This window comes from Leuciscus leuciscus (assembly GCF_965113295.1).
Source record: "Leuciscus leuciscus genome assembly, chromosome: 19".
In the NCBI taxonomy this organism is placed as follows: domain Eukaryota; kingdom Metazoa; phylum Chordata; class Actinopteri; order Cypriniformes; family Leuciscidae; genus Leuciscus; species Leuciscus leuciscus.
The window spans coordinates 7,112,286-7,184,374 of record NC_138743.1 but is presented as its reverse complement, the minus strand read 5'-3'; the positions used below and the strand labels follow the sequence as shown (position 1 = coordinate 7,184,374).

General features: G+C 36.3%; 3 protein-coding genes across 4 annotated transcripts in view; 1 reads left to right on the top strand and 2 right to left on the bottom strand.

Annotated features, from left to right (window-relative positions):
* Positions 1–48,818: 48,818 nt before the first annotated feature.
* On the top strand, positions 48,819–54,952 carry gzf1 (GDNF-inducible zinc finger protein 1). Its single transcript, XM_082148589.1, has 6 exons — positions 48,819–48,902; positions 49,923–51,190; positions 51,844–51,938; positions 52,012–52,179; positions 52,493–52,650; positions 53,920–54,952. The coding sequence occupies exons 2-6, from the start codon at positions 49,941–49,943 to the stop codon at positions 54,565–54,567; spliced, it is 2,319 nt and encodes a 772-aa protein (XP_082004715.1). The 5' UTR covers positions 48,819–48,902; positions 49,923–49,940; the 3' UTR covers positions 54,568–54,952.
* A 926-nt stretch (positions 54,953–55,878) lies between these two features.
* On the bottom strand, positions 55,879–66,640 carry napbb (N-ethylmaleimide-sensitive factor attachment protein, beta b). Its single transcript, XM_082148658.1, has 11 exons — positions 66,416–66,640; positions 65,051–65,130; positions 64,661–64,777; positions 63,543–63,589; positions 60,246–60,323; positions 59,380–59,435; positions 59,165–59,249; positions 58,895–58,999; positions 58,749–58,817; positions 57,558–57,608; positions 55,879–57,155 (listed from the first exon to the last, which is right to left on the bottom strand). Exons 1-11 carry the CDS (start codon positions 66,511–66,513, stop codon positions 57,051–57,053), a joined length of 891 nt encoding a protein of 296 aa, XP_082004784.1. The 5' UTR covers positions 66,514–66,640; the 3' UTR covers positions 55,879–57,050.
* A 3,141-nt stretch (positions 66,641–69,781) lies between these two features.
* gpcpd1 (glycerophosphocholine phosphodiesterase 1) overlaps positions 69,782–72,089 on the bottom strand; it is a 17,138-nt gene continuing 14,830 nt past the window's right edge. For both annotated transcript variants that reach the window (XM_082148604.1, XM_082148605.1), the window contains exon 20: positions 69,782–71,248. In XM_082148604.1, the coding sequence (XP_082004730.1) occupies positions 71,068–71,248 (181 nt within the window). In that variant the 3' untranslated portion in view covers positions 69,782–71,067. The remainder of the gene's footprint in view (positions 71,249–72,089) is intronic.

Below are 72,089 nucleotides of genomic sequence, written 5' to 3'. Positions count from 1 at the left end.
GTCAAGGCCACATTTACTTGCATTTAAAATAGCCTAACATTGTCTGTCTTTCAAAGGGCATTTGTGCATGTATCTGTACAGCTCTCATCTTGAAACAACAGTCAGGCAGTGGTTAGTTTCTGTCTACACAGATCTTCCTCCCACAGTTATCTGAAATTACATCGGTGACTAATTCTGATGTTACATTTTCATTTATAAACTGCAGCATGTCTGCAGAAGTGTTTAGTTCAGCGGTTAAATACAACCATTGTCATTTCTTCTTTTGCAACCTTTCTTCTCAAACAATAAAATCATTTTAAATCTTTAACTCTAAATTGCTATTTATTTATTTTTAGGTTAGTTTAGGATTGCAAAGTAAAATCATTTAGAGTCATACAAGACCAGTTCTGAGTTTCTTTTATGACAATGACTGTACATGAAGTGTGAATTACTTAAATAAATAGATTGTGTCACAGATTATAACATGACTACCGAATATATATAAATTTATATATATTTTTTATAAATAACGACATTTTTTTGGATGAGACTGAACATTCTACATTTACAACACAAAGTGTGTGTGTGTTTATTCTTGATATTTTCCTGACTCTAACATTAGATGAGAGCAGACAGCGAGCATTAAAGATAAACACATGTCATGTTTTGATCCCCGGCTCACTAATTTCATTTGCTGTATCCGTGGCAACAAAGGGGAAAGAATAACAGAGCATCCCTTATCACCTTCACAGCCAAATAAAGTGAAGCTCTTCCTACTGGTGATGCTTTGTTGCAGTTATCTCTGCATCTGTAAGAACAAGTGTCGCCTTCGCAGTTAGCAGCTTGCCACATGTATCGAGATGCTATCAGAGGAGCTGCCATATCAAAGAGTCTTATCTCCCAAAGAACTCACACGTGTGCTATATGAACGCTTCTTATCAGAACGCTGCCATTACAGCCATTGCAACACCAGACACAGGTCAGGATGACCACTGGAGGACTGCAGAATCAGCTGGTCAGTGTGTTCAAGAGTGGCGATCTGAGATTGTCAAATAAGTGAGTGTAGCTGACAAATAGCATATTCACAGTTAATGTTATAGGGATCAGGTTACATAAATAATTTACTAAAAAATGTCATTATTTACTCAGCCCCATTGTTTAAAACATGTATGCAACCTGTATGTTATTGTTTGCATGGAACCCATAACCATTTTTTAACACCACAGGTTATAGACTATAATAGGCAAAAAAAACCAAAAAAAAAAACATAAAATGCTTGTGCGCCATATTAGAAGTCCATATCAAAATGTAGGTTGTTATTCATCCATTTCATAGAGGCAAATCAAACTGGTACATTCCATGTTTGTGGAATAAACCACTGTAAAAAGTTCAATCAAACTGGATGTTTAAGTCATTTCAACCTAAATTACATAAATAGTTGAATCTTGTATAACTTATTAAAAAAGTTGAAAATTGCTTAGCTTATTTTGATGAGTAAAAGCAATGTAAAAACATATGTTGTCAAAACATTGATTATATAATTTTTTTACAGGCCTGTTGCAACACAATATTTTGCAATTGTGAATGTGATTTTATATGTCGCCACCCTCCTAAAATAATTGCCCAAGCAATTTTTTCAGGTTTCTCATACACAAAAAACTGAACCTAACTTCAGAGGTTGAGTAGATTTTCGTTCTTCTTGATGCAGCTGCCATCTTGAAAAGTCTCATTGTCTTTTGACTTAGGCAAAAGAAAACGGCCTAAGTCACACTCTTGACATAGGTCATTGTACTAAAGGGGTAGAATTGCATGATGTTCAACTCAGGATGTGGGCGATTTTACCAGAGGTAGCCAGCATCATGAGGAGATGACTTATTATGCAAAAAAACACACAAAAAAACCCATTTTTGTCAAAAAATTACTTAGGCACTTATTTTAGGAAGGTGACAATAAATATATATATATATATATATATATATATATATATATATATATATATATATATATATATATATATATATATATATATATATATATATATGCTATACCTTTAGAAAGTTTAAAATTCTTCATTTTGCAAAAAATTTATTAGTACTTTTATTTAGCAATGGTGCATTAAATGACCAAATGTGACCAATGACTTCTCCACACACACACAACAAAATGATAATAAAAAAAATTTCTTGAGCAGCAAATCATCATATTAGAATGATTTCTGAAGGATCATGTGACACTGAAGACTGGAGTAATGATGCTGAAAATTCCGCTTTACCATCACAGGAATACATTACATTTTAAAATATATTAAAGTAGAAAACAGTTATTTTAGATTGTAATAATATTTCACCACATTTCTGTTTTTGCTGTATTTTTAAATCTAATAAATGCAGCCAAGTTTACACAAAGTATCCAGTTTTCTAGCTCATACATGCATAACCGTGCTGTTTCAGTGAAAAAAATCCCCCCAGTGTTTATTTGTAGCGCTTGTGGCCTCAGCCCACATATTCAGAGCTGGTGTTCCCACTCACCCAGAGCTTTCTCATTCTGAGAGAGAGCATTCGTGACCCACCTACGTCTGATTCATGATCAGCCAGTCGTAGGCCACAGCAACCTGATGGCCATAAACCATCTCTGACATGCTTCCAAGGTCAACTATTCATGAAGTCAGAACAAGATAAGAGTCCCACATGAAGAACCTTTAACATGCACAGAACATTTACATTCCACTAAAGGTTATTTAGAGTGGAAAAAGGTTATTTAGATTATTAAGAAGTTCTTTCAAGAACTGTTCGCTGCAGGGTTCTTTATGGAACCTAAAATGGTTATTTTACAAAATTTTTGGAACCTTTATTTTTAAGAACGTAGTGAATTTTACCTACATTTAAACAAATGCATTGACTTGAACTTAATCAATTTTAGTTCAACTTAATGCATTTGTTTAAATGTTGATAAAATCAATTGAATGCAACCACTTACGATAAAAAATTGATTAATTTCAACAAATATTTTTTTTCACTGTGTCATGTAGACAAATGTGATGTGAATTTAACATTCAGTGCATAAGCCTATAGTTCCAAACTCTTTGTCCTTATCCATCTGCACAAAATAGTTAATTTATATTAATTGTTAATAGAATAGAACAGTTTTGAAAATGAGCGTGACTGTACAGTAGACTTGTGCTAAATATTCAAATTTCTTCTGAAGACATATGATTGCTTTGTGTGAGGAAGAGGCCCACATTTCTGTTGTCATTCACTGATTTCATGTGAAGATTTAAAAGGTTTGTTCACCCAAAAATGAAAACGTACCCCTTGTGAATGTGTGCATGCATGCAAAGCACTTGTGTCGCTTCATATAATTGAGGTTAAACCACTGGAGTCACATGGATTACTTTAATGATCCGATTTAATGTCTTTACAACAGTACCTTTCTGGGGCTTGAAAGTGGTAGGTGCGTAGCTTTCAATGGAGGGACAGAAAGATCTAGGATTTCATTATAGAGATCTTCATTTGTGTTCCGAAGATGAATGAAGGTCTTATGGGTTTGGAACAACATGAGGGTGAGCAATAATGAGAGAATTAAACATTTTTGGTGAACTAACTCTACCAGATCCAATGGTGTTTGCACTTAACCTCATATTTGTCATAGTGTGGTTGCAGCAGGGAATGAAAAAGCAGGGTCGATGCACAGCAGTCTAAATAAAAATAACAAAAATACTCAGGCTTCTTGCAATCTCAAAACCTTCAAACAGAACAACCACTTTTCATTGACAATAACAGACAAAGAACCACTGAAAATGAGGCCTATAAATACACAGGGAAACACTAGGGACTAAATTAGCTAATTAACAAGAGACAGGTAACACATGAGAGAAAATCAAAAACCATGGCAACTAATGAACAGGGACAAAGGAAACATGAACCAACACAGGAAACTGCAAAACTCAATCCAACTCAAACCCAGATCAAATGTAATGGCAACATTTTTGTAGTCCATTTTAAAGCTTCAATGGAGTTGATTATGAGGAAATAACAGTTAACAGTCACAAAAACTATCATATGGTTTCAGAAGACTTTAGCGCACAAGTCTAAAGCGCTCTGCTCCCTTTTACCTAAACTCATTACTTCAGACGTACGTGCCATCCAGAAACTTGCGCTCTGCAAGTGAACGTCGTCTTGTGGTGCCATCTCAAAGAGGCACAAAATCTCTTTTCTCGTACCTTTACCTGGACTGTTCCCTGCTGGAGGAATGATCTGTATATATATATATATATATATATATATATATATATATATATATATATGTATAAAATCACAACATACAGATTTGAAACAACATGGTGACTAAATCATTAAAAATAATAAATTGTTCCTTAAGATTTATTGTTTTTTCTGACAGCCATTTTGCCATTTAAATGGATTGATTTATAGCAGCATAAATTGACAAGTTGTATGTCCACTATGCAATATGCTAACAAAATATATATTTTTTAAATTATAATATTTGAATAGAGGGCAAAGATGCCAATTTTCTTAGGCTGGACATCACTTTATGTCACTAAATGAGTTTTAGCAGCACAATAAAACACACACACACGTACGCACACGCACTGTACAAACAAACTTACCTTTAAATACAGATACATGCAAACAAAGGAAGAGGGAAAGAGAGAGAGAGAGAGAGAGAGAGAGAGAGAGATGGAAACTCTGACTCATCTGCCACTCGAAGCCCAAATCAATTTACCATTGAGTCATCACAGGACTTCCTCTCTCTCTCTCTCTCTCTCTCTCTCTCTCTCTCATTCGCTTTCTTTCTCACTGTTTCTCTCTCTCTTTCTCTTTCTGCTGTCAGCTGAACATGCATTGAGGTTACAGCCAATGTTTTCCTGTGTGCTCCAGGGCACATTTTTACGCAGTCCAAATGCATCATAGCTGCTTGAGTAATTATGGCAGCACCAGCAGGTTTTATAGCGTTCAGCCGCACGGAAACTGTTCCCCTCAATGAAATACACAACAGAAATCTGTCTGCATGATAAAACCTCTGTTTATGATGCTACAGAGAAAAAGTCCTGATATACAGCATCTTCAAACTTCACATACAAAAGACTTCAAACACTGAGGGGTCCATTTACCAATCAATAATCACATTTAAATCAAGCGTATAGCGTCAGTTCTGGCAGGTCAGGTTAGTCAAGCTCGCATCAGCTGACTCTCACCTGATCCACATCTAGGAATACGACGCCTATCACTGTATACATATATAAGCTCGTTTCAGTATTATCAGCAGCTATCGCGTTTCTCAGGAGCTAATTACCCTCCTCCATCCCCAGCTCCTCCTCTCGTCAGTCAGCATTTGGCATTTTGATTCCCCCTGAATCAGACTAAATTCTCAATTATGTTAAAATCTTTATTAATTAATGATTCATTCATGTTGGTTGTGTTCTGTTTACCCTAAGGGGGGTTATTGCTGCTCTGCATGAATGCGCAGGGAGTTCTTGCCCAGAACAGAGCCATACCGCCAATCCAAACTGTATATGCTAATTGTCAGTCGTATTTGACGATAGTGGTCCTGACAGAAATGCAGTTTTCATCACAAAACCCTGTGTCTTATTCACAAACCACTCAAAATACAGTTTAAGCATGCTCTTTTTGCACTGTTAAAGCACCTTGCATATCTATTTATATTTATATTAAAGGGGCTGTAATTCAAAAACCCTTGTTATTAGTGACACCGGTGACCATTAAGTGAACTGCAGCAAGTAACTTATTGCTTGTGCATAACATGCAAGAGACTGAACGCGATTCAAGGTCCCGATATACTCACAGCAACATTTTTTTTTTCATTCTTCGCTTAGAAGTAAAAAGTTGGAAAGTATATTTGAGACTATAGATCCGGCTATATATATATATATGTATATACAGAAGTTGCGATAGCAAAAAAATGGCATCTCAAACAAGAAAAAATATAGGGTGGGACTTAATTTTATCCATGGGGAATTGATTGGATGGTTGTGGTTTGCTATTGGTCAATCTCATGTGATTGACAGGTTGTCCCGCCCTTGCGCCAGTAAACACATCATCAGAGGAGAGGAGAGATATCGCTGCAAGAGGGAGGGATAGTTATTTTGATTCAAAATTACGAGGCACATGATATCTTTTTTTTAAATGATGTGCATGGAAAAATCACCTATAATAAAAAAAATTTTTAGATATTGATATAACCAAATTAAGACTGATCAATTTTGTTTTTGTGGTGACTTCAACTTCACTATTATGCACAGAATAGAATATAAAAAATGTGTTTCTATTGCTCATAGCAGCAGTAATACATCAAATGATGGAGAAGGGTGTTCTATCCAGACACACAGTGTAGTCAGCATACTTCCTGAAGAGCCAATTTAGGTGTCTAGATCTAGATCCGAATCAGAATGAGCTTTATTCGCCAAATGTGCAAATTTAAGGAATTTGTGGTTTTTCAGGAGCTCTGGGTACATAATGATGGAGCAATGCTATACAGCACCAATAAAGTTAGTCTTCTGCATCCTCAGTGAACGAGCATCATGCAATTTGCGTCCATCATTATTATTTTTGAGTATGTTTGTGCCGTTTAGTTAATCAGATGCTGAAACAACGCAAGAAAGCATGCATAGCAAACTCAATTCATTCTTCGTGCACAGCATGTCTTAAATATGCACAAACTCCACAATGGTTTCTCAAATGCTCTCGTGAAGACCCTCCAAACCACAGAAGAACATAAGGAGGAGAACCTCAGTGACCCCATAATGCAATGCACCGCTCACCAATGCGAAGCAGATGATGGCGTGGAGCCTCAGCCATTAAAGACCACAGTGCCTGAGGCCAACACACAAAGACCTCGAACCACTGACCAGCCCAGCAGATTAGCCTGTTACTCACGCTTCCATAAATCACATGAGACAACTTCTGTTCTCTGGATACAAAGAGAGACAGAGAGCGGCGGAGGGAATCGTTTTAAAGCTGCATGCAGCCTGAAAGCTCTTCTCACATGTCAGCGTTTAATGAAGGTGAATGATTTTGTGGTTTAGCACTTGGGTTGACATTTCCTTGAAGATATCAACACTGCTAACTGTGCTAAAGAGCATCTTGTGATTCAATGGAAGCAAGAACATCTGTCTTTATGAATATGGTTTAAAATAAATTAACACTTTTATTCAGCAAATATGCATTAAATTGATCAAAAGTGACTAAATACATTTATAATGTTACAAACATTTATATTTAAAAAAAATGCTGTTCTTTCAGACTTTCTATTTATCAGAGAATCCTGAAAAAACTGAACTGTTGAACTGTTTTCAACATTGATAATAATAAAAATTAACGTTTCTAAAGCATCAAATTAGCATATTAGAATGATTTCTGAAGGATCATGTGACACTGAAGACTGGAGTAATGATGCTGAAAAACCAGCAGCTCAGACATTCTGCAAGACATCCGCTTTTATGTTCCAAGTTGTACAGCCGGGAACAAATTGTTCCAAACTTTGTGCGTAAATTAACCGTTTAACAGCACATTTCCATTTGAAATATAACATTTTTATGCAAAAAACATAACTACTGATGTGCTGAACTTATGAAAATGCAATACCCATGCAAGAGTCACATGTGAATTATGTGAGAATGGAAAAAGTTCTCAAACTTTTCAGCCCACACTGAACGCTTCTACATGTCCATCTTGAAGAGAGACAGAAGGAAGGAAATACACTGGAAAATGAAGCTCTGAGACTTCCTCTGGAGCTGGAGCAGGTTTGCCACGACCACCCTGATGCCTGCTGTATTTGTCTCGTTTATCTAGACATGATGCAACACTGAGCTCAGAGTTAGAAACCCACGGATTGGAATGGGAGAAAAAAAAAAAAAAGTAGCAATGCATCACCTCAACTGGTGGCAATAAATCTGGAGTCTTTCCTTGGGTGTGCTCCAGTCATGTAAAAGCTGTTTAAATCACCATCCTTCCTGTCATATTACTCACCCTTGACTGCCGTAGCCTACGCTAAATTACATTTGGGCTTGAATTCCAAGCCTCTCACTGCGGGCGGCTTAACGCGTGAATAGGAATTGATCCGCTCTTTGAGGCCGCGTCACGTTGATTTTTCTGTCTTACAGAATGAGGGGATTGACCTTCCCCGGCAGGTTTCAGAAGAGAGACGAGTCGAATCCAATTCCTTTTGCTTAATTCAGTCACAATGAGGGATTGTGGTGGGCCGCGTCCGTGCACGTGTGTCACCTGCGAGGGCCGATTAACCTCACCTCCACGCCTGCTGAGTCGGTCACATTCACTCTCAGAAGACAGGTCAGAGGTCACATTCCAAGCCTGCAATCCTTGACCTCCCCAATTAATTCTCATATTCTTCATGCTGTGTTTAACACAAGCCCCAGAACCTTAATAATCAGATGCAGTTACATTTATGTTTTCATGAATCAATATTCTTCACATAGTTGCTTTATAATCCAAAGCAACATCCTAAAGCAATATGGGATTCATGCATTTTAAAACACTTTTATCCAAAGCATTAACATTTGACTGAATGTATTAAGGTGTAAAATTGTGAAGCTTTTTGAGGAGAGGTGTGTTTTATGACTTTTATAAGCGATCAGGCGTACTATGTTCATTCAGTGGGTGTCCACTGACTTCCATTGAAAAAAGTAGAGAGGGATATCTCTGGATCAGAACATCATAGAGACAGGTGAGTGGCCTCTTTTGACTCAGACTGCTAGGTAGTCTTTAAATATCACCCTGAAAACTGTCTAGCCACGCCCTAGCAACCATTTAGAGCACCCTAGCAACCGTATGGCAACATTAACACCAATCAGCACCAGAACATTGCACATACTTGTGAGTTAGCTTTATAGCAATCACGCAAAAGACCCCAGTAACTGCCTAGTGATGAGTTTTGCCACGGCAAGCAGAACTCACATTTTCTTTGGAAAATGTACATGTCTAGTTATTGCTCATACTGCTACAAAGGCTTAGGGACTCGAACAAACCTCTGAATTCATCAGGGCTTGACATTAAGCCCACTGGTGATATGCCAGCAGCATATATAGACTGGTTTAGCCCAAGACTGGTTGCCCACTGAAGCTAAGCAGGGTTGGGCTTGGTCAATACCTGGATGGTGGAACTCCTGGGAAAACTAGGTTGTTGCTGGAAGAGGTGTTAGTGAGGCCAGTAGGAGGTGCTCACCCTGTGGTCTGTGTGGGTCCTAACTTCCCAGTATAGTGATGGAGACACTATACTGTCAAAGAGCACCGTCCTTCAGATGAGGCGCTAAACCGAGGTCCTGACTCTCTGTGGTCATTAAAAGGATTTCTCGCTCTCTCATCTCTCCAACAGTAAATGTCACACAAACCCGCCTCCCCTCACTCACTCCTTTCATTTGCTCCAGATGAATATTGTTGGTGTTACAGGGCTTGAATTTCGGCGTGCGCTTGCACATATTGGACATCATTTTACTCATTCCTGAACAGTCAAATACACACATAATAATGTCAAAATGCCGATCTGGGCGAGTATTCATGTAAACACAGTCGGTTATGTTTTAAGTGAATGTAAGGAGTTGAGAAACAGTATAACTGTATAAACATGTGTAACAGTATAATGGATCCGTGCATCAAGTCTTAAAGTGACAGCAGCCTAATAAACCTGCTGACAAATTATGAGATAATGTTAAAAATATCTTCATGACAGTTTTCCCCCATGGTAAATGTTGAGTGGCTATAACTTTGGAAAACCACTAGCCACAGTGGCTGGTGAACAAAAAAAGTTACTGCCATAATGAATTCATAAAATTTGGCTATTAATTCATTCCCCAAATCGAGTGGGGAATGTTATAGAGAGTGATGCTATACTTTTCTGTGCAGTCAGATTTTTACATGATGTACAATAAAAACGAGTGAAAAAAAAACATTTTATGACAAGAATGCATCGCCCAAAGTGCTAATTTGTAATTTTTTTGTCATAGTTTTAGTCAAACTTTTGATGAAATAGTCTTTTAAATGTAGTCAATGTTTTCTCATGCTATGTATACAAATCATATTATAGCTGTATATCACTGCCATATAATTGAACTGAATGTAATATTAATTTTTGTAAATTTTACACTTACTAAAACAACGTATTTTAGTCAACTAAAATAATGTTTCTGCTGAAAAAAATATTTTAGCTGATGATTATGTGCACAATGGCAAAACATGTTAAATTGTAATAGACCAAATTTCATTTAATTTTATATTGATATATACACATTTCTCAATACATGAGTACTGAAGTATTAGCTTTAGAAGTTATTGTCAATTACTCATTTCCATATTAATTACATTTTCATAAAGTATATTTTAGTGAATCATCACGGTTCATCTTTTTCATCTCGACTTTGTTAACGAAATAAAAAAAAAAGGATTATTTTCCTGGTAAGCAATGAAAATAATGTAAAACTCTATAGTATAAAATATGAAGCGAAAAAAAAAAAATACACATGTAAAGCTGCTCCTGTGCTTCATTCCGGTCTTCCAAAGTCTTGTCTGCTTTGCATATCTGAACACAAACAGAGACAAACATTCTCCCTTATTTACGTTCAGCTTCCTCCAAACCGTTCTAGGTCAACTGACTCTTTTTATGATACTTTCAAAGGAAGCCTTGTGAATTTCAATGGAATTTGATCTGAGAGAATGCATACATCTGCTCACATGGCTTTATTAGATTTACTCACTGTTTGACAACACACTTTCATAATTTATTCCCAACAGCAACTGCGTTCCAGACAGAGCAGGACTAAACTGCTTTACAGAACTGCACCTAATTAAGGTCTCGTTCTAAAGGACTGGTTTGATTTACTACAGCATCTCGAAACTGAAAGCATTCGGTTCATACGTGCGTCAGAGAGGTATGGAAAAGAAGACAGGTGGAACTTCCTGTTTTCAGTGGTTGAGTGGTTGAGTTCATAACTCAAAATTCAAATGATCCACTCATATCATAAATTAGATGAGCTTCCAAAAAGGAGTATATTAGATGCAGTTTATGCCCATTGCAATAGGCAGGATTGCATGGTTTTTCTGAACATTAAGAGCCAATGAATCATCATCCAAACCAGCTAATAAAAAGTTCTGAGCGATGGATTTTTGGTTTATCACACATGGGTCATTTAGGATGCTAGAGTCGTTGGCCCTCTTGTGTAGCTGTGGTCTTGAAGGTGCGGTATGCAAATATTTGAATATTATTAACATACATTTGTGTACATTGACATTGAAAACAAACAAAAAAAGCACCAGACATGGAACTTTTGTAAAACTTGCCATACTTTCAGGAAGTGTGTTTTGTTTTTAACCTCTGATGTCATTTAATGACATTAAACAAGGTGAATACAGAAAATAAACGTGTACATTTCCTGTCTAACTTCATGCAACACAAGACGAGGGCTGCATCTGAAATCACATAGGTGATAGTCCTATTTCACTATAGGTGAAAATAGTATGTGAAAGAAGAATTATGTCAGAATTCATTAAAGATTACTCAAAAAGTATCCGGATGACCTACTTCTTCCCGCGAGATTCTGAAGTGCACATTCGATGGACAGTTTTCTATCCCATGAGGCCACGGGAGAGGATTTATGAACGCTGGGAGGTCACATGACAGTAACAACATGGCGGATGTATGTCCAGATTACAGTCACTACACATTAATACTATCTAGAACATACTTTTTTAGCGCTCGCAAAGTAAGTATACTTGTAAAAAATAAGTACCTACTCAATAGTGTATGTTATTTCAGACACAGCCAAGGTTATTTATGTTTCACATTTCACACAAATGGTCATTTAAATTGCTTTACACAGCCATAATAAAGGAAATAAGTATTATATTAGTATATTAAAAATGAATAATAGGCAATGGAGGTCCCATTACTTTAGCATTAGATGCAAAAAAAAAAAAAAAAAAATGTTTTGTAGTTAGTGCCATTAGCGATGTTTGAAATGCTAATGTTTAACATATGTTTTAGCCCAGCAGAAAAAAATGGCTAATTTTAAACATCAAATTTCTGTATCCCTTCCAGTGTGCCAGGAAGAAAAAATTATTTCATTATCTTAATTTTTACACAAATGGTTTGTAAAGGTTGAAAATGATTAAAAGGTATACACGGAATAGCAAAAAATACTATATATAATATATTTACTGTGTATGTGTATAGCTTGAAAATTATATGAATTTAACCATTTAACCTTGTTATCATTTATTTATTGCACTATTTACATAAAAAAAAAAAAAAAAATTTAAAAAATCTCATTAATATCTGTAAAAACTGCGTAAATTAAATTACCCTAACAATTTAACAATGCTATCAAGGTTATTGTAATAAATTTTTTTAAAAAAAATAAAAATAAAATTATATATATAATATATATAATATATATAAACTATAAACCAACACTTGGCCTAAAAACTAGCTAACCTCTGCTGAGTAACATATGCAATCCAATCCCCATTGATTACATAATATAATAGTAATATATTTTTTATTTAATCATAGAAAAAAAACAGGGTTTTAGTTTTTGACATCTCCCAAAGTGCACTGTTGAAAAAGTTTGCAAGCCACATATAAAATACAACAAAACAGCACATATCATATTTAGTTTGACCTCCCAAGGTAGATGATCAACATTTTCTGAAGGTTACGCGCCTCTTTTCACTGATCCTTGGCTGAAAAAGAACATTCCAGACACTATTTTGTACCATATTTGTGTAAAGTGCTAGAGAGAGAAAGAAACAAAGAGGAGAGGAGGGGGAGGGGGGGCATGCAAGCTGATTCACAACTTTCCATTACTGTTGTGTCTCCATCTCTAAATGGATCTTAACTCGGTCTGTGCGTGTACGTGCCACTGTCTCATGGACCATTGTGTTTCTGTGTTCGTGGAACTGAAGGGAACAGAACAAGCAGTCTGTCATTTACTCATGACTCATCGAGGTTGATGCCTCTGCTACATCGGCTCCCGAGGATGCACAGCAAGCAAACCAGGCAATCAATCATATTTTAATACAAAACAGCCCCATTTTCAACGAGACACATCGCTATCAGATAGAGGACCTAATTAGATAGGTGCAGAAACAGCATAATCCTGCAGAGAACGATCATTACTAACACGGCGAGAAGCGTTAACCCAATGATGGATGGAGGCAGATATCCGAGCTGTTCGGAGAGTAATTGCTGCAACGCCAGCGGAGCAGACGCCTACCAAAGTGCAGCAACTAGAAAAGAAAGTCATTATGATATACTTTTTTCAGAGATGTTGTTGAATACCCTCAGGTGCCACAACTAAATCTATACTGACAATACTTCCAGTGCCTCGCTTCAGAAATTGGTCTGCATCGATACTGTGCTTGTAAATTCTGATTAGCATACCGGTGGCAGGTTTTGCATACGGAGAGCATTACTGTCGCCTTACTGAATGGCATTATCATGATTGACCATGAGGCATTGGAACAAAAGGGTGACCCACACGCCAAGCTGGAGTTTGCGGTTATCGTTTCTCTTTATCTGCATACACAGGCATCAGTGGCCCTGTATACACCTAAGATGCGTTTTGGTCAATCGGATCACAAGTGGACGATGCTAAATACAGGTGTAAACGGGGTCTAAAACGTTTTGAGCTTGTCCACTTTCGAACACTTCTGGAGGTAGTCGAAAACACATTAGACCGGATTGCTTTCGCAGTGTAAATGCTCATGGTTGAATGTGTTCGAACAGCCACAAAAGACTGTTTACTCTCCACCTAATACATTACAGGAAGCGCGCTAGTCAGACGGGATTTACACTTTGTCGGCTGGAGACCCAAATTTAGCTTGAAGATGAAAAACGTACCAAATGTTCTCTCACCATTCCTGATTTCTAGGCTGTCAGAGCACAAACTAAAGCTGCGTCTCTCCGTATGTTTTTCTGTTGTCTCTGGTTGCGTTCATATGTAAATTACGTGAGCAAATTTTGTCCATTAGATTGAAAGATCTGAAAAAGCCCATGCATTTACCACCTATAGACCCTCCCCTCGAAAAAATCAGGACAGAAGTGATTGAAAGTGGACAAAAGAGACAGATTAAAACTCCAGGTGGAAACAACTCTCTCCAATATTTTGAATTTGGACTGCAGTACCCATTTCAACCACTAGCTCTCAATGTTACAAACTACACCTTTAAACATTACTATTTGTTTCAAAACGTTCAGTGAACATTCGAAAGTAGATTTCCCATAATATGTAAAATGATAAAAATGGAACATTCCCTTAATGTTTTTGCTGGTGTTTGCATAAACAAATGTTTTAAAAACATAATAAACTGTATACGTTTTGAATGTTCTGAGAACATTCAGAAATAATGTTTCCAGAACTTTAAGGGTTAGTTCACCCAAATATGAAAATTCTGTCATCAATTACTCACCCTCATGTTGTTCCAAATCCATGAGACTTTCGTTGATCTTCGGAACAGACATTTTTATTGGAATTTAAGAGATTCCTGTCCCTCCATTGCAAGTCTATTTACCCAAAACTCAGATGCTTCAAAAAGTTAAGAGAGATGAGGAATCTATATGTATTGAGCGGTTTAAGTCTTCTGATGAGTCACAGTCAAAGCGACTGTATGATGAACAGATTGAATTTAGGCTTTTATTCAAATCATAAACATTGATCAACGAACATTTATATTTCAAATTTGGTAGCTCAATTCTCATTCGCATTCTCACATGTCAAGCAAGTTCGAGCTTCTGTTTATGTTTGCTGATCAGTGTGTTTATATGTGAATAAAAGGACGTTTTGGGTGAATAGACTTTCAACGGAGGGACAGAAATCTCTCAGATTTCATTACAAAGATCTTCATTTGTGTTCTGAAAATGAACGAAAGTCTTACGGGTTTGGAATGACATGAGGGCGAGTAATTTTTGACAGAACTTACATTTTTGGATTAACTATCGCTTTAATGGGAACATTATCAAATCCTTCTTGGAACGTTTTTTTTTTTTTTCGGGGATGTCAGTCATCCTGCACCGGCCGAAAAAACGGTCAGTGACGGTCTCTAGGGACACACAAACCCAGTTGAAGTACGTGCATGTGTGTGTGAGCCATAAACATGAGGGAATGGACATCACAGCGGAAGGACACTCACACATATGCCATGACAGATTGTTGCCATGGAAGCATTGCTGCCCCTTAGATCATTTTCAGCCTCTCAGTCAAAAACAGTCAGGAGAAGAGGTAGAGCCCTGAGCTGACAGCGCCCAGCTGTGCTCATTAATGTACGAGAGATGCTTCTGAAGAGCAAGTCCAGGTACCGTTTAACTCGCTTCCACATCATGGAAGTCCCCATAGGGAAGACGAAACACGAATGAGATCCCTTAAAGTCACAGCTGACCCCAAAATTCTGGCATTATTTACTCACCCTCATGTCGTTCCCAACCTGAAGGCTGTTGCTTTTCTAAACAATGACAATGGCCACATCTATCAAGTTCAAAAAGGCCATAAAAAGGATCATATTAGTGGTTCATTCGACTTGTGCACTATATTACAAGACTTCTGAAGTCATGTGATGGAACAGACTGAAATGTAAGCCACTATTCACGGAATATTTGTAACAACATGAGGTTGACACAAGTTTCATTTTGAGTTAACTACTCCTTTAAAATCTCAACTGATTCTCCTAGAAAGCAAAGAGATTCAATTCAAAGCAAATTGAGAGATTTGTATTAAAATAATATAGGCTAACTGTGATCTAAATTAAATTCAAATACCAAAAAAATAAATAAAATAAAAAATAAATAAATGGTTGAAAAAACCACTGCTTCAAAGATCTCAATGTCTTAAGCTCTGCTCAGATACACAAAGCATGCAATCAAAAGATCTTAATATGACTTCAAACATATCATCAAATTCTTTCAAGGCCAAATAATCTGAACTATACCATCAACATGAATGTATAACTCTTTAATCTTAATGCATGTCAACAACAAGCTGATTTGTGTCTCTTTGTCCTACATTTCTATTATGCATTTTATCTAAAGTGACTTATTGCATTCAAGGTACACTAACATTTGGGGTAAGTAAAATGTCAAACTTATTATTCAGCATGGATGCATTATACTATGATTTAAAAAAAAATGACAGTAAAGACATTTATAATGGTACAAACGATTTCTATTTCAAATAAATTCTGTTCTTTTGAACTTTCTCTCCATCAAAGAGTCCTGAACATTTTTAGCCATTTCCACAAAAATATTAAGCAGCACGACTGTTTTCAACATTGATAATGAGAAATGTTCCTTGAGCAGAAAATCAGCATATTAGAATGAATTCTGAAGGATCATGTGACACTGAAGACTGATGATAATGAAAATTCAGCTTTGGCATCACAGGAATAAATGACATTTTGAAATATATTCAAATAGAAAAAAAGTTATTTTAAACTGTAATAATATCGCTGCTTTAACTGTATTTTGACCAAATAAATGCAGCCTTGTTGAGCATAAGAGACTTCTTTAAAAAACATTTGAAAGAAAATGACCGACTCCAAACTTTTATAGTTAGTATTTATTTTTATTTTTATTTTGATAGTTATCACAGTTCATACATTCTATGAGAAATGAACCCATGCCTTCAGTGCTAGTTAACATCTGTACTAATAACTAATAACATGAGAACATTGAGCTATGAAAGAGCCATCTGGGTGCCTCATACGCACATGCTCCAACACTTTTACACATATACTCTCAGCGCGGTGTATTTTCACCTACCTGCACATTTGAAATGACTGTGTTCACTTACTCAGAAATGAAGAGGAAATCTGTATAGGGTACAGAGCTGTAGACACAACTAAAACTATCAGAATGACTCAGCCAGTATGCTGCAAATGTGGTTGAGAGCAGGCTTCAAACGGACTAGAAAATGCTCTCTTCACAGCAACACAGATGAGGTAAACAGTCTCAGCTGGGGTTATTGATGCTTAATTGACTTCAGTACATCTGCAATTCCATTTGCTTGGTTAAGCGGTTGAAGGCATTAGTGAAGTTCACCTGCCTTGGGGGTACAGGGATGTTCGACGGTTCTTTATGCAATGGCTCTAACTGCATAAGTGGCACATCTGTTGCATACAGAAATAAAAATGAATACGAAATGAGGTGTTCATGGCGAAATTATCCTATTCCCTGTTTGCAAGTGACTTTGATTTATTTACCCGCTAATGCAGGCGTCTCGGTCTGAGGAAGTATCTTGCTACATTGAATAGCTTTTTCAATAAATGACAAACAGATTATTTATCAATACTTATCTGCCACAGAAATAATGAGGATGTTAATTGCATTTTTTGAAATACCATGCCTAAAAGGTCCTTCTTATCTGACAAATCAGACAGAGATCGCTATTGGTTAGCATTCTCATTTATGTCTATAGCAAGTGATTGATTAACATAGGGTTAACACATTTCAAAATCATTGCTCATGGAAACCTGATGCTAGAGATTTATGAAATGGTGTCATGACAATACGGATTGACTGAAGGCACCACAACAACACATAATCCCAATCCTGCTACTGCAAAATATAGTTGATAGATATAGTTATCTAAAAACAAATTACAATAGCATCACTGCTATAGGTTTGAGACTTGTCCTCTTACCTACACAGCAGTTAATGTGTTATTTTTTTTTTACATGAATGAAAGCAAGGCTGTGAGGGATAGATAGAATACAGTACAATGGAGCATACTGTTGTTTAACAATGTACCGATTGTTCAGCCGAAGAAACATCTAAAACCTCCATAGACAGTTTTAAAAGTTGTGAAAATTATGTGATCTAGGACACAGTGCGTGCCATTGTAAAGACTGTAATCTATCCCTCACAGCCTCGTTTTAATCTGCATTTAATTCAAAATGCCATCTAACCTGACTAAGGTATAGTGCAACAAGAAAATGCACATTTCAGGTAGTTCTCATTCATGTGGAAATACCAAGGACGTAAAAAAAAAACTTGCTGTTTACAACCCTAAAATACGAACATAGAGCTGAAACAATGGAGCCTCCAGCTTGTAAATGCCCAGCAATTTGTGGTTATGTAAGACAAGAACACTGAAAGTGCCGGTCCAGAGGCCAGTGTTTGCATTTCCTGTAATCTGAGAATCCGTTCAGTCAAGCAAGATGTAAATGGATGCCAGTCTTTACTGTGGCCAGCATTGGCAGCGTCAGCACCCAGTATGCATGTTTCACCAGGTGAATATGCTTGTAGTTTTACTGCATTCTTCTGTTGCTACATATGTAGAGAACAACTGCACAAAAGAGGGACTCGCTTGCAAAGGAATAATGTAGGTAGTGAGGTATCTCTCAGAGCAGGGCCGCTCGCTGCAGTGTGGAAGATTGTCTTTCATTGCATCATACTGTTTGGAGGACAGAGCTACAATGTCATCAAGATATGGCCGCAAGCCAAGAAACAAAGCTCCCCTAAATATCTATCTAGGTTGCCTGATGTGCCGGCACCCCTACCTGTTTATAAGGACGCCATTGTTTTACCATAATTAGGTTGTGCATCAGATAGTCTCTAAAGACCAGCGGAAGTTAATAAAAGCTACCCACTTTGGCAAACAGTGATGTTATCATCCGCACGCAAAAGACATGCTTTTAAAAACAAGCTGTAAAAAAAGGAAATATATGATGTCAATGTTAATTTCAAATTGGGACTGTCACTTTAAAATGTGTGCCAAACACACTGATGAGGAACAGAATCACAGTTAGAATTTTAATGAAGTACAATTAAAAAGAATTGCAATTAATACAATTTTATATAACAACATTTTTATTTTCAGTATATATATATATATATATATACTGTATATGTACATACACACTAAAAAAAAAAGGTTCTTCAGGGGTTTTTTGCGGTGGTTAAGGTGCTATATAGCACCACTACCATTTAAAGAACCTGTTAAGCCCAGTTTGGTTCTTCAGCGGTTCTTTAGCGGTTCTTTGGGGTGGTTAAGGTGCTATATGGCACCTCTTATGGTTCTACATAGCACCATTTGACAAAGGTAAGTGCTATATGGCACTTAAAGTGGTTCCCCTATGATTACAAGCCAATGAACCACTTTTAGTGCTATTTAGCACCATTTTTGTTTAGAGTGTACTGTATATAAACAGGGCCTATAAATCACTCGCTAAGTGCGATTAAAAATCTGTGTTGGCGAGTATGTGAAACTGTGTCAATCGCCAGTTGGCCGGTTATATTTTTTATGAATTCTAACAATGCCATTTTGTGAGAACATGAACGTGAACAAACATGATCGGGACAGTTGACAGGCCAGTGCTGCATCGTCACGAAAGTTTAAGCCTTGCCAATTGACATATTTAAGTGCAAGGAGACGTGAAAGGGAGCTCAGTTTGTTACTCACGCACTATGTGGGAAGTTTTCTGTGCGCAAAAAACGCGTGCCCAGAAATACGTGTCTCAGACAGTGTGCGGATACTAAATTGAACTCTTTTACGTCTTCTTGTGCTTGAAAATGCCCGTATTGGCAAGTATCCTCGTAAACATAGTTTATGTCTAAAGTGAACATAAACAGTTGAGAAAGAAAATGCATGTGCATCAGTATATTGGATCCGTGCGGCTCTTAAAGTGACAGAAGCCTAATACACCTGCTGCTGTCTGTATCATTAATATTAATCAAACAACAAAAAACAAAGAAAAATTACTCACTGCTCTTGTGATTTTAATTAGGATGATTAATTTATACAGTGAAGACTTTGCAGTTTTATTTTACATTTGATTACTTTACTAAATTTCTATACCTGAAAATTGTGAATTCACTGGTGTCTTTTGTGTCATAACTGCATGGTTTCATGGCTGGTAAAAGAAAAAGAAAAAAGATATGGCCTGTAAACTTAATTAAGTCACTGGCCATTGGCAGGTGTGGCAAAAAGTTAGTTTTAGGCCCTTCTTTTGTGGACCAGGGTGGAAGAAGTAGTCCTTTTAATTTCCCAGAAAGCATTACCTTGAATTTCTTTGAATTGCAATTCAATAAATTCCTCTTCCTGTAATTCCAGTTCAACTTCCTGTGGGGTGTGGCCAGTTCAGTTTAAACTCACACTCATTGCCTGAAAGCAGATTCTCATATTCAGAATTTTGCACATCCCTGTCTTCATATCGCTCAGATTGTGTCTCATTCTTCCAGTCTCATTCAAACACCGCTGAGGATGACAGACAGCATTGTGCCAGAAACCCACTGTGGCGCGCTGCTGATGTGTTTCCTGTATGGCACTGGCCTCTGGGCGCAGAGATGGGTTTCTCATTTTGTCTTTGCCTACAGATTATGGGGAAACCAGTGCCAGGCCGCAGCATGAAACGCCTTGCAGAGAGACAAAGACACTGCTGGAGACATTAGGAGAAACCATGTTAGTATGTTCATGGGTTTGTGCATGTCTGATCACTCAGAACATAGGCTACATAAAATGATATAAATGTAAAAGATTTACTCTTACTCATATTAAAGCAACATTGTGAGTTATTTTCAATAGAAATCTGTTTTAATACTACAAAAACCCCTGGGACATAAAAGTGCCTGTAGTTGTCTGTGGTAATTGACAGCAGGCCACATATGTTGTACGTAGCCATTAAGTTGAAAATAACCCTTACTTTTCCTTGATTTGGGATGGTGTCCATTACTTTGTTGAACTTCTAAGTTGTAAAACATGAAGACTGCATCCAAGTATGATGTAGTAGTATAGTCTGTCAGACTAACCACACTGAGATCATAATGAAATAGCAGCTCTCCATGGGGTGTGTCCTTCTTAAACCCGCTGCATACTGTGATCTGAAGGACAAAACCTATTTTAGTCATTTTAGTCGATGAGTTACTGTCAATATGCCCTTGTGCTGACACTTAAAAGGATATTGCAACAAACAATTAAAGGGTTAGCTCACCCAAAAATCAAAACTTTTTCATCATTTACTCACCCTCGTGTCATTCCAAACCCATAAGACTTTTGTTCATCTTTGGAAGACAAATGAAGATCATTTTTATGAAATCTGAGAGATTTCTATCCCTCCATTGACAGCTAAGCTACTACGACTTTGATTGACTACCACGGCACTTTGACGCTTCAAAAAGTTCATAAAGAGATCGTAAAACTAATCCATATGAATCGAGCGATTTAGTCCAATTTTCTGAAAAGACACAATTGCTTTATATGGTGAACAGATTTAATGTAGGCTTTTATTCACATATTAACATTGATCAGTGAACATAAACAGAAGCTCGATTGAACCTGCTTGATGCGCAAGAACAAACCTCTCGCAGAAGCTCAAACGTGCTGCGTAACACCAGAATGAACCTCTTTGGTTCTTGAGGAAGCTCAAACGTGCTGCGTAACACGAGAATGAACCTCATTGGTTCTGGCAGAAGCTCAAATGTGATGCGTAACACGAGAATGAACCTCATTGGTTCTGGCAGAAGCTCAAATGTGATGCGTAACATGAGAATGAACCTCATTGGTTCTTGCTGAAGCTCAAACGTGCTGCGTAACACAAGAATGAACCTCATTGGTTCTGGTAGAAGCTCAAACGTGCTGCGTAACACGAGAATGAACCTCATTGGTTCTTGCTGAAGCTCAAACGTGCTGCGTAACACAAGAATGAACCTCATTGGTTCTGGTAGAAGCTCAAACGTGCTGCGTAACACGAGAATGAACCTCATTGGTTCTTGCTGAAGCTCAAACGTGCTGCGTAACACAAGAATGAACCTCATTGGTTCTGGTAGAAGCTCAAACGTGCTGCGTAACATGAGAATGAACCTCATTGGTTCTCACACGTCAAGGGAACATGATTGAGCTTCCATTTACCATATCTGATGTCTGCGTTAATGAATGTTTATTATCTATGAATAAAAGCCTAAATTAAATCTGTTAATCGTATAAAGCGATCGCGTCTCTTCAAAAACATTTGGACTAAACCACTCGATTCATATGGATTACTGTTACAATCTCTTTATGAACTTTTTGAAGCGATAAAGTTGTAGTTGCGTATGGAGGGACAGAAAGATCTAGATCAGAAGATCAGAAGAAAAATATCTTCATTTGTGTTCTGAAGATGAACAAACATCTTACAGGTTTGGAATGACATGAGGATTATTGACAGAATTTTCATTTTTGGATGAACTTTACCTTTAAATTATGTGATCATTTACTCTCCCTTACATTAGCCCACATTAAGTATCACAAGCCCATTAAGTATTATTTTATGTGGAACTTTTGGAAGAATTGTTATGCAATAAGGCTCTCCTATTCCTTTAAAGTCACAGAGCATAAAACACTTTGATTCAGAATATGGTGTTTTTGTAATAAAGATTTTATAATTATCCCAGCTGCACCCTAAAGGCAGCTTGGGTTCACCTCTTAAATAATCTCCACATGTTCAAACATGCTCCAAATAAGTCTCTTTTCATTGAGATATCGACTGAAGATTGCTTGTTGCATTGCTGTAAATAACAATCAGAGACATTTGTGCTTACACAACCGAATTACTGTCATGCTGTGCGCTTACATCTGAGTGCTAAACCCATCTCAGCCTAGCAGCCGATGGGGATTCCTGTGTGGACGTGCGATATAGGTCACCAGCAAAGCCGTGTGGAGCACCAGCCACTCAATATGGTTCGGTACGTGTCGTTTTGTCCATGACCCACTTGCAGATCGAAGGAACACAGTGTTCCCCTATCGCTCCAGTTGCTATGGTAACATGGCGGGAGAGAGACGCAGGCCGTGGACATCATTTATGCTGCCAGGCAGGGATGTGAGCAAGAGGAGAGTGACAGAGAAATAGAGACAGACCAACACACAGCAATCAATACATCTACATGGGAGTAGATTTATGGAATCCCATGAGGGGAATCCACAACTCCCAATCGTAAAAAAAAAAAAAGGAAAAGGAAAACCACAGTTGCACATGTCAATTAGTGTTTCAACCGAAAGAGACTTTTTTTTTTTGCCAGTGGAGAGAACGAACTCAGCAGCCTTACATATAAATAAAGGCTTTTCCTCTCATCTGAATGGGCTAGAGCAGAGTTGCTAACCCTGTAATTGTTTTGTTTTTTTAAGTCAGAAAATGTAGAGAAAAATATGAAATGTCACGGTTTATTGAAAATGTAGACAGATTATTTTTTTAAATCTTTAAAGAAAAGTCTGTATATGTGTTTTTTGTAGAGTATCATTTGATACATCAGGCTTTTATGACTCATTTAGTATGAAATAGTGAGATATGGAGCACATACTCGAGGAGGAAAAAAAACTCAAGTTTATTCAGAGGTGATACTGAGCAAAAATATGTAGTTTGGTGCAGTTGCTGATATTTATGGGCCAAAAAGTAAGATGAAATTCTGACAGCTTGTAATTTAAATCAATTAGATCTTTGAACCAGTATAGAGTACTACTTACATAAATGCATATAAATATCAGTTGTCACTTTATTTCTCCCAATATTACAGTAAGTCCTAGAAAGATGATATCTAAGACTTAAATGCATGAATGTTTCGACAATCCTTATTACATATTTGGGTCTTCAGCAACCCGGATCTATATCTAACACAGATGGATCTGTACCTGTCTCAATAATATAAAACTCTCCTGATATTAGAGTAACAATTTTTGCAGAAGAATAAAATAAAGCATACTTTTGTTACCTTTTGGAGCTTGGAAGGGTTCAGTTTGAGCAGATGTTTTATACCATCATCACTGTCCTCGTCAGAGCTCATTTCAGTACATTCAGCATCTGGCATATTCGCCATCTCAAACATATTCTCAAAACTATCATTTTCAACATCTTCAAAATCAATTGTTTGATCGCTGACAGCTTCTTCACCAGATCCACCATCAAGTGACATTGACACTAATAGTTGATTGTGTTCAGTACTTGCTCTGCAGTAAATCACTGAGCCATTTTAAGTTTTTTCTGATGATACTTCCTATTCTTTTGTTTTCTGCCCGCAGCAACTATGAGTGAAACGTCACTTCATCATTGTGTATCAGACACTGCCTCCTTGTGGAATAAAGGTGAATTGCACTTATTTAGTCATCAAAGATTCAAATATTGTTGTGCAGAAAAAATATACCTACACACCTCCGGTCATTATTGTCTCCCAATATAATTTGGACAAAAAAATGAATGAGGAGGAGGGAAGTGAATGACGTCCTGGGTCACTAAAGACCTGAGGTATGTGTTTAAGGGTTAAATGCTTTTATTATCAAAGTTATGTTTTTATTGTAGCGGGCAAAACATATAATGCTTTATAGAACACAAAGATAAATGAGAGATGGACAAATAAACGTTCCTCAAAAAGCCTGATGTATCATATTTGATACTCACATTTTATCAAAAAAATAAAATAAAAATGATGTATGGAAAATCAAGTAAACCTAAGTTGCTTCAGTCCTGTAAGTGTTCAGAAGGCATGTAGTTGATTGTGTACAACAGGATTTTCAGCAAAGTTTTGGTCATGTTCATAATTTAGATGCCTTAGAAATGTGTGCATCAAATATGATACATTAGCTTTAAGGTTAAGGCATTGGATGATCCCATGGGCAAGCGCCAACTGGGGCCAAACCCCACTCCTGGTAGGGGCAAATACTTAAGGCATCTAAAAGAGAGACTTATTCATGTATTCATACATATTTGTTTGATTTACCATCAAAGCTCTGGTATCGCTGTGTTTGATTGGATTACCAGTGAACTTACAGTATAGCAGGATGGCTAAGATCCAATGGACAAATGTCCTCGTGGGTTCGAACCCAATTCCAGGTAGGGGCTAATCTTTAAAGCATCTGATAGACTGACTTGAGAAAGTTGTAAACATTGATTAGCTGAAAGTAAATGTCTATATAAATGCAAAACAGGTTGTATCATTACAAAAAACAAAACAAAAAAAAAACTGGAGAAGGTTTTCCTCGTGAACTTTCATACAGCAAACACTGAGATGGCAACTTAAAAATTTGAAATGCATGAAGCAATAAACCCTTTATTTAGTATATCAATATTCAACTTGAATTTTATTTATGTTATGCACAAATAATTTAGCTTTGATAATTTATGTGCTGCATTGATCTGGAAATATAAAAAAAAAAAAATTGGATTCTGGATGTCCAGAAATTGTTAAATAACAACATTAATGGCACAGTAAGTTGCTATTTTAAACATTTCTGGTCAAAAGTTTATGGTCAGTAAGCTTTTTTATGTTTTTGAATGTAGTCTCTTCTGCTCACCAAGGCTGCATTTATTTGATAAAAAATACAGCATAAACAGTAATATTGTGAAATATTTTTACAATTTAAAATAACTGTTTTCTATTTGAATATATTTTATTTTATAATTTATTCATGTGATGCAATGCTGAATTGTCAGCATCATTACTCGAGTGTTTAGAGTCACATGAACCTTTTAGAATTCACTTGAATTTGCTAATTTGCTGTTCAAGACAAAACAGTTAATATTTTTGTGGAATCTGCAATACATTTTTTTCTCCAAGACTGTTTGAAATAGCAAGCTTTTGTAACATTATAAACGTTTTTTTTTTTTTTTTTTACTGTCACTTTTGATCAATTTATTGCTAGATAAATTTTATTGCTATACATTTTACTGACCTCAATCTTTTGAATTATTCAGTCATTTGACAGAGAAATAGTTATTGACCAACTCAAGTGCTCTGGGTTCTAACATGCCTTAAAGTAACCTTTTATTTTAATGAAACCAAAATAGCTGTATATCAGTGGATGGACCGTACAGTATATATCAGGAATGGGGGACATTTGTTTTGTGATTTTGCTGGAATAGATATCGAGCACTTTAATCAATGTCTTAGCTTATTAAAAAGCATAAAGCAAACAAGCCATATATTTTGTGGGTTAATCTTAATTTACTCATTGTGGATTTCAGCGTACATTGACATTGAGTCACTGTTCATCCTTCTCACGTGGATTTTCTGAATACATTTGAATGTAATCACTCCAGGCTCACATCAGGTCTGATGCTGAACTGCTTACCATGCATTCTCTCTGGGAAGGAAGTCTCGTCCCACCGGAATACCGATCAGCTACATTGCACCTGTTGTCTATGCTGAGACATCATTTTTATGGCTGATTAGAGTGGTGATTACTTCCTGATAGGTTGGACCGTTGGGTTTGCTGGGGCTGGTTCTACTGCAGCTCATTAGAAGAAGGCCAGTGAAGTCTTACTAAGCAGAACTTGAAGAAGGTTTGGCCTGCAAAGTGCAGCCGGCAGCAAAAACACAAGAGAGAAGAATGAATTTTTTTTATATGGTGGTCTCATCATTGTACTATAATCTTCTGGATTAAGCTGTCTTTATTATTTATATATATTTATATAACACTTAAAGGTGCAGTAAGCAAAAAAACTGTTAAAATTTGAAATCAACCCAAACAAACTCACCCCTCCCTTCATTGCTCCGCCCCCAAAATGCTCGAACACGCAAGGCAGTGGATGTCTCTTTATCATAGCTTAAGCGAAGCAAAATAATGCTTTGCAAAAAAATAAAGCAAAGATGACAACCGACAAGGAAGAGCAATGAACACACAGTACACAAGAGTATACAATCAAGAGTTGTTTTTTTAGTCGCCAGCAGCACAGCAGTTCCAGACAAACAATGACACTCAAACTACTACAGCTAACATTACAACAACAACATATCTTGGTAAAACCAATGTTACTCACATATGGAGCAGAAACAACGCAACCTCTGAGTCCGTTTTCAGGCTTCTTTTTCCAATGATATTCCTCTGAGCTTTTCTCTTTTGTAATGTCTCTCAGCCATCTCTCTTTCTACAGTCTTTCTTCAAGGGCCCTATCATACACCCGGCGCAATACAGCGCCAAGTGCAACGCAAGTGTTTTTTTGCTAGTTTCACCCCGACGCAGTTATCATTTTCACGTCCTGCGCCATGTTGTTTAAATAGCAAATGCATTTGCGCCTATTTATGCGCCCATGGGGGTGCTGGTCTGAAAACTATGTTTGTTCAGGCTAGTGTTGTCAAAAGACCCGGTACTTCGGTACCAAGTCGGTACTAATTTTTTTTTAACGTCACGGTACCAGGTTTTCTCAAACCCGGTACTTGATGCGCGTGCATGCCCGAAGCGCGTGCAGTTGCGTCCTCTTCATAAAAGCGCTGATGGCGATCGGCGGTGCTGCTGCTGCTGATGTGGTGCTGATGTTTTTGCGCGTGCAGATATGTTATTTCAAATGGCGCGCGGCAAGCGCGCTCTTAATAGAAGCGGCGCGCTCACTTTTCCATGTGCTTTCATGGATGCATAGCAACGACAGACAGGGAGTACAAACGCTTGTGCGAACTGCGCTCTCCATGACGACGAGGAAGTGTGACATATAGGCCTATTAATTGATTTCTAGCCCTTGCATTAGCTTTACAACTAGATATATTTATGGAGATGAGAAATAAAAAGCCGTCATTAATATCAGTCCGTCAGAAAAGCAGTTCTAGTCTTATTCTTGGCTGGATAACTCTTAGCAGGTTTAAAAAGCCCTTTTAAAGTTAAATATGAATACAGTTTTGGATTAAATAAAAGTATAGTCAAGTCAAATAAAACATATTTTATCTCCTGTATAGTTTGGTAATGCTACAATAAGATACCTTTCATTAACATCACTTAATGTGTTATCTAACATAACACATTGAGTGAACAATATATTTTTACAACATTAATTAATGTTTGTGAATGTTATTTAATACAAAACACTTGATTGGTCATGTTTGTTCACTTCATTCATTGTGCATTAAATAATGTAAACAGAAATAATGTTAACTTTAGATTTAAAAAATGTATTTTTAAATTAACCCCTAAAGGAGAATAATTGCGACAGTATATAACTATTGTTTTTTTTGTTAGGTCATTTTATCTAATGTTATCTAACAAATGGAATCTTATTGTAAAGTGTTTTTAATACTACAGTTTCCATCTTTGTGATATACACTTTAATATAATTATGTACATTTAATCTAAATTAAGCTTTGGTACCGAAATTGGTACCGAGAACCGTGGATTTTCACTGGTATCGGTACCGAATACTGAAATTTTGGTACCGTGACAACACTAGTTCAGGCGCATTGTTGGCACATTGCTATTTTGAGGCAACAGAAACGCAGCAGCACGAAAACTAGCCAAATATTAAAAATAAAAGGATTACAATGTAAAAGATTAATATTGTGTACATAAAGATATGGTGGAATCCGGCTTGTCCCGTAGATGATCTGCTTGAGCGCTTTAACCTCGCGCACGAGCAGATCCGTATCCTCTCTGGAGAAGCGATCAGTTTTTCCGCTTGCAAATTCCGTCATGTAAATAGCGAATCCGCCATGGTGCAAGCGCAACTTGCATTTAAAGGGAATGGGAGATGAGACTCTGGTTGGTTTATTTCACGTTATGCCCAAAACACACCCATTACTCATTAAGAGAATAGGGTCAACACATTTAGACCATGCGCCGTGCGCCGACCATTTTTCCCGTCGTTAAACTAGCAAAAGTGGATTAAGTGCACTTTTTTTATTTTTTATTTTTTATTATTAATTTATTTGACAGGGACAGTGTACATTAATTAGCATTGCTGCAAATGCACCAGAATTAGCCAAAAGGCTATTTTTCATCCGTTGTCCCTGGACAGATCTTAAAATTGTCTACCTAAAAAAACACAATAAGAAGATTACAGTGAACAATACAAATATAAAAAGCAGTAAAACAGATATAACTCTTCAAATCCTGTTGATAAATACAGTGTACACTTGCGCCCTGCGCTTTAGTCCACGACGTGCTTAGATCGTAAAATAAGGCCCATAATCTCCCTCTTGCTCGTTCTCTCTCCTCCACCATCATGATTGTGATTCTGATCTGCCCCCTTCTGCTGATTGGCTACAAGTTGTGGTGCTCGGTCTGATCAACCTTTAACAGCGTTTCTCAGAAATCACTTACTGCAGACACTTTAAAAGGGCCTTAAAGACCCTTTCACTGGACTCACATTCTGTCTCAAATGCATTGTATTCAATAAAGAAAAGCATCAAACAACAGAAGCTCAAAGTTCACTTGATTTCAATTCTGACCTTCCAAAGTGCAGCTGATACCAAAGAATTTGCAACGTTATGTTGGTGATTTTGAAATGAAAATTAAACAAGATGGAGGAGAGACTGATCATGATTAGATATTTAGTTATTTTAAGCAAACTATTAATATATATTATACAGTATATTCATGTAAAGTGATATATATTTATACTATATTGCAAATCTCAACTGCCTGATTTTTATAATTTTTTTCATCACAAAAGTAACTATTATCACTCCGATTTTTATATAAAGTTCATTACAAAATTGCTTGTACTTTTAAACAGAATAAAATTTTTGGAAGTGAATATGGATTATTGAATTTTTAATAATGAAAATGTGTGTGTTTTGAATTGAAATATTCACAGCTTAAATATATAACCATGTTGAATTTCAGCCCATAAAAATGCAAGCCCTAAAAATACATTACATTAAAATCCAAGTACGGTTAATGCAATGCATATTTTTTCAAGTAGTGCAATTCAACAAGCTTTTTTTTGTTTCAAAAACATTTGGCATTATTTTACTTCCATAGGCTTGCTATTGGTGGATCTCATGTGAGTGACAGGTTGCCCTGCCCTCACGCAAGTAAACACATCATCAGAGAAGAGAAAAGATGTTGCTGCAAGAGGAAGTTATTTTGATTAAAGGTTATGAATTTTATGAAAAATATATGATGTGCACGGATAAATAATTTATAACACACAATGCATGCAATATTCCATATAAAATAAGAATTGTCCATTTTGATTTCATGGTGACTTTAACCAAAGCAACTTATAGTGCATTTTATCAATATGTGCATTCCTGAAAACTGAATCAGTGACCTCGGGGTGCATAGAAAAGCCTATTTTACACAATATAACCTTTTTAACGAAGAATAAACTGTTTTCTTGAGCACAAAGCAATACCAAGCTGCACATTATCCACAGTTGGAGGGCGTAAGGTGGGCGGTGCAAAAACTGTGTGTCATCCTTAAAATAGCCATAAATGAAAGCTAAGGCTGCAATCAGAGAGTCTTACTAATTAATGAAACATGAAGGCAAAAAAGGACCCCAAGCAGACTGTGACCTCAATCCTCCCCTGCCGATACGAACTCTCAGTGGAAACACCAACTATGCACAGTGTGACACTTTTCTTGGGTTTAGACTCAAGGGCATCCTTGGATAGCACATGGTGAATCACCTCCGCACCCATCCAGTGGGGTTTCTAGGGATGAGTCATCCTCATTAATGGTTGGCTATTCGGGAACATCGCGCAGCCGCAGAAGAGCGCATGCACAGTCCATCTTAGATGGGATTCCCTTCTCAGCGAGCCTAACAGAAGCCCAGCTGTCATGCAGTGCAGAGGATGGAGTCCAGCGACGTTGACGTTTCATGTAGTTTATCTGCACGATGAGTCATCGACCGTATGGGCGGCTCATTCATACACACTCAACCTTTATTGCACAGCAGAGATGAACTGTGCAATAATAAGAACGTTCAATGAAAGGTTAATGCAATGCATTTTTTTTTTTTTCAGATACATGCATCCATGCCACAAAGTAATCCCATCTGCAACAGTAGCAGTCATTTTTCACACATCACCAACACATATATCATCAGAGAAGTCGATAAGAGCCCTAGAGGCATTTAGATGGGCTGGTTTCGCAGAGCTATTATTCGGCTGCGGTTCCTTGACATCATTGACATTGAGTCTGTCCTGGCTAATGCTTCCCCTGCCTGTAATGATAACACGTCTGGAAGGATTGGAATTAGAAGACACATTTGTCTTTGGCATGACAAATTTAATGATCCATTCAGACCGACCAATATGCCACCAAATGCTTGCAAGTTCCTGGCAAGAGAATTGGATCTAAATTAACATCAACAACAAACATGCTAAATGATGTCTTAATATAACATAAAATATAAATACAAAAGAGCTTTGTGAGGGTTAGGCTTAGGGTTAAGGGACAGAAAATAATTTACATGTAAAACTTATACTTAAAACTACATAGTTTTACATAGAAATTATTTTCTATAATATGTATAATTTGCATTTATTTTTTTATAATATTCTTGTATTTGTATATATATATACATATATATATATATATATATATATATATACACACAGTACCCTCATATATAAACTCCCTTATATAATATATATTAATATATATATATATATATATATATATATATATATATATATATATATATATATATATATATATATATAAAGAAATTAATGGAAAGAAAAATGTTTTTGTCCTTACTAAATTTAAAATCATATATCATAAATTAATTAATTCAAACAACTTAGGGAGATTTATTACAAATGGAAATCAAAAATCCTTTCCCCACATATGTAAAAAAAAAAAGAAAAGATTGATGAGCAAAAGAAGATAGCAAAAAAAATGTATATTTATATTATATAATGTAATTGTATTAAATATCGCAAAAAATAAAAAAAATCTATAAAAATTGTAAGTCCAAATAATATGCTTCCATGACTATTTGGGTCAATGCTTGCAAAAAATCTCAAAACATATTGTGAAATGAAATTGCATGCATGTAAACTACTATACATCAACTGGTGTTTGCTGTTTGTGTGTGTGTTGTATTCCTTTACTGTAGTCAGCATGTGTTGCATCAGCGCTTTGGCCTATTTAAAGTAGATTCATGCAGCTCGACCTGTGCTCTCACATCATCAGAGATATAGACTTCAACCAAAACCAACCCTGACAACACGCTCATCTCCACGGCAACCCGACTCATTGAGCTGCACAGAGCAAGCTCGCCTCATGACGGATACAGAGTGTTCCCTCTCCGCTCGTGGTACGCTTCACGATTCACACCGCACCTGTTGAATTATACTCTACTGTCAGACAGACACGACTCCACACTGTCTGCATCCACAGTACAAGTCCCATCTTTTCCTTCTCACTGCATCTTTTTAATCTGGGATGGCAGGTAGACCCAGAGGTAAACTGTAGAGATTGCTCTTTCATAGATCATGAGACTTCATGGAGGCCTAAATTACTGTAAGTTTCATGTAAGAATCAGCTTTGTCTCATGATTCTACAATTCCTTCATAAGAATAGACACAAATGAGACGATAGAGATTTTGACACTTGGCAGATGCTTTTATCCAAAGCACTTTGCACTTTGCATTTAGTGTACACATTTGATCAGTTCATGGCATGCATTCAAATAAGTCATAATTATGACATACTAATTCACAATTAAGAGACAAAAAGCCAAAATCAATTTGCTATGTCATAATTATCACATAAAAAGTTAAATGGTGGAAAACACTTTACAAGACACTGAAGACAATAATCAGGCAATTATAACAATATATTTGTTAACATTATCAAACTACATTAGTTACCATTACCTAACAATGAACTATACTTCTACAGCATTTATTAATCTTAGTTCATGTTATAACAGCATTTAAGATAAAAAAAATTATATTTAATGCACTGTGTGAACTAATGTGTGAACTAATATTAACAATGTTTAATAAATGCTGCTCACTGTTGGTTAATGCATTAACTAATGTTAACAAATGAGACCTTCTTGTAAAGTGTTATCACATTAGGACATAAAAAGCTGAAATTAAGAGATAAAGTCATAAAAATATGACATAAAAACAATTATGACAAAACATTGAAATATGGCAAAAAGTCGAAATTGACAAAAAGTTGAAATTATGACATAAACAGTCAAAATTATGAATAAAAAGTCATAAGTATGATATAAAAAGTCATTATGACAAAAGTGTGATAACAATGGCTTAGTACAGAATAGTTTCACCTTTAATGTCATTATTCCAACTTCTCGTCTTATAATTATGACTTTTCGTCATAAATTTGACTTATGTCATATTTATGATCTACCAAAGCCGATTTTCTTTTCTTATGTGTTGGAAATGATCTTCCATACATTCGATCCCATGAGGACTATAGGAAGCTTGTAAAATGATGTTTGTGTTCACATGGACACTTTTGATTACATATTTTGGTGCCTTAAAGCAAATCTGAGAGCAATCTGAGCCATTATCAAGAGCTTTTCTGACACTCCAAATGAGACACGTGTGAGATTAGTGTCTTCTGAAGAGAAAACGTCAGCAGAAGTCTCAGACTGGCACGTACCCATAACTTTTCTCCAAAATCATATAGGGAAATGATAGTTGAATAACACTGATGTAGAAGCACCTATCCAACATGTAAGTCTAAACTAGACATAAACTGTAAACTTGTCCCTCAAATCTGATTGGATGATCAACCTGATGAAATCGGATTCTGCCTCAGTTTGTTTTCCATTTAATCTAATTGCCTTGGAAAACAAATAGTAATTTGTCTGTCCTAAAGCTTATGGGACTCAGAAAACAGTAAGTTCTGGTGAAAACCCAAGAGGGTTGGTGCAGATGTTGGCCGTAAACCTTCAGGCTTATATGAGCGAAAGTGACCTGCTGCTGTGAGAGATTGATATCTGGAGCAATTTGAGTGGTTTTCTGCCCAGCGTAAGACGTGGCATGAAGTCAAGCCTCATTACAAGTATTAGTCAAACATTTATGCCTGCTATTTGAGAGATCAAAAACAGCCACATAAACAGTCGTGTGGGACCGACTTACTGGACATTTCACTCCTGGAAGGCATTACTGATAACTCAACACCAAAAACTATTTAGAAAAGAATACAGTCCCAATGCAACAATAGCATAATGTCTTTTTTTAATCTGTGCATGACTGTAATCGCGCCTGTCTCCCCCGCACGCATCGATGATGTCATCCTTGGCAGAAGGAAGGGCTTGTGATTATTTTGTTTATCACAGTACATGTTATTCGTATTCCTCTACAGTAACTGTTATTGTGACCGTCGCATTGGCCTTTTCGTGATTAATGAAACGCCTGAATCTCTGCAAACGGTGCGACGGTTTTGACTTTGCCAGCCGAACACAATGTCAAAGTTAATGGAATGTCAAGGAAATCCTTCAAAATCTGGATAATCTTTCTACTAAAACCACCCCAGGCGGATATGACTTGGCAGTCAAAAGAGGAAAAGGATAACAAGCAGCAAACATGTTTGGCTTTAACAGGAGAGAGAAAGAGACTGGATGGATATCACCTGCGAGACAAATGCTACTAAAGCAGAACATGCCAGCGTGAAATTATAGAGACATAAAAGAGAGCAAGACATGGAAGAGATTTAGTTGCATTGCACAGACTCTTGGCTTGGCTATTCAGAAAATTATATGATTGAATGTTTTTTGTATACAAGTACAAAACTGTCATAAGTGACGGCACATCATGCATTCTGCAACAATGCAATATAATAAAACAACATCTGTATAACAACCATTCAGGATGATCTTTCTGTGTGGTATCAATACACAAGCCAGGGTGTGAAAAAGTGACACTTTATGAATAAGTTAGAAGGCAAACCTCAGCTGTTGATCTTCTGATGTCTTCAGAGATGTTGCCTATTTATTTCTGCTTGAGCAAAGTTCACATCACCATAGAAGTCTTTGAAGAATTGAGGGAATTGAAGAAATTAGGGCATATAATATAGTCACAGCAGACAGTTCCCTTTCTGATAAAACACTTTATTTCAAGGTGACATACTTACACGCTACTACTTGCTTTAGTAATAACTGTAAATTATGCATAATTACAAGTAACTAACCCTCAACCAAACCCTATAACTCTATAGTAAGTATGCATGTAGTTCATTAATATTACTCAGTTCTCATTTGAGTCAGTACAATGTAATTACATCACCTTAAAATAAAGGGTTACACTTATTTTAAGGTGTCATTGTTACAGTGTAATTATATATTTAAGTACGGAGTAATATTAAGCAACTACATGTACAGTATGCACTATAGGGTTAGGGTAGGATTAGGATTTGGTTGAGGGTTAGTTGCATGTAATTATGCATCATTTACTGTTATTACTATGGTAAGTACATGTAACATATGTAACAAGGACACTGTAAAATAAAGTGTTACCAAATAAAGTGTAACCAAGCTTTTTAACATGCATACATTTGTGAACTCCACAATGCATGTGATTCATACTATATATTTGTAAGGTCCATGTCAGGTAAAATAAGTCATGTACTAGAATAGTTTGCCACTCAAAACACTTTATTATGAGCCGCATCTTCACTTTGAAACATGAAAACACACACAACGCATGAAATTTGTATTTTGTTTGCCAGAAAATGCACGTTTGTGCTACCATCAGATAAGACTGTCCATTAACTATAGGATAATTGAGACATTTTTTCCCAGTCATCTCAATGGCAAAAAGTGAATATAGTGTCCCAATATTTTTGGAAAGAAATGAATACTTTTATTCAGCAAGGATGCATTAAATTGATCAAAAGTGACAGTCAAAACATTTATGTTACAAAATATTTCTATTTCAAATAAATGCTGTTCTTTTGAACAATCTATTCATCAAATAATCCTGAAAACAAATGTTATTAATCATTATTATTAATTATTAATTTTCAACATTAATCATAATAATTAATATTTCTTGAGCAGCAAATCAGCATAGTATAATGATTTCTGTAGGATCATGTGACACTGAAGACTGGAGTAATGATGCTGAAAAATCTGGAATAAATTACATAAATTACAAAATTTTAAATTATATTATTTAAATTTGATTAAAATTTCACAATATTACTGTTTTGTGTATTTTTAAAATGCAGGCTTGGTAAGCAGAAGATGCTACTTTAAAAACAAAAAAAGATCCCAAACTTTTGAATGACAGTATATATATGTGTGTGTGTGTGTGTGTGTGTGTGTGTGTGTGTGTGTGTGTGTGTGTGTGTGTGTGTGTGTGTGTATATATAGATAGATAGATAGATAGATAGATAGATAGATAGATAGATAGATAGATAGATAGATAGATAGATAGATAGATATCTTATGTATATTTTCTTTAACAGTTTTAATGGCACATATAATCCTATTTTCTCAAAAATACTGAACAGCTATCGTTCTACTAAACATTGAAATGTTATAGTCTGATTTTACTTAAAGCATGTAAAAAGTATTCAAAATGTATATTGTATTCATGTATATGTGTATGTATATGTATATATTTTTTCATTTTTCTTTTACACATATTTTTCTTTCTTTTTTTTATAGTTTGCTTTCATGAAAGCTCTATTGAGACAGGGACGGGATGAGCACATCACCGTCTCACCCGAGCTCCTTACACAAGTGGACAGAATCCCAGCACATTACGCAACGTCCCGTGGAAAGGGCTAACCTGTCCATGCCACAGCACCTCATTTTAGATGTGTAAACCCTTCTCATGGGAAAACAATCAGTTCCCATGAGGCAGCTGTCGGACCCCTTCAGAGAGAGCGGTCTCTGGAGAGTGCAGAGCACAGCATGTGTTTTATATGAAGGCATATCCGGAGCGATCAGACCTCAACCACAGGGTATTCTTGAGCTCCAGGGCAGAAGGAGGGATGAAGGAGGAGAGAGACTGTATATACTCGTAATGGACTATAGCATGCTGCTTACTGCACACTGGGCTCTATATACACTTAACGCTGCCTACATTTTTGTGACATGCACATGTAGGCTATACATACAGTATGTAACAATAGTCATAATTATGACATTAAAAGTTATTGTAAAGTTATGATTTATGTCGTAATTTTGACTTTTTGCCATAATTTCGACTGTCATAATTTCAACTTTTCATGTCACAATTATTACTTTATCTCATAATTTAGATTTTTTCTAATAATTTTGACTATATGTCAATTTCGAGAGTGGAATACTAGCATATTGCTTAATGTGTGGTGCACACTGAATGCTGTCTACTGTAAAAATCATTTAGATTTTTGTCATAATTAGATTTTTATGTCATCATTTAGACTTTTCATGTCTTAAAGGAGAAGTTCACTTTTAAAAAAACTTTTGCTGATAATTTACTCACCCCCATGTCATCCAAGATGTCCATGTCTTTCTTTCTTCAGTCGAAAAGAAATTAAGGTTTTTGATGAAAACATTCCAGGATTTTTTCACATATTATGGATTCCATTGGGACCCAAACGGTTCAAGGTCCAAATGACAGTTTCATTGCCGCTTCAAAGGGCTTTAAACGATACCAGACGATGAATAAGGGTCTTATCTAGCGAAACGATCGGTCATTTCAAAAATAAAATAAAAAGTTGACGTTTTATAAGCACAAATGTTCGGCTTGCTCTGTTCTGTGATGCGCGTTCGTGACGTCACGTAATACGCAATTACGTTGAAAAGGTCACGCTTGAAAAATTGAAGAAAATGTTCTTTTTGGCTTTTTAATATTAAAACACTCAGGATGCGCACACGAAATGGGCATTTTAAACGATAAACTGACACAAATACATTTGAAAATGTTTATATGGTCCTCCTTCCGCACATTTGTAAACACATCAAACTTGACCTTTTCAACGTAATTGCGTATTACGTGACGTCACGAACGCGCATCACAGAACAGAGCAAGGCGAACATTTGTGCTTATAAAACGTCAACTTTTTATTTTATTTTTGAAATGACCGATCGTTTCGCTAGATAAGACCCTTATTCATCGTCTGGTATCGTTTAAAGCCCTTTGAAGCGGCAATGAAACTGTCATTTGGACCTTGAACCGTTTGGGTCCCAATGGAATCCATAATATGTGGAAAAATCCTGGAATGTTTTCATCAAAAACCTTAATTTCTTTTCGACTGAAGAAAGAAAGACATGGACATCTTGGATGACATGGGGGTGAGTAAATTATCAGCAAAAGTTTTTTCAAAAGTGAACTTCTCCTTTAATTGACTTTTATGAATTTTGACTGTCATTATTTTGACTATTTTTAATTTCGAATGTTTGTCATAATTTTGATCGTTTGTCATAAGTTTGACATTTTTTGTCATAATTATGTTTTTTATGTCATAATTTAAACTTTTCATTTTGTCAATTTCAATCGTTTGTCTTAATTTCAATCTTTTGTCATAATTTAGACTTTTCATGACATCATTATTACTTTTTATATCATATTTTCAACTTTTGATGTAATCATTATGATTACAATCATAATTCTTCACTTAATTTTTCACAATTTTCACAATCATCTTTTTCACCATTTTGACTTTTTGTAATCATTTTGAGTGTCATAATTTCACATTTGAATGTCATAATTATGTTTTTATGTCATTATTTTGACTTTTTTCATCATTTTGACTCATCATTTTGACTTCATGTCAATAATTTTTTTTTTTTTTTTTTTTTTTTGACTATATGTCAATTTCGAGAGTGGAATACTAGCATATTGCTTAATGTGTACGGTGCATACTGAATGCTGTCTACTGTAATTCAAAAATAGTATGTGAAACAGCAAGAATTATGCCATGAAAAACTGCAAATGCTACGCTGCATTATTGTCACTATGCACATACTATATACTGCAGACACACTAAAAGTAGTATGCTAGTATGCTATTCCAAAATAGCCATGGTCGAGGAGAACTGTGGGAAAGCATCTGGACAGCCTCCAGAGCCTCCCTTTGCTAACCAGGCATGAAATTCCTGCGGCAGTGAGCAAAATGAAAGAGTGTGTGTGTTTGCGTGTGTGTGTGTTTTCAGACAGATATAGAGCAAGAGAGAGAGGGTGTCCCGTACACAACAAGCACGGAGGAGGGCAACATGTAATCATAATGACCAAGCCGAGAGGACGTGGGATGATGCAACATAATGAACATAAACGCAGGAATGCAGGGAGAGAGAGAGAGAGAGAGAGGTAAAGAGGAGGACAGGATGAAACTTAATGGCTTTTCCATTCGTCAGGAATGTGCTGATGAGCATGTTTCCTCAAATTAAAACACAAAGAGACAAAACGGAGAACATGCACAAACACATGGCCGATAAAATCACCTGATGGCACTGAAAAACCCCATCAACAAGCACGGCTGGTGTACGGCACATGTTGCATTGTTAATTCAGTGGCATTTACTCAATTAAACAGTCCATTTATTACTGTATATGGGAATTCAGATATTTCACATTTTTTAATAAGTTTTTGTGTAGAAAAATCTTAACACTTGAAAGTTTGAGTCAAAAAAGAGATGTTAAAAATGTCCCTGAAAATGGAAGGTCAGTTTTTTTGAATTGCATTGTGGGATACAAGTATATATGTCACACAGTGTGCTCGTGCTTATATACTTGGCATTATGGCAAATGTGATATGACATATGGGTATTCTATACATATAGAAAATTTTGTGAAAATTACGTTTATTTAATCACACTAAAAAAATGAAAGTCAGGTTGAACACATTGCATTGTGGGATACAGCGTGCTTTAGCTTACATACTGCACATTATTGCAAATGTAGTAGTCCATATTCCGCACTACATATAGAAAATTTGCATTATTGTATATATTTACAGCATACTACTTTTCTTAAATGCAATTCAAAGTATATTTTCTTTAACATATGGAAAATTTTCATTTTGTGCACAGTACAGCATGATACTTTTTTCTTTTTAAAATGCAATTTAAAGTACATTTTCTTTAATATATAGAACATTTGCATTTCGTGCACAATATATTTTTTTTACTGCATACTGCTTTTTTCTTTTTTAAATGCAATTTAAAATATATTTTATTTAACAGAAAAATTGCATATATATATATTATTTATCTAAAAGTGTCTTAACTCCTGGCAGTCTGATGAAATAATGAATAAAAGAGATGTTAAAAACCGCAAGCATTTCTTTTATCACACTAGAAATGAAAGTCAGGTTGAACGCATTGCATTGTGGGATACAGTGTGCTCTAGTTTATATACAGCACATTATGGCAAATGTAGTCTCAGTATTCCGTACTAGATACAGAGAATTTGCATTCTCTGCACTGTTTGTACACTGCATACTACTTTTTCATATTTTAAAGTATATTTAATCTAAAAATGCGCATGCATTGTGGGATACAGTATATACAGTCCCTCAATGTGATCTTTTGTAAATGCACATTTTAGCAGATGTAGTAAGTCATCCAGGTATTTTAAGCACACAAAAATTAACTTACAGTGTAGAAATATTAAGACTGGTATAATAATGTTATTCTGAACATGACCCATGTATTTCAGCTGTAAAGCATGTAAAACTCATTTTGCTCTGTTACCTGCACTGACGTCATGGCATGGCATGACCTTTAATTGAAGGTTATCTGGCAGAGCGATATGCATTAATCACTGCACTTTCGTGAAGCATCAAGGTGTGATCAGATCAGTCTTCCTGATTGGCTGAAGATCAAGCAATCAATGATAATGCAAAAGGAAGACAAGTTATTTAAGGGCAACACATGGAAACCTGAGCCCTCGGGTCAATCAAACAGACAATATTAGACTTGTCTGGCTAACAAGATGACAATATCCATTTCAGGAGAATGACATCATATCTAGTGCCGCAGGTTCATTGATATAACACTCGTTCCTTTCACGACTGCAGTATGACTCATGTCATGGCAAAGGTTATTTTCATATCTGTGGCCACCATCCATACTTCACTTGTGTGACTAGATTTAGATCTTTAATAATGTTCTCAAACGTATTTATACATCATTCATGATGCGTTTGTACCGTTACTACTGTTTCAGAGCGTTCAGAGAACATTCAGAAGTAACATTCCCATGTTTGAAGAATGATCAAATGGAATGTTTCCGTAATGTTCATAAAAAGATTATTATTATTATTTTTACATTTAAAAAGCTACTTGTTTTGAATGTTCACAGAACATATGGAAATAACGCTTTCATAATTACACAATTACTTCTTGCTTTTGAGTACCAGGGTTTTTTATTAAAACTAGTAGGCTTTATTATCTGTCTTTAACATGTTTAGCTATTATTTTTGCAATTTTCAAAAGCTTTTTAAAGTATTTTGCCTCCATTGCACACCCAGATGTTCAACCTTAAAATATGAAAATCAATCATAAAAAATAATTAGGCCTATTATAACTTTAAAACTATGAAGTAAATCAAGCAATAACATATTAAATAAATATTTCATAAATGTCATAAGCTAAATAATACATTTTAATATTATGTCAAAATGATATTATTTATATACAGATATATTTATATAAACAACAATTTTACAACTAAAAAAGTATTCAAAAGTTAGTGTAGGAGACACCCGTGAAATATGAGACAAGTGATGTGTGAAGAAAACAAAGACAAATCAAGGAAAATATCACTTGTCATGGAATATATTATAAGTTGTAATTTTTTCAAATTATGCAAAAAAAATATTATCCTATTATTTAGGATACAAATATGACAGCTATGCAAATAGCCTCAGCAAGACAAAATTGTTTTGTCAAAAAAAAAATATTTAAATCCGTTTCCAACCAAGAATGCTGCGAAACATAATACGTCGTTAGAGAAGTGGTAAAAATTACATTATAATGGAAAATGTTCATGACATTTCAGGGTGGAAAAAATTAATATGACAGAATTATTCAGTGATGCACCTTCTTATTTTCCACAAGGCAGTTAAAGAAACACTCATTTATCACAATGAAAGAACATAAACTGCTAATAGACTGTGTGTATCGTGACATCCACTGCATTCATTTCAAAACTCTTGGCCCAAAATGTCTTCCTAATTTCACCAATAATAGAGTGAAATCGATGACCAATCATCACCCAAACGCTCTATTCATAGCCTGCGGATGTCCTTGAGTCCAGGTTGAGAGTGTGTTAAGAGCCGTATAGTGTTACACCCTGATGAAACACAAGGACGGTTGAAGGAGAAACTCAGGAAACAGAGAGTGAGTCATGAGCTGAGTTTACAGCCGTAAATCACTCCACTATCTCTCAAAGCTGGATATCCGTGTCAATGAAACAAGTGTTCAACGGTACACGTTCATCTGAAATATCTTATATCAATAAGAGCTGCGACAGAATGGAAGGTAAAACAGTGCCGACATAATCTACATTTCTGTTTCTCCGACTAAAAAAGAAAAAATAGGAAAGAGCCTTGAATACATTGAGGGCCATATTGTGTAAAAAAAAAAAATCAGTTTATGCATGACAAAAGCCAAAGATTCTGTGTTCTAAGTGTGTAATTTAATCATTGCATAAAAATGAATGCCATTTAAAGGGGTCATGAAATGAGAAATCAAATTCGCCTTGATCTTTTGACATAAGAGGCTTTTGTACCATTGAATGTAAAATGTCCTCCTCATTATAAACAAAGCATTTATTTAATCAAGGTCCAAAAATGGCTCGTTTTGATAATGAGGGATCTGTGATGTCAGAGACATTTACATATGACTGCCAGAGCAAGACATTGACGAATAATTATACATCATCACACCATAGGCCCCGCCCACTGGCGATTAGTTGCTTAACGGCTGACACTTGCCTACACTGGATCAGAGTGTCCGTCAAAAGCAAATTATAATGACTGACGCTGTCTATTCATGGATTTCATCCGGTCCCTTTCCACAGGTGTATTAATCAAGCACAATGCAGTCTGCATTCATAATCTAGGTGCTTGATTTTATACACCTGTGGAAAGGGACCGGATGAAACCCATGAATACTGGATACAGTCTACAGAACCCAGTTCAGTTTCTGACATACTCCACACACTTGAGTCTGCCGACCACAGGACAAGAGTGAAAGAGCGTTCGCTGTGACACGTCCAGTTTAAACAGCTGGTTTGTGTCTCTGTAGAGACTTCAGAAGGATCCCAGCGTCAGAAACAAGTTGATGGTTTATTTTAACGGCGTCCTGGATCGTGTTGGAGGATTATATGTTTGTTCTGAGCATTTGACTGCAGATGCAAATGAGGCACAACATCTTGGAGAAACTTTTGTTGAAATTATGGTTTTAAATGGATAAAGTTTTCAAAAACACTTACTCGAGGGCAATAGCGAGTGGGCGTATCCTATGCAATGACGTTAGCCAATGATAATAGAGCTTGTTTACTGACAAGCCTTAAAAGATTCCCTTAAAAGCAGATAATTTCAGACAGAGGGTCAGAATGAGGGTTAAAAATATATATTTGCCTACATATATATGTTTTGTTTGTTTGTTTGCAACAAACTTTATTAACATTATATGTGAACATCAAGACACATATTAAAATAATACAAAAACCCATGACATGATTTCTTTAAAATGATTTCATAGTGAATTTCACCACTGTTACCCAAAATGCTATAGTTTGGAATATTTGTGATGCTCAATTTAATTTAAGGCTATTAAAAGGGAAAAAAGGGCACATAAGCAATGAAGCCATGTCATACTGATTATCATAGGAGCTCCACACAAGTTGAGGCAACGGATGTGGGCCAGTAAGAGCTGTGCTTGTAAACCTCACTCCCCTGGCCTCAAGAGGTGCGCTAGCGACTGATGCTAACGGCTACAGTCATTAGCGTCCTTGTTAGTGCACCCGCCTCCGACGCCAGAGACTCAGGTTTGAATCCCACTCTGACAGAGACGAGTAGGAACCGGTTACATTTGATGCCATGACCCGGATGGGAGTGAGGTTTAGGGGGGTGAGTGTAACAGACGTAGACCAGTAAGAGATGTGCGTGTAAACCTCACTCCCCTGGCCTCAAGAGGCGTGCTAGCGACTGACGCTAACGGCTACGGTCTTTAGCTTCCTTGTTATTGTGCCCACTACAACAAAAATCTGCATTGACGCCTCAGTCAGCGCTACAATACAGTCTTTTCCAATCGTTTTACAAAAGTACACCTTTAAGAAAAGGTGCTATACAGAATCTTAAAGGGTTCTGCAAAGCCTTTCGTATATAGAACCTTTTAGATGTTCCCCACTATGGGATCATTTTATGGATTTAATTTTAAATAATTACTTTTTTATTCATTTTTTGTTTTATTTTAATACAATTTTATGAATTAAACAGCTTGAAAACAAAATGAAATAATCCTTTTAACATGCATGTATTATGCAATCATTTAAGACACATTTTTGGCAAGATGAGGAACCCTATAGGGGAATCCCACTGAACCTTTTTTTCTAAGAGTGTACAGCTCCAAAAACAGGTTAAAAGCTTCCAAACCTCCTTCTTTGTTCAAGTGTATTGACATTAAATGCTTCATGATGGTCATGTAAATTCAAATGGACAGAAACATGTTCAGGAAGTTAAAGAGTTTAAACCCTGTCCTCTTATACAGGACATCATTACACACTCACATTGCAGCTGCTGAGAAATTGCTGGTCATCTTACAGGCGCATATTGAGTTTCAAGCAGTATTGTCCATGATAACATTTATTTTGAATTGAGATGGAAGAAATAGCAACCACAGAGGAACATTGGCCTGGAAGTATGTTTGACTGGAAGACTATTAACAATGTGGTTGAATCTAAAACCAGGCAGAGATTCACGTGGTTATTTTGAATTAAAAGTCACTCCGGTCCAACATGCTGTTGTTTTCCAGAAAAAGGGATAGAATTCAGAGCAACGCCGGGTCAGTCAAGGACAACATTTCCCGATTCCAGCAATACAGGAGGAGAGCTATGACTGCAGCTCATAACCAGAGCATTTAAACACTAACTGGTTGTTTTGGTCACTTTGGTGGCATCTACTAAAACCTCCAATATAAATACAGAAGATATTTTCAGAGTTTGGGTTTGTTTGGGTTCCTTCAGTCCACAATAAAATTTGGAAATATCTGTTGCCGTTTTTGTATTTTGTTATAGCATCTGTAATATTTTAATAATTTCCCTTTATATCAACCGAATGAAAACAAATTCCCAAACCCCATAATGGTTAAATATTTGCTCCTTGAGGCTAGATGTTATATTGTCAGCTGTTTACTGCGGCAAATTTGGATTCTGACAGCCTATTTCAGTATAGAAACAAACATTAAAGTCCTGACAACAAAAAAGTGAATACTCAAAAGTTAAACAATAACAAAAATATATCAATTAATAAGAATGGATTTTAATTGACAACTTGCCCTAAAAAAAAAACTAAAAAAACATACAGTGTATATAAATATACACACACATTTATATCAATAAAAATGGAAAAGGAAATATCAAAATATCAAAACTATCACTGTAAAAATTATTTTCATGATTTGTTATCGCAACTTTTTCCTTTTGTCAAATCAACTTGATAATTAAAGTGGTTCAGATAACATAATATTTTGAGTTTCTGTTGATTAAACCAATTTCCTTCTTTGTATTAACTAAAAAATTTTATTTAAGTGAACTCACAATTTTAAGGCAACCAGGTTACTTTTTTTTTTTAAATTAAACCAACAATTATTTTACAAAAAAAAAGCCTTAAGCCTTAATTTTAAGTACAGTCAACTTGGATGCTTAATTCAGTTCAACTTGAATTACATAACTGACTTTAAAAAATGAGTTGAATCTTGTATAACCTATGACAAAAGTTGAAAATTAACTTATTTTGATGACTTAAAACATGTTGTCATAACTTATTGATCACATTTTTTTTTTGCGTTGAATTGTAAAATATTGAAACACAGTTGAAAGTACAATAACAGTTGCCTCTACATATATGATGGTAAAAATATGATATAATTTTTGTGTTGAAGTCTCAAATAGTTACTGAGAGATATAGTCCTTGTGACTAATAGTCCCAGTCTCACTTCTAGGCAGGCCTCAAGGTGAGAGAAAACTACTCACTGCCATTATTGTGCTTGTCAGGCAAGTTATACCGTTTAAAAAGTGTTTCACTACACCACTTCTTCCTGATGTCTTCCTTGTTAAGAGCATTCTGGGTTTATTGGCGTTAAGTTCAGCGTGAAAGTGTGACCTTAGCATTCCTCTTCACGGTTTCCTGCTTTCTCTCCGACACTCAACAAGATTTCCAGACCAACATGTACCATAATGCACTGAGGCAGATGTGGCTCCATTGTTTTTAGCCGGGGGAGAGGGAGGCTTTCTGTAGCTGTCTGGATTTGAAAGCGTGCCGGGTTACAGCAGCACAGACGCCGTGGCGGAGCTCCAGAGGTAAATGGAAAACCACAGTCTCCGGTCCACACAAGTGCAGCATGAGTCACCGGAAGGAGCCGCGCTCTTGCAGAACTCATTAAGGGAAATGCAAGGCATATGGATTTCCTATGTCAATAAAGCGTGCTTTGGCAGACCACGCAAACCCCCTGGTGAATCCTGGAGGACTAACACACAGAAAATGCCTAAACTTGCATCTGATTAACATGATAGATCATGACTCGAATGAATAAATAAAGAGTCCAGTTTTCTATCAACAGATCATTAATAACAAAGACGGGGCATTTTATGAAACCTCACGTTGTGCGTGAAATGGGACCGCCGTTGGGAAAACATCTTGGCAGTGGAAGCTTTGGAAATGCCTCTGTCACTTTTAGTCAATTTAAACTTGACATGTTCTTACTAGTAAGGAGGGGTTCCACATTACTGCACTGTATTTCCATGTCTGTGTTTAGTTTTCAGTGTCTAGCGGGAGGTTTTGTCCAGATCAAATTAATGCAGGGGATCAAATGTAACTGTGCAGTGCCCGGACATGCATACCAAACTCAGGTCCAGTTTTCCATTATCAACTAATCTGTTTGCAACAGCACCATCTGGTGGACATGAGCTAGTATGTTTCTGCAGGTTTTATGAATGTAAATTTAAAGTCCCCATGAAATAAAAATTTAAGTTTTTTGGCTTTTAGTATGAATATATTAGCCTTACTGTTATCTGTAAGATAGTGTGCTCCAAAACAATCACAAAATTCGCATTTAGAAGATATAAGCATTTCAAACTTACAGTCTCTCACTTCCGCCAATATGGATCAATGATTTTGATGACATCACTATGCACTTCAGTTTCTCATTAGATCTTCTGTCCAATCAAATGCTCTCTAGAATCTGAAGCTCCGCCCCTACACTATAAATAGAAGCTGAAGCTGCAGCTGAAAAATTGGTCACTTGTTCACACATTTACTCTTTTCTACATGGTGAATGGCACATAGTGCACTATATAGGGGATAGGGAACGATTCAGACAGTGTAATGTGCTTTCCATTGGGGCGAATGAAGTCTGGTTTCACGTTAGTATCACGCAAACCACCGCAGCGCACACACTGCTCCGGTCCAGAGACACGATACACAGAGCGGATCATATTCGCGAGTCGGCGGAGACCAGAAAACGTATCCGTTCATTTGAATTCTGCAGAGAATACTATATTTTAAAGCAATATGGAGGAGATTAAGAGGAGAAACGGTTAGAGGAAACTGCAGCTTTACCAAGCTCAATGCCTCATTTCCATTGCACAAAATGTTATTTATACTGGAAAAAGGTTCTTTAGATTATAAAATGTTCTTCTATGGGATTCTATGTTTTTAAGTTCCTTGCATTGTGAGAGTGGGATACATTATCCACATATTGTACATAGTTTATACATGGCATATTGCATACATTTTATTGCAATTCCTAGGCCTTGTTTCAAAGACATAGCTTAAGCCAGGAGTATAGGCCTTAGTTAAATTAGGACATTTAAGTAGCTTTTATCAACGTGCTTTAGAAAAAGAAAAGAAAACATTACTGGTGTGCCTCTCGAGACAAAACAATGGCACTGACGTATTGTAAGATATATAATATCAGTGCAAGTTGCTTTCAGTTAAAACAGCTCAAACATGCATTTTAGTCTAGGACTAGGCTAATGTCAAAAAATAAATAAAAATTAAGTAGCTACAGGCTTTAAATAACGTCAGAAAATGTGTTTAAAATGTAGTGCGATGCAATTTTGTGTGATTCAATTCTGAGCTCTTTTACTAGCAGAGATTTACTGCCAGTAGCTCTGTAATAAAACCTAAAACTAAGCTTGTTAGGCTTCATCTATATGCCATCTTATCTCTGCCCATCTGTGAACATGAGTCTTGAAGTTGGTGTTTTGGATTGCATTTGAAGGCCACACAAATCCCTATAGACCTGCACTTGTACGGTCTGAGAAACATGGAAAAAGTAACTGCTGACTGGTCTTTATTCCCCCCCCCCCCAAAATACATGCAGATTGTAGCAAATTGCAGACCTCCTTGTATGCATGCGCAGGCAAGAATAGTAACAGGGTGGTCACAGTAGTTTACCCATGAACCCGGTTGCCCTTTAGTATTTTAAGAGCAATATCGTATTTAGCAAAGGTCACAAGCCACAGGCACAGAGTGGGTGGGTGGTTGTGTTTACAGCATGAGCAATATTTTTCCACCCCTGACATGTCTCTAGAACTCTGACCAAAAAAAAATTTAATAAATAAAACTGTAGGGCAAGTTATGTAGAAAAATCCAATCTGAAAATGTAAAACATTACCTGATTGGAGGAGTTATTCAGCTTTCAATGATGCATGAAGTAGCCTATAAAAAGCTCTGCAGCAGTAATATTAATAATAAAAAAATTCTAAATCAGACAAAATCATCTATCCATACAAAACAAAACATTAGTAAATAAAAATAAAATATATACAAAAATATAAATATATTTGCAGTTTTACATTTTATTTTATTAATATTGCATTATTCACTTAAATAAAGTGTTTTATTATTATTATTATTATTATTATATGGAGTGATTTAACAGACAAAATGTAATTTTAAAATACACCATACATCCTATCACGAATCAAGAGAATCTCTAAAAGAAAAACTCAATTTCCCATGATGCCTTCTGCTCTAGTGTGCGCTGAGTGCGCGTTCTACCGGAAATACTCTTGTTGTGCCTGTGGATTTGATTTGTACAGGGCTGCCGTTTTACTGGCCTTACGGTAAGAAATCTCCAGCCTGCAATGCAAACCCTCCTTTCACGGCATGTCACCGATGGACATTAAACATCTGATCTAATCACCTGTATTTCTCTCTTAAATTTCACTAGCTCAGTTGCTAGTAATACCCGAAGATCAAAGCTAATGATGCTAACTGCTTTAGCGTCCCCTTTTATTTTCTCTTGACGGTTTTACTCCAAAGCAGATAAATGAACACGTACACATAATTATGTGAATAAAAGAAGTTTAAATGAGACTGAGAGAAATTGGTTTATATATATTTTGTGCCGTTACCATGACCTACAAAGCTATAGTTTTAAGCATGTAAGTTACAATAACCTGCTTAACATAGCTAAAAAGGCTTTAGTACAGAAATACAAGGGTTATATTCATTTTATTATTATAATTTTTTTTTTTTTAAAGAACTCAAAGTGATTTATAAGGTGTTTAATAGTCTGTGTTTTTAAAAAGAAAATACACATTTGTGACCCTAGACCACAAAACCAGTCACATGGGTCAATTTTTTGACATTGAGATTTATACATCATCAAAGCTGAATAAATAAGCTTTCCGTTGATGTATGGTTTGTTAGGATAGGACAATATTTGTCCGAGATACAACTATTTGAAAATCTCGAAACTAAGGGTGCAAAAACATCTAAACATTGAGAAAATCCCCTTTAAAGTTGTCCATTTATGTTCGCGATTGTGCTGCATTCCCTCACAAAAATAAATGTTTTATATATTTACGGTAAGAAATGTACAAAATATCTTCATGGAACATGATCTTTACTTAATAGCCTAATGATTTTTGGCATAAAAGAAAAATCGATAATTTTGACCCATACAATGTATTGTTGGCTATTGCCACAAATATACCTGTGCGACATGTGACTGGTTTTGTGATCCAGGGCCACATATATAGAAATTTGTCACAGTAAATGCATATATATATATATATACACACGTATGTATGTTTGATAAATGTGTCTGTTACTGACTTGCCTTGTTTATGTTGTGGCAGCTGCAGAAACCAGAGAAGATGAGTGATGGATTTGTTCAACTGCAATCCAACTGTCACCACAAAAATCTCCTCAATGCCATGTGGAAGCTGAGGACCATGGGAAACCTGTGTGACATCACGGTGCAGGTGGATTTTCAAGGAGAGCTGGAGGAGTTTGAGGCCCATCAGGTGGTCCTCGCCGCATCCAGTGGTTACTTCAAATCCCATCTCTTATCTAATGACCAAGTGAAAAAGATTTTCCTCTGCGACATTTCACCAAATGCGTTTGCAAAATTCTTGGAGTATGTGTATTCTGGGAAAATGGAGGTGGAGAAAAGTTACATCAGTACCGTATTACAAATGGCAAATCTCTTGAAGTGCCCAGACTTAGTGGATGCTTGTGAGGCTGAAATTCCCAGTGCCGTTTCAGCTGAATCTCTGCAGAAAGATGACGTGGATTCAAATACTACTCAAGTCAAGACAAAACAAGAAGGTGTGAAAAGAGCAATAAAGAGAAAGAAGACAGTAAAAGTGTCTGAAACTGTGAAGGAGACGGAACCGGACGTGCACGGCAGGAGAAGCAGTAGGTTAGCCGGTCGGAGAGTCTCTGTGGACTTCCCTCTGAAAAAGTCAAAAACAGAAACATTTGATGATTCTGACACAGCAGCAGCAGAAGAAGAACAGACGTCACATGATCCAGAGGCAGAACCATCTCAGGCCGCTTTGGGTGAAAAAGACGCTTGCGATGACATTGGGCCCGAGTCACCTCACGATGTGCCTGAGGAAGACCCTCAAGAATCAGACTACCAGCCCAATGAGGAAATGGACGAGGCAGACGAAGCCGAGAAGGAGATCAAGAAAGGAGCGTCAAAGTACAGGTGTGAAAAATGCAGCCGGTCCTTCTACTACGAGAAGAGCTTCCTGAAACACTTGAAGGTCAGCCACGGGGTTCAAATGGACACCTCGTTCCGCTGCGACATCTGCGAGCAGACGTTCGCCAACCGCTGCAACCTGAAAATCCACCAGCGGCACGTGCACAGCGACGAGAGGCTCTTCCCCTGCGACGTCTGCAACAAAACCTTCAAGCGCAAGAAGGACGTGACCCGCCACAGACGGCAGGTGCACGAGGGCGGCACGGACAGGCACTTCTGCCACATCTGCGGCAAATCTCTGAGCTCCAAAACGGCCCTGACTCTGCATGAGAGGACACACTCGGGGGACAAACCCTTCAAGTGCGACGAGTGTGGATCCAGATTCTCCCAGAGTTCAGCCCTCAAGACGCATCAAAGGTAGTGGGCAACAAATGGGATGCACTAGTTAATCTGATACAAACCTCAAACCCTAAATATTAGGGTGCTAAATACATGAATGCTACCTAAAATTGGCTCTTTAAGTAAGCAACCATTCTTTCACAATTTGAGCGAGATGAATCTTGACATATGGAATATGGCCATGATGTGTCTTCTTACATAGTTGTTTAAGAAATGAAAAGCTACACACTCTGTCAATTAGTGTTAGAAGGACTGTTGCCAAACATATAACATGCTCGAAACATAATCATCACTGCAATAATGAACCAATCATAGACACTTAAGTATTTTCCCATTTAAATCCAAACAGTGGCTTTAAAAAAAAAAATTGTCCGGGCAGTGTATAATATAATATACAATCTATTATAATATCAATTAATAAAATATAGCATATCATATTTAATATAATATGATGGGCAACATTTTGACCAAAAATACGGTTCACACCTGGTGAAAAAAAAACACAATCACAATACATTTTAGAATACCAGTGCAGAAAATGCAAATTGGTGCAATCATAATTGTTTAAAAAAGTACTAAATATTGCAAATACTGAAATTTGTAATGCATCCCTAATGAACATCTTGTGTTGCGCATTTACTATTTACACATTCCATCATATATTTTTCCAGGATCCACACCGGAGAGAAACCTTTCGCCTGTGACCTCTGTGGTGCCAGATTTACCCAGAACCACATGCTGTCCTACCACAGAAGATGTCACACAGGTGAGCCAACTGGTTCTTGTTACTGAAAGAGAAATAATATGATGGCAAAAGATAATGACTCCCTCTTCTCTAGGGGAAAAGCCGTTCATGTGTGAGAACTGTGGGAAGAGCTTTGCATCCAAAGAGTACCTGAAACATCACAACAGAATCCATTCAGGATTCAGACCCTACAAATGTGAAACCTGCGAAAGAGCGTTTGCTCAGAGGAACTCCCTCCACCAGCATATGAAAATACACACAGGTATATTGCTGTGCATTTCACTCAAGTAGTGCTCAAATGCTCTCTAATGTGACATATACTAAAGCATATTGATCATATAAAATAGTTGCAAAAGCAGTTTGATGAAAGACACCAATGTGCAGTAAATAATTGCATAATTATAATTACATTAAACTGCAAAGTACTATAGTTCATTAGCATGTTCAAAGTATAGTATACCGATAGTTCAACAAGCAATGCACAACTGATGTACAGTCACAGGTTTGAGTATATTTTACTATAGGGACGATCATTAAAACCAGAACTACCTGTTTCGGCTCTGCTTTCTTCACAGGTGAAAGGCCGTATCATTGTAAGGACTGTGATAAGCAGTTCACTCAACTCAACGCCCTGCAGAGACATCAGAGAATCCACACCGGAGAGAAGCCGTACATGTGCAGCATGTGTGGAAGAACGTTCACTGACAAATCCACCGTACGCCGACACACTATGGTAAAGAACCTGCCATTTTACACAGCACGGTTTTACAAGTGGGTTTATAGCGCCTATAAAAAATATTCATGCCCATGGGCTTTTCAGTTCATTGCATTACTACATTAAATCATCATGTATTTTACTATAAATGGTGGAAAAAGTCCGGAAAGGACTGTAAGTATTTTTATAGGTGCCAGTATGCCAACTAAACCTGTTACTGAGGTTTCCTAACTTTTGACAGAAATTACTTTTATTTAGCAAGGATGCATTTAGTTGATCAGATGTGACAGTAAATACTTTTATAATGTTACAAAAGATTTCTGTTTGAAAGAAATGTTGTTCTTTTGAACTTTTACATTCATCAAAACATCCTGAAAAAATGTATCACAAAAATGTTTCCACAAAAATATTAAGTCGCACAACTGTTTTTTAACATATTTAATTTTTTCTTGAGCATCATATTAGAATGATTTCTGAAGGATCATGTGACACTGAAGACTGGAGTAATGATGCTGAAAATTCAGATTTGCATCACAGGAATGAATTACATTTTGAAATATATATACAAATTTAAAACTTTTTTAAAATTGTAGTAATATTACTGTTTTACTGCATTTTTTACTGCAAGTAAATGCAGCCTTGGTGAGATTAAGAGACTTCTTTCAAAAACATTAAAGTTGGCATGAAATCAAATTTGACACTATTTACTTTGTTAGCGCACATTACTAGTCTCATGGTTAACAATTCATCTGTGCAAATTCATCCTTAAAAAATATTTAATCATAATCTGAAAATATACTTCCCCTCTGGAATGACCTTCCTTCTCTGATGACGTCAGTTTGACGAGTTGAACGGAACGCCCACTTTTCTAGATCCAATCAATTCCCAGCAGGAAAAAAAAACAAGCCACGCCTTTTATTTTTCTCATTCGATATTCAGTTTCATTCTGAAAATACGTCACAATGCTAAAGTAAATTTGGTCGCAACTTCCAGTTCACGCAGACTTTTAAAAAAATCTTACCGACTCCAAACTTTTAAACGCTAGTGTAATTCATGCCTAAATGTGTCCATGAACACATTAGACCTTTTATTCCACTCTAGAACACAATAAATCTGTTAACAGTTACTCAGAACACACACCACTTACAGCTATTTATAATCATCAAACTCTCATCACATTAATTAGATATCAATAATGCTGGTTAAGTTAGCAAGTTAAGTTAGTAGGGATTTAGTTGTTGTGCATTGAATTGGGACTTAATATAATCAAACTTTTTCCATATGCAGACTCATGACAAACAAACTCCATGGAAGAACTTCCTGGTTGTTTTGGAGGGAAATGTTGAAAACAGAGCCAAGAAACCGAAGGGCTCTTCTCAGAAAAAGGAAAAGGCAGCGGAATCTGTTCCCGAAGCACAGGATCATCAGAGCAACACAGGGTTGACTGTATCCGGAGAACCCGTGACCATTTCCGGAGACTGGGCCGGACCTGGAACCATCGCGCTGGTCAGCCACAGCGCCCTGGGCGGCCTCACGGTCATCCAGACCGAAGTGCCCGCGGGAACACAACTGCAGCCGCTGGTCACCACGGACGGCACCAGCATGATCTCTCTGGATGCTTCTGCGGTCGGGATGCCCATGACCGTTCCCTTTTCCATCCCCATTTCAGTCGCACGTTCCATCAGCGTCTCGCCGGCGATATCCGGTTCTGTGCCAATCACAGTCACCAGTCACGTTTCAGACGCCATACTGGCTCCAGCAACGGCAGCCGCAGCATCAGGAGCCGATAAAACCGAGAGCGTTCTGGCTTCGGCTGCGGATGAAGAGTGTGTAGCGGTCCAGTCTGTTGTGCTTGAGGAGACGGACTGTGCAGACATCCAACAGGAAGATGCTTCAAACACCATAGAAATCTCAGTAGAAGTGGATGCCGAGTAGATTATATCAACTTCAGTTGCAAAAACTCAACAAAACAATGTAAATACTTTTTTTGCGTTATGAGTGGAGAAATTATCTATAAATGTAACTCGTACAGTACTTAAATCACAGTGTTAAATTCTTCTCTAGTTTGTTTCTGACATCATATACAATTTCCCATTCCACATCTTGTCATTAAACTTTTTTTTTTGTGTTTCCTGTAAAACCAAATATTAGGGGTTTTTTTTCTCAGTAATGATTTTCAGATATTTATCATGCTCAACACTACAAATACACATTTCAAATGACGCAAATGCTTTGTTTTTAGTATCCTATTATGTGTATAATGATTTGCAACCAAGATAACACTCCCTAAAATCATCCAATAAAGTATCTATTGAATTCAGCTTTTGTTTTTGTCTTTTAGATCAGAGATGCTCAAACCAGGCCAAAGTTGGCCCATGATGACCTTAAAAAAAAAAGAAAAACATGCCATTGAACCATAATTATTAAGGTTTAAAACATTTTTTTGTTTTAATTTTGGATTGATGTGTTGAGATAAGTGAATAAAAGTGAATAATATACAAGTGAATTTAAGTAAAAATGTACATTTTATTATAATAGTTTGATGTGTCCTTTCTAGTAAAAATCTGGGCACCTCTGTTTTAGACTGAATATAGATGTTTAATATAAATACACACACACACACACACACTCACTCATATACACTACCGTCCAAAAGTTTGGGGCCAGTAAAAATCTTTTTTTTTTCTGGAAAGAAATTAATACTTTTATTCATCAAGGAAGCATTACATTGATAGAGTGAAAAAAGTGACAGTTAACACATTTATAATGTTTTAAAAGATTTGTATTTCAATTGAATTAATATTAATAATAATAAGAAATGTTTCTTGAACAGAAAATAAGTGTATTAAAATGATTTATGAAGGATCATGCGACACTGAATCATGTAATGATGCTGAAAATTCAGCTTTGATCACAGAAATAAATTAGATTCACATAGAAAACAGTTCTTTGAAATTGTAATATTTTTGTTTTTATTCTATTTTTGATCGAATAAATGCAGCCTTGGTGAGCAGAAGAGACTTCTTTCAAAAACATTAATAAATCTTATTGACCCCAAACTAAAATTATATATATATGGGCCTATATAAATAAATATTCTTATATTTACTTTCCATAACTAGCCGTGTGATTTGATCATGTCCACAGCACAAGAGTTATAAATGTAACACTGAGAATACGTAATAGAGATGCTAGGCTTGGCGAACACCACTCTTTAGGCAGAAACCGATAGAACTGAATCATGAACCCATTTCAGTATTGGTTTTTATTTCTGTACATTCTCACAGACATTCAGTAAAGACATCAGTTGCTCTGTGGGAAAGTACATCGTTTGGTACGTCTTCATGGCTTCTTAAAAACTCTAGAATATGGTAAAGTACAGACGTCACGACACGTGAAACACCGAATGACATGCGCTGCTAAAGACCACAGGAGTGGAGAGTACATGAGCTTTGCATTCACAACACGACACACACACATAGAGCATGATAATAAAGGTTATACAAGGATTTTACAAACGCATCAATTGCTTTGCTGATGGAGATGCTGATTTAACTTAGACGGTGTAAAAATAGAGAGTTAAATGGATTTTTTTTAACTAATATTATTAGAATAATAATGTTTATAATATTTCAGACTAATTATAATATTATTACAGTAATAATACTCTGACTAATAATAATAATAATAATATTTCAGGTAATAATTACATTAAATAAATATATATATGTATTTAAGAAAACAATCCAAAAGTAAAATTTCAAAGAGTGGATAGAAAAAGAAATAATTTCCATCAGGTATGACATGATTTTGTAAGAATTTAAATTACAATTCAAAATGGTGGATTATGGGAAAATGAAATTCTCAGTGCTGCATGAATGTCTGATTTAAATTAAACATGGGCGACAGCTGCATTTTGAGGCCTGCATGCCAACTAGTGTGAGCAGACTACAAAAACTGCACAAATAAAAACAACATAAAGGTCAATGTCTAAATAACATTAATCAAAATACACAATCCTGCAGCACTGACTCAATAATTATATCTGTACAATTCATGCAGCTCTAGCACGTTACAATTCAGTGACTGTTGCGAAATAACCCGAGGACTATCTCAAATTCCCATTGAATCCTCTAATATCTCATGAACCGGTTCGCTCCGTGTTTCCAGAAATACCCTCGTAACGCAACAGGGAAACCAGAGCACATCTTTCAACTGCTGTGCTAAATTTTTGATATGTGCTATACTATATAACTGGATATCAATGTTAACAGTACAGGCTTATAAGTATATTCTCTAGAAATGTTGTAGCAATACATTTTGACATACTGTTTTGGGAAACCTGGACTTGGCCATTGCACAAAACTGATGTAAAATGGAAGTGGGGAAAGAGTGTGCCATGCAGTGGGTGGTCCAGATCATTTTAGGTCGCCCTCGTCGTCGCCCTGAATGGTCTTCTTGATCCGCAGAAGCATGGTGGTGTGCCACTGGTCCAGGCGTGAGATGGAGTCAAACTCCTTCACCTGAAAGATGGAGAGAAAAACTCTTATCGTCATATAGAGGAACTGTGGAAGAATGAACACTATTAAATATTAGTAACATAAACTAAACTAAAATGTGAAAGGCAATAAACTGAAATAAGTTTAGGTTGAAGCACTAGAAACAATAAATTAAACATAAATAGCAATATTTAGATAAACTAAGAATATAAAAATAAAAGCTAATTCAAAATATTAATAAAAATAAAATTAGATTTCTGTGCCATTAGTGTCGCCAAAACGAATTGCAAAAATGACAACCTAGTAGACAGTCCCGTCCCAGACTTGTGTCATTGGTTGAAATATTAAGTATTTTAACAAGGCAAAATATTCAATTCAATTAATTTTCTATGAATAAAATGGAAAGATGTTAAGGTGGAGTCTTACCGCTTCTGTGAAAGCCTCTGCGTTTTGCTCCTCATGGGCCTCTAGAAGTTTCTGGAAGGACAAAAACTCTTATCATTATTCATTTTTGAAAGTGGTGCAAAACTTGATGTTTACAGTCCATTGATGGGAAACATTCTTTTCTCGCTTTCTTTATATAATTTATTCCCAATTTGAATAACCATTTCTTTTTTTAATATTACTAAGATAAAGATAACCAATGTGAACTGAACTCTTTATTTTTTAATACGTAAAAAAAATATAAAAAAATATCATAAATGGTGTTCAGGTTTTAGTAGACTAAAAGAATATGCCGTTTCTCTACACATAAAAACATTTGAAATATATTCCGTTAATAGACATCATCATTACAATATCAAGGGCAATAGTTGACAATAATAATAGTGCAAGCCTTAACCTGTTATGAGTTCCTGTTTTTTTAATCTTACAATTAGAGGCCAAAGGTGATATCTGGAGGGGATCTTTGTTTTTAATGACCCTGCAAGGTCGATTAAACCATCAAAATATGAGGGAAATACATATATTTTTTTCATATGTTAATAATGAGGAAAGATAAAACACTAAACCTGGTCATGGTCGGCGCATGTTGCATTCCCAAATGCAAATTATATATAAGTGATAATTGAAACTGAAATTGAACACAGTGCTGTGCTCTGAAACATGCAGCATGTCAGACTATATATATTTATAGAATTTTATATCACAACTGTTGCGATTTGATGATTGCACTAAGCCATATCACATTCTCACAGCCATGCTTTGTTAATTCATAAAAACAAGTAACACCATTCCAACCGCGATTCTTACTCACATTTGGTACACTGGCTAACATGCTAATAGTGTCCCGAAGTTTAGCGGTGCGATGATGGTGCATGAAATAAATGTATTAGAAAACGCAACATTTTGCAGTTTAATTAATAATTAAATCACACCAACCCCAACCATGTGTTTCTCTGATTTACGCAATTCACGTGGCTCATACTTTTCAGGTCGGAAAATATGGAAATCCGTACATATAAAAAAAAAAATCCCATCCGTGAAATATTGCACTTTAATGGAAAACGTAATTGAAAGAATCCTTCAATGCAAGCAGACTTGATTTTTTTCTGCTTTACCCACTAGTCTAATCCACCCTGATTAAAAATTATAAGCACAAACTCTATAATCACAAACCTTCAGAAGTTTGCATTCTCTTGAATCTGAGAAGGCTGGAAACATCTCTTCATACTTTCCAATAGCGAGCTACAACAGAAGAAATCATACTCATCATCTGTATCAGATCTCCATATCAATCTGCACATCCTCAACTGAGAACTGACCTTTGCGTTTAGCTCGTCCACGATGAAGTGACACAAAGCAGCTTTGAAGAAGTATTCTTTGGCGCTGTATTTCAGAAGGGGATTGTCCATGGTGTTGGATCCAACCTGTTCACACACACACACACACACACACACACACACACACACACACACACACACACACACACACACACACACACACACACACACACACACACAGTGATTTAGCAACTGCTGGTGAGTGACTAAGCAATGTTGGAGGAATCTGCAGGAGATGGACAGATGGCATACCTGCTCATAAATCTCTATTGCTTTGGCGTACTGTTCTAACTGAGCGCTGTATGAAGCCACCTTCAGCAGACACTTGTTTGCAGAGCTGTAAATTAAGCAAATGGACCATATCAAATCTTAAACTAATAATCAAAATGCCTTAATCATAAAACCTCTCTTTAGAAACAAATGGGGAAAACACAAGACCTTGGTTATTTGGCTTCTGCGAAGCTTACCTGTTTGATTCCTCTCCTTTGTAATAGTCAGCCGCTTGTTCATAATGTGCAATCGCCTTTGGACAACCAGAAACAGAATCATCTTAACCGGTGACAGAATACTGTTCTGTTTAACATCCACAACAGATAACTAGAGCAGCGCACTATTAGAAAACAACTTTATTAAAGGTTATAAAATCTGTTTTAAGAGACTGCATGCTATTTTTAAACATTTATTATGTATTATTTATTAATAATACTTTATTAAGAATAATAAATTATACATTACAATAATTTATAATCAGTCATTATTATTATTATTATTATTAATGATGGTTGGTTAATGATTTATTATTGATAATTGTCAATAATAATATATTACTTTTTATTTTTATTATTATTAAAGCAAAATACTAGGAGTCAACTGGGTTTTTGCTGAACTGTTTATGAACTTGCTTAAAAAAGCCCATTTAATGCATGACTTTAATAATAAATAATACATTATAATAATTGTATTCTCAGTAATTATCATCATCATCATTAATAATAATAATAATAATAATGGTTGCTTAATGATTTATTAAACGCTCTGTTTGCATATTAAACGTTTGCAGTTTAAGATTGTGAATGTAAATGTATTAATTTACACTTCAAAGCTTCGCGGTGGCAAGAGATCGAACTGGCTAAAATGTATTTTAAGATGATATAAACTTCAAACAACATTCAAATGCAGCTTATGAATATCTGTTAAATTAGGAATGTGTTTTATACTTAATTTAGTTTTAAGAATTCAGTGTCCAACAGAATATAGAAAACCATTCTACATTCTCAGTATATGCTAATAAATAAGATGCACCGCTGGGTTACACTAAATGACATGTTTGTACCTTCTCAATGTCCACCAGCTCTGACTCGTACACCTCAGCGATTGTGATATGATGCTTGGCTGCGATGGTGAATCTTCCCTGAGGACAGAACAGAAGAGATATTATCAAATGAATATCAATTGAGTACATTCAGTATCCATCAAGATTTTCTAATCTATTTCTAATCTACATGGTTTGCAGATTATATATATTATAAGCCTCATCTAAGCCCCTTTCACACTGTTGATCCCAGAAAATTGCCATAGAATTGCTAGAGTGTCTTCTGTGAGTGTGAACGCAAACACGTCCCAGGATTGATACCGGGATGAGTCCCGGAACGCGCCCTGTGTGAACAAAAGGCAGGACCAATGGCATAAGGGGTGTGTCGTAGTGATGACGCTGAAGCTGAGATCGTTCGCCAGCTTAGTGGAACGGTACGCGATGCGCTAGTTTAGAAAAATAACCAAACGCAGAACCATTTTTTTCCCCAGCAGTCTGAGGACACCAGGCCAGCAGTCTCACACCGCTGTTGGGGTGGAGCTTATAGTGTCATTAAAGGCAGGTTTAGTGGTTGGGTGGGGTTTGCATTCGTTAAAGGGTTAGTTCACCCAAAAATGAAAATTCTGTCAGTAATTACTCACCCTCATGTTGTTCCAACCCCGTGAGACTTTCGTTCATCATGAGGGTGAGTAAAATAGAGCCCGACCGATATGGGATTTTTAAGGCCGATACCGATACAAATATTTGGCGATTTAAAAATCCGATATTCCGATATATCGGCCGATATATATATATATATATATATATATATATATATATATATATTTTTTTTTTTTATCCAGAAACGCGTAACAAAACATGAACAGATTTCCCTAACATATGTTATTTGTAGTTATTTCACAATTTCATAATGTAGAGTCCTCAGCCTTACTAAAATAATATGATAATGCAGTTTAAAAATAAACTTGTTTGTTTTATTGTCACAACAGAACAGAAAATATTAAAGTTCTGATAAATATAATGTATATTAAAAATACAAACTTAAGATATGAAACTTAAAGTCCTTTGAACAAAAAAAATCAACTATTATTATTAATATTGACAGTAATAATTTTAAAAATCAATGATGATGATATTATTATTATCATCATCATTTGTATTATTATTAAACAAGACAAAGGTCACTCCTTGTGTGTGTGTGTACCTTTAAATGCAATGTAAGTCGCTTTTGATAAAAGCGTCTGCCAAATGTCAATGTTATAAGCTACCTTATAATTACAATGTCAACTTGCTTATCCCTTTACCTGCACTTTTTTAATTCTATCCATCTATTCCATCAAGCTACAACAAACCATTTTCAATCATCATTTGCTGCCTGCCTTCTAAAATCTACATTATGTGACTCGTTAATGCGGCTTAAGTCAGCAACGCACACTTGGATTTCACACACGTGTAAAAGAAATGCTAACTTTTATGCACAGGCTATGTTTGATACTTTTTCTCTATGTCTAAATGTTCACTCCTCGCGTGCCTAATTTACATTTTACAATGCAGAGACTGGAACTACAGATATGCTAGTTATAAATACAGTAATCATTACTTTATTTAGGCAGAATAAGTTCGTTGTGATAGCCGCGTTCGGGCCAGAAGCTCCACAGTGCTTCACTAAAACACGCCCGTAACACGCCTCTCTGGAACAACGTCACACTAACCCATCATTTCACCAACAAATGGAAGTTTTATCAGAAAACTAATCAGAAATCACTGGAAACAGCGTTGAAAACAAACATGATAAAAGCGGCCGTTTGCTGGCATTTTTGTTGTTTACTTGAATATTTAAAACCCAAGCATCGATGTTTTACCACAGGTTTACAATAAAAAGTGATACATTGATCATAATGAATGAATTAATGTCAAAATTGCACATTAGTCACTCAGAAATAAATTACCGTTACCGTCTATTTCACAAAAGAAAGGACACACTTACTTCTTCAGTCGCGTCTGTTACTGTTTATCTGGTAGTTACAGGACATATTTACATCACATTTAGAAAGAATGAAAATTTCTACAAATATATGCCACCAAAAATACGACCTGAGGGGCTTTAGCACTCTCTCGACTCCCATACAGATATTTTCAGTCAGAGAAACAGAGGAAGCTCCCGAAAAAAAAGTTGCTTTATTTTATGATAGTCCGGTATAAAGAGACGAGACGTAGGCTACTGACAGATAAAATAAAAACATGACTGTGATAGCCTTTATGATTGGTCAGATTTCTTCAAGCGTTCACTATGTTTTTTTACTATGCGTATCTTCAAGCGTTTACTATGTTTACTATGGTAATGGTTAGCGCGCATAGTCTTTTGCATCACAAACACAAGGCATTCAAACATGAACGCGAGTTAAATTATTTTAAAAGTCTTTAATGCTGACAGAATCATCCTGCGCTGCCGTCTCCCGACTCAGGTGAACTCTGGACTCTGTTCGTGCACTCCTCTAGCCCGAGCAATCTTCCTTGTATAGTGCCCTCTGGTGGACAAACTATGCAGCGCCAACACTCATAACATGGTTGAAGCGTGTTTCGTCCGCTTTTATTTTATTTTTTAAATATTCATTTATCGGCCATTATAAATGCCGATACCGATAGTTTGGAAAATGCCTAATATCGGCCGATAATATCGGCCCGCCGATATATCGGTCGGGCTCTAGTAATTACTGACAGAATTTTCATTTTTGGGTGAACTATCCCTTTAAGGTTGAGTTTATAGATCTAGTGAAGGATAAGGTTAGTGGTTGGGGTGGGTTACACGATCGTCAGCACCACTAACTTCAGGTCTGACGAGTGTGGTTCTGCAGACAGATATATCAATTAGGAAAAAAATGCATGAACATGGTTTCTTGAGAGAGAAATCGCAGATCATAAGCAAACTTAAGACGCTGTGGAGATATTACACATCACATCCTGTTGTCACGTGTCTTTACGGGATGTGTGTGAATGCATGCATTCATTCCAGGAAATCACTGGCAGTGTGAATGAACCTAAATCAGATGATCCCGGGACACATTACCAGTGTTTTTTCCGGATTCTCAGTGTGAAAGGGGCTCTAGTGACTCTATGAAATTTCTCCTAGATTTCGGAATGAAGAGGAATGCTTTACGGTCTCATTATTCCGTTCAAATGTTCTGTGGGAGTTTCTCCTGTAATATTGCTGGACAGCTAAAAGGTGAATTGCAGTCTAAAATGCCCCCAGATGACAACAGAACACAACCACAACCTTATATGAAACTATGATTTTTGACTGCTATAAAAACATCTTACCATGTCTGTGTAAATATCAATGGATGCGTTTAAGCACTTGATAGCCTCTAATTGCAAGCATTAAAGAGAAGGAGGAGGAAGAGTTAGACAGTCAGACTTAGAATCAATGATATGGAAATAAAACAAAATGTATTGAATTCTAAGGGAACTTTTTGTCGACTTGGTGAGATTATATATATATATATATATAAAATGTATAGGCTAATTAGTCACATGTTATTAATTTGATTAACATTTTAATTAAATGACAGCCCATATTAACATAAACATTCTCTATTATACATGGCTACACTGCTGAATTATTGTGTCTAAGGAACCATTTACATTTTCATAAACTGTATTCATATGCAAATTTCCTCTGATTTGTTAGTGGTCAGTGGCGTCGTTTCTACCTACAAACTTCAGTTCCAGTGCTGTTATTGTTAACTAAAATTATTAAAATATAGTTTCATTAATTAAAATAAATATTAGAAATATTAGATGAGATTTTTTTAACTTAAAACTGAACTCAATAGAAATATATAAAAAAAAAACGAATAAAAATGACAAAAGCACATACAATTACTAAAATTTAAATACAATTTAAAAATGAAAACTAATATTAACTATTAATACATACTACAACAGTATATAATATTAAAACAAACAACACGGAAACAATTGTTTTATAAAATCAGAATCATCTAGCGTTTAAAAAAACTAAACCGCATGCATTTTGCGGAAGCACATTTTGTTTGGTTGTGCTTCGGCTCTGTGTGACACTGCGGATGAATATGGTTATCCTGCAGCTCATCATACATTCACTACTACTAGGTTTCAGAGATAGAACCAGTTTAGATAGAAATGATGATGTATTGACTCATTATTTAAATCTTGTTCATTTTGAACAGAAACACAGTTACATAGTGTACCTTTAATGAATCCATTCAGCAAAAATATGATAGGATGAAATGATTCTTGTTTGAGATTTGCTTTAAGAACAAATTTAGGATTACTTGATGCATCTCAACAGTCAGGCCTCATTCAGTATTCTCCTCTTGAGATGCATCAACAATCATTCAGAATAAATCAGCTCTGTGATTGTCAATGACACTGGGAGTCATGATCTGTGTCCTCACCATGTGGGTCGGCCTTCTTGAAGGCGTTCCCCGCATCGACGTAGCTGGTGGCCGAATCGTGCTTATTCTGAAGCTGCATGTGAAGTCTGGCCGCCTGACAGAAAGCATTGCCTGCAGCTGGGAACAAACACACAAACCTCATCAGTGCGATATGAATATATCATAAACATATAATACTCCTTGTAAATTACAAACAAAGTCGTTTCAATATTCAAGATTCCACTATAATAACTTGCATTGATGAGATAATCATTCAGAAATATTAGTTGGCTAGTGACCATTCAAACTATTTCAATGTGTGTTACATAATGACCTTTTAAGCATTATATAATACAATAATGATTGTTAAAGGTGAACGATGTCATTCCTGCACCACTAAAAAGCACATACCACTCCAGTTTTTGGCCATTTTGAACATGTTGGCCGCTCTGGCGTACATCTCACAAGCCTCTTCCACTTTCTGATTCCCCCTGAAGATGTGAGAAAATTCAGTTATGCCTTTTTGTCAACATCTTAATGCTTAAATTATGTTTGTCTAATAAATCTACAAGACAGAAGTTATATGCTTTATAAATGTTGGTCAGGATTTACAAGTAAAATTTGGTTGTATATTGGATTAAGTCAGAAAAGTATAGCTGGTAATAAACAGAAAGGCCTAGATAACTTGTTTCCTGGTGGGAATATTCAATTGGGTCAGTTTTTGAAATGCCTCATATAATATTAATCAAACCTATTTTAATTAAATCCGTTTCACAACATAGTAGGTCAGAGCTTGTTTACAATAAATAACACTGAATATGTGCTTATATGATCGGGATATCAATAAAACATCAGCTGTTCTTGAGAAATTTAAAACCATAGGTTATAAAAAAATATTACAATACATTTTTACTTTTAAATTAAGATTTTAAACTTGATTTAATAAAATATAAATACACTTAAATATGTAATACATCTACTATGAAAATGTAATTAGCAATACATATCTTGTATATATCGACCATAAGCCATAATTAAACTAAATATTGCATAATGTATCATTCATATATATATATATATATATATATATATATATATATATATATATATATATATATATATATATATATATACACACACACACACATATACACATGTATATATACATATACATACACATATATATATAGATAGGCTATACATATATATTATAGGAACGTCATGCCACTTTTCTTTTTTTTCATATACTGTATATACTTTCATTCAATGAATGTATGTAAAGTGTCATGACGTTCCTACTCGAATGCATTAACTAATAATCTTTTGGCCATTGTGGTCGTACCGTGATACTGTGTTTCTTAGTATTATTATAGTGAAATAAAAACAAGTAACGTTAAATGAATGTAAATACCGCAGCCACTGCGCCACTAATGCGCCAAACACTTACTGGGACAGGCATGAACCCACATCAATTATTATTATTATTATTCATATTTGATATTTTATTAAGTCATTCTGATCATTGCAAATAAATTCAGCTATCCTTTATAACAAACAAGCCTTTTTTCTATCGATTGATGCGCAAAGCGGCCTGTAACAGCTTGGGTCACTTTTACAATAAAATTCATGTATATTTTTAATTTGCATGACATAAACAGTCAGTGTTCGCTGGTAAACCTAAAACCAAAGCTTGACAACATGATCATACTGACTATATGCTATTTTTACGGACTAGCAGACTGATCGGATAAATAGGGAAGGAGGCATCAAGCTTACCCAAACATTCCCCCTAAAAAAGAGCCGGAAGACTTCACTTTCTTGTCGGCGTCAGCCATAAGCTGAATTGCCTCCTTTTCTTTCCCGGAATTGTCCATTACTTCTGTGGTTAAATGAACAGATAAACGATAAAATATATTTTTTTCGCTTATCTGCTAGCTTCTCTCGCGCTCTGTCACTATAGCAGCGGGGATTATACTGTCATAGCGTTTCTTAAGCGTGGGCGTACGTCCTCAATCGGGGCATTATGGGATTTCGAGTTCTGCGAGCGCACTGGAACGAACTTCCTGTAAAGAGAATCGAGTACAAATAAACTACAACTCCCATACACACGCATAAACACGCGTTACGTAATATTGCAATTATCGTACCTTCACTTTTATAAATTTAGGGTTATACTAACAATTTTAAATAAATATCTTAAATAATTTGTAGTCATTTTAATCAATTTACTTTTTACTTCAATTAGATTTGTGGTTTAGATATGTGAGGATATGCATTGTGGGCTTAATTTTGGTACGGCTTGTAGCCTTTTGAGCTTGTAGGTTTACAGCTCAAATACAATTTGCATTTATAGAAAACATGCTTCATTGAAGGGTAATATTCAGCAAGAAGCTTCTTTACACTGCCACTGCAGAATATTATAACGAAAAATATAATGCTCGTTCCATACTGAGCACTAGATGGCATTGTAGATCAGCAGACTATTCACTACAGGGAGTCGATGGCTGAAACATTGAGAGAAGATCAGTTGGCCTATTAGTTTTCTTTTATCACAAAATCAAAATCAACTAATACAATTTTAATATTTACTAACTGTGAGTTTAGTATTTAATTCAACATACTAAGACATATTGGGACATAAATATGTTCTGCATAAAAGGAATAACCACACAAATGTGAAAATCCAAGGTTTTAACAGTATACATAGTGTGCAAACACAGAGAGAGAAACAGGGTGAGGCAGAACTTTATAGTAGCGTATACACTGTCAAAGCTCAAATAATGTACAGAACACAACAAAATAGCATCTGTAAAACCGCCAGGATTCTGAGCAGAACCAGAAAATATGAACATATCACACCAGTCCTCAGGTCTTTATCTAGGTCTTTTTCATTCAATGGCCTAGGACCTCAATACATTGCAGATATGCTCACTGAATATAAACCCAACAGATCACTCAGATCATTAGGATCATATCAGCTAGAAATACCAAGGGTTCACTCTAAGCATGGCGAGTCCGCTTTTAGCTATTATGCCAGCCACAGCTGGAACCAGCTTCCAGAAGAGATCAGATGTGCTCCTACAGTGGTCACATTCAAATCCAGACTCAAAACACTTCTGTTTAGCTATGCATTTACTGAAGGAGCACTGTGCCGCTGTTTGTCCGACTGTACTGTACTGTATTTTATTTTTTTCTAAAGTGTTTTAATTATTCTTATTTCTTTTAATTATTTTAATTTCTTCTATGTAAAGCACTTTGAATTGCCATTGTGTATGAAATGTGCTATATAAATAAACTTGCCTTGCCTTGCATTCTTCCATCTTAAAATTATATCTAAATTATGACAAATGCTTTCAATAAAAAATGCGGAACAGTTAGTTCATGCATTCATGACCTCAAGGCTAGATTGTTGTAATGCTCTTATGGGTGGTTGCCCTGCACGCATAATAAACAAATCCAGTTGGTCCAAAACGCAGCAGCTCGAGTTCTTACTAGAACCAGGAACAGTGGCGGTTCTACATTGAATTACACCCTGGGCGAGACCCCCTTCGTTACTCTGGAATAGTCTTCCTTACATTGTCCAGGAAGCAGACACACTCTGTCAGTTCAAATCTAGACTAAGAATGCATCTCTTTTACCTGGCATTCATATGGAACATTATACATTTCTATTATTCAAATCAGTTAAATGATTATTAGGCTGCATAGATTAGATCAGCCGGAACCAGGGACTCTTCCTATAACACCTGATGTACTCGTTACATCATAAGAAGAATGGCATCTACGCTAATGTTAGTATTTCTGTTTATTCCGAGGTTCACTGAAGTCAGCTGGATCCGGGCCGTATCCAGATCAGATGGTGGACCTGCGCCTGGACACGACCACAACTCATCCCTGAAGTGCCAGCCTCATCAGCCCTGTGAAGGCCTCATCGACACGACAGCCATCAGCACTGATCCTCAACAAACTTGTCTCCATCCCGGCGTGATGACTCCGACTTCCAACCAGATGGAACTGGATAACAATTCTGAATGTTCTGATCCAATCTGACCTCTGACCTGTAATGCTGCCTGAATCATGATCATACACTGTTCGCTCGTTGGCCAGAGGAGAACTGGCCCCCCGACTGAGCCTGGGTTCTCCCAAGGTTTATTTCTCCATTCTGTCACTGATGGAGTTTGGGTTCCTTGCCACTGTCGCCTTGGCTTTTGGCTTGCTTAGTTGGGGACACTTAATATTCAACAATATTATTGACCTGCCTTACTTAAGGTGGATGTAACTTAAGGTGCAATTTTCTTCTAGAAACAAACTTTGTTGTATTATTTTCATTTTTCCTACTTTGATACAATCTGTATTGTAAAAAGCGCTATATAAATAAAGATGACTTGACTTGACCAAAGCATCACATGCATTTTTCCTCTGTTTATACAATTATGTCAGGAAAGGGTGGTTAGTTTCCATTCCTCTGATCTCGTTCATTTGAAGTGACCAAAGAATGTCGGCTGATCACTATTGTTTGAGACACAGCCTTTGTCGATAGGAGCAGCTTTGCTGGTGATTTTCCTTTGCTGCTCATTTGAATAAGAAGGGAGACCCAATAGAAAGTGCTCACCCGCACAATGTTAAATATGAACGGGCACGGCTACAGCTGCAGAATGACATTACGCATCAAAGGCCACCTCACCTGTGCAGGATAAAGAGTATCTCAACATGAAACATTTCAATGCCACATCCAGTGCCCTTACATGAAGTCAACTTACTCTAACACTTATAATCATCCTGTATAAAAGATTTAAAGTTTTTGCATTCTTGCTGAAAACCTTGTATTTACAGGAATTGCTGTTTTATCGTTAATACCTACTTTTTGGTGGTTTAGTGACAACGTCAAAATCAAAAATTCGCCACTGGTTGCCTCAAGATTTTCCTATGGACAGTCCCCATGAAATCAAAATGGAAGTTTTTTGGCTTTTAGTATGAATATGCTAGTCTCAGTGTAGACAAAATTCACATTTAGAAGATATAAGTGTTCAAAACTTACAGTCTCTTACTTCTGTCAGTGGTAAGTTCTGTCAGTGTTGTTCACTGAGCTAAGAATTTATTTCAGAAATCGGGTCACCTTACTTTAACGTACAAATTCCATTCAAACGGTTTCATTTATTTTTTATTTATTAAAAAAATAATTGTAATTTACTGATCATTTATGCCATTGCGTATGAATGCATGCTGAGACAAGACCACACTGACACTCAGCAGCACATAGATCAGACAGAGGTTTACAGAGGCACATATAAGAAGTGTCAGCCATTTTACAGCCTAAAGTTGTAGTGTACAAACTTTATTCCTATCCTCCATAGTGCACTACTTTCTACCCATAATGCATAATCTTATCTTTAGTATACAACGATCTAACGTTTTACATTATTGGTAATATTAAGATCTTCCTGAACAAAAGACCCAGATTTCATTCATATTAAATATATTTATTCTGGCTCTCAGAGCATTGTTCTGGTCTACGTTGGCATGATGGCATCCACTACAATGAGTGTGGATTCATACAGCTAGTTTAGGGAGTCCAGTGTGGAATTGAACAGCAAACATGCAAGATTTCCCTACCCTGCCGCAAAGAGGACACAGTATGAATGCATGCTGAGATAAGACCACACTTCCAGTCGGCAGCACATACATCAGATAGGTTTACAGAGGCACATTCATTCCAATATATACCCAGTTACAATGAAGAGTTCGTGTGAATTGCACAGCTGAATAAAAAGATTCCATTTTGTTCTGCTGAAACCATCAGCGTTTCATTTATGAATGAATCTGCGGATGGATAAAGTAGTGAAAAAAATAATATACATTTTCATAAGTGTCATTTTAAAGACAAAAGCCCTCAGAATCAGTTTTTTTAAGAGAGACATGCATGCCTCACTTTTAGCTAGTAAATATTGTTAAAAAATAGCTATTAAATAAAATAGCTATTTATAGCTTTCATGAATTTGAATTATGATTGTTTGTGGTTCATGAAATTCTAATACTAAATTGCATAATGTTCAATACTCATTCCGCAGATAGAGAAATCAATAAATACTTGGAGAAAAAAAAATAAAAAATTCCGCAGGCGTCCCCAAGATCCTCTTCTATAACAGAGTATTAAGAATGATAAAACAAATATTTGCATTAAGGCAAAATACATTCTATACACCATTTTTTACACCCAAATATACAGAAAATTGGCTAAATGCAGCAAACACACAGCCTTAGTGGAAGCTAGCGTTGTCCTTAATATCATTCTTTTGACATGTTTATACTCCAAAACATCTCAGACTTAAGTGAACTTTGGCTTAATGACGGAGTGCATTTGTGCGTTTTTTCTGGTGCATTGTGGGAAGATTACAGACATTGAGTGAAGGCAGACTGGGTGTGTGGCTCTCAAGAGGAACTGAGTCCGGAGTCCGACTCCCCGTTGTTCTCCTGGGATTTCCCTGCGCACGGAATGGAGCAGCAGGGAATACTGTAGGAGGAGCAGGCACACGTTTGGATCACGTCCTTGAGAGCAACCTGTTCCTCTACGTTGAAAATGTTTGACTGCTCGAGCTTGTCGTCGCAGATTCTGTAATTAAAAAGAAAGACCAAATCATTATTTTATCTGTAGGTCAATCTGATGGAGGATCGTCATCAAACAAGGAAAGAGCTAGAACAAGTTTCATTAAAGGATTAGTTCACCCAAAAATGAAAATGATCCCATAATTTACTCACCCTCAAGTCATCCTAAGTGTATATGACTTTCTTTGTTCAGCCAAATACAATTAGAGTTATATAAAAAAATATCCTGGCTGTTCTCAGCTTTATTATGGGAGTGAATAGAGCCTGAGATTTTGAAGACCGAAAAAGTGAATCCATTCATCATAAAAGTGCTAGACACGGCTCCAGGGGGTTAATAAAGGCCTTCTGAAGCCAAGCGAAGGGTTTTAGTGAGAAAAATATCCACAATTATAGCTTTATAAACTGTAATCACTAGCTTCCGGTAACGTTGGTGTGTGCGTTCACGAGAGAGTCGAAAGTGGACAACTCTCGTGGTTCAAACAAGTAGAGCTGGGCAACAAACTCAAGCTCCTCCCACATTTCTCTTTAAAAATTCTCATATCAGAGCGGTGTTTAGTTTTGCTCTATCCTCTGCGCTTCCGCTTTTGTCAATACGTCATGCGTCACTCTTCAACCGGAACTCGACTCGCGTAAGGCTGTTACCAGAAGTTTTAAATATGGAAATATATTTTTTTTCAGAAGGCCTTCGTTAACCCACTGGAGTCGTATGGATTACTTTTATGATGGATGGATGCGCTTTTATGGGCTTTAAAATCTCAGGCTCTATTCACTCCAATTATAAAGTTTTGAAGAGCCAGGATATTTTTTTATATAACGCCAATTGTGTTCGGCTGAAAGAAGAAAGTCAT

Coding starts and splice junctions, on each gene's coding strand:
- gzf1 (XM_082148589.1), top strand. CDS start 49,941: ATGAGTGATGGATTTGTTCAACTGCAATCCAACTGTCACCACAAAAAT. Junction 51,939..52,011: donor CCACAGAAGATGTCACACAG/GTGAGCCAACTG, acceptor CCTCTTCTCTAG/GGGAAAAGCCGTTCATGTGT. Junction 52,180..52,492: donor GCATATGAAAATACACACAG/GTATATTGCTGT, acceptor CTTTCTTCACAG/GTGAAAGGCCGTATCATTGT.
- napbb (XM_082148658.1), bottom strand. CDS start 66,513: ATGGACAATTCCGGGAAAGAAAAGGAGGCAATTCAGCTTATGGCTGAC. Junction 65,131..66,415: donor TTTTTAGGGGGAATGTTTGG/GTAAGCTTGATG, acceptor TCACATCTTCAG/GGGGAATCAGAAAGTGGAAG. Junction 59,000..59,164: donor CAATAGAGATTTATGAGCAG/GTATGCCATCTG, acceptor GTGTGTGAACAG/GTTGGATCCAACACCATGGA.